The 71598-nt window shown below is 34.0% G+C and overlaps 7 protein-coding genes across 12 annotated transcripts; 2 read left to right on the top strand and 5 right to left on the bottom strand.

Moving 5' to 3' along the window:
• Positions 1-628: 628 nt before the first annotated feature.
• Positions 629-3205, bottom strand: LOC109020627 (probable RNA-binding protein ARP1). Its single transcript, XM_019003132.2, has 6 exons — positions 2763-3205; positions 2523-2664; positions 2286-2400; positions 2100-2145; positions 1479-1713; positions 629-1057 (listed from the first exon to the last, which is right to left on the bottom strand). Exons 1-6 carry the CDS (start codon positions 2946-2948, stop codon positions 1038-1040), a joined length of 744 nt encoding a protein of 247 aa, XP_018858677.1. The 5' UTR covers positions 2949-3205; the 3' UTR covers positions 629-1037.
• Positions 3206-13426: 10221 nt separating this feature from the next.
• Positions 13427-15186, top strand: LOC108997052. Its single transcript, XM_018973137.2, has 2 exons — positions 13427-14650; positions 14757-15186. The coding sequence occupies exons 1-2, from the start codon at positions 13761-13763 to the stop codon at positions 15010-15012; spliced, it is 1146 nt and encodes a 381-aa protein (XP_018828682.1). The 5' UTR covers positions 13427-13760; the 3' UTR covers positions 15013-15186.
• LOC108997009 (protein NRT1/ PTR FAMILY 2.7-like) lies at positions 14878-19259 on the bottom strand. 2 transcript variants are annotated; one of them, XM_018973079.2, is made up of 5 exons: positions 19090-19259; positions 18466-18683; positions 17048-17601; positions 15522-16369; positions 14878-14986 (listed from the first exon to the last, which is right to left on the bottom strand). In XM_018973079.2, the coding sequence occupies exons 1-4, from the start codon at positions 19184-19186 to the stop codon at positions 15526-15528; spliced, it is 1713 nt and encodes a 570-aa protein (XP_018828624.2). In that variant the 5' UTR covers positions 19187-19259; the 3' UTR covers positions 14878-14986; positions 15522-15525. The 2 variants fall into 2 exon arrangements, with proteins under 2 accessions (XP_018828624.2, XP_018828625.2); XM_018973080.2 differs by having other exon boundaries at positions 14906-14989.
• A 4367-nt stretch (positions 19260-23626) lies between these two features.
• LOC108997146 lies at positions 23627-27501 on the bottom strand. Its single transcript, XM_018973298.2, has 7 exons — positions 27067-27501; positions 26491-26599; positions 26202-26361; positions 25258-25406; positions 25021-25172; positions 24088-24202; positions 23627-23977 (listed from the first exon to the last, which is right to left on the bottom strand). The coding sequence occupies exons 1-7, from the start codon at positions 27444-27446 to the stop codon at positions 23840-23842; spliced, it is 1203 nt and encodes a 400-aa protein (XP_018828843.1). The 5' UTR covers positions 27447-27501; the 3' UTR covers positions 23627-23839.
• A 2220-nt stretch (positions 27502-29721) lies between these two features.
• On the bottom strand, positions 29722-33585 carry LOC108997119 (AP2-like ethylene-responsive transcription factor TOE3). The gene is made up of 8 exons (XM_018973255.2): positions 32612-33585; positions 32396-32421; positions 32261-32291; positions 32087-32174; positions 31846-31991; positions 31324-31427; positions 31087-31190; positions 29722-30274 (listed from the first exon to the last, which is right to left on the bottom strand). The coding sequence occupies exons 1-8, from the start codon at positions 33148-33150 to the stop codon at positions 30005-30007; spliced, it is 1308 nt and encodes a 435-aa protein (XP_018828800.1). The 5' UTR covers positions 33151-33585; the 3' UTR covers positions 29722-30004.
• Positions 33586-37050: 3465 nt separating this feature from the next.
• LOC108997120 lies at positions 37051-38035 on the top strand. Of its 4 annotated transcripts, none has more exons than XR_004802026.1 (3): positions 37051-37276; positions 37432-37532; positions 37668-38035. XR_004802026.1 is itself a non-coding variant. In XM_018973256.2 (3 exons), the coding sequence occupies exons 1-3, from the start codon at positions 37247-37249 to the stop codon at positions 37913-37915; spliced, it is 348 nt and encodes a 115-aa protein (XP_018828801.1). In that variant the 5' UTR covers positions 37051-37246; the 3' UTR covers positions 37916-38035. The 4 variants fall into 4 exon arrangements, 3 of the variants coding, with proteins under 3 accessions (XP_018828801.1, XP_018828802.1, XP_018828803.1); XM_018973256.2 differs by having other exon boundaries at positions 37699-38035; XM_018973257.2 differs by having other exon boundaries at positions 37702-38035.
• Positions 38036-46141: 8106 nt separating this feature from the next.
• Positions 46142-59998, bottom strand: LOC108997084 (regulator of nonsense transcripts UPF2). Of its 2 annotated transcripts, none has more exons than XM_035692708.1 (18): positions 59762-59998; positions 59017-59107; positions 58632-58719; positions 58071-58273; positions 57507-57851; positions 57089-57193; positions 56719-56846; positions 55509-55685; positions 55225-55306; positions 54473-54766; positions 54170-54367; positions 53846-53947; positions 53114-53365; positions 52800-53018; positions 51552-51722; positions 49382-49567; positions 47624-48091; positions 46142-47139 (listed from the first exon to the last, which is right to left on the bottom strand). In XM_035692708.1, the coding sequence occupies exons 1-18, from the start codon at positions 59770-59772 to the stop codon at positions 46633-46635; spliced, it is 3627 nt and encodes a 1208-aa protein (XP_035548601.1). In that variant the 5' UTR covers positions 59773-59998; the 3' UTR covers positions 46142-46632. The 2 variants fall into 2 exon arrangements, with proteins under 2 accessions (XP_035548601.1, XP_018828741.2); XM_018973196.2 differs by having other exon boundaries at positions 59754-59998.
• Positions 59999-71598: the final 11600 nt, after the last annotated feature.

The following is a 71598-nucleotide window of genomic DNA, read 5'->3' on the forward strand; positions in this document are numbered from 1 at the left end:
GATATAATCACGACAGCTAGATTCCTAATGATATAATAAATAGTGAACCATAGCGACATTTTGCCGTATCCTCTGAAGTAAAATAGGTGTCTGTCAGGGAAAAAGATCACTGGCTAGCTGTTTTCTTATTTATTGTGTATGTATATGTACAAAACTGATATATAGAGTGTACTCTCCTAAATCAATGCAATATTTTATCATCCTAACTACATCACCGACACTTCCTAACTAAATGATCTCTGTCTGTTGAAGGAAGAGGGAGAGATAAGCAGCTTGCTACGTGCAATCGTGCATACACATTGAAATTAATCGGAGAACACCAAATACGAGCTAATGAATCGGTGTTGTAATTTTGTGTGGAAATTAACAATCTTCACGCTCATTTCATCTCATCTCAACTCTGTCTATAAACAAGTCAAAATATATATTGCAATTGTCGAGACGAGATTATAGGTTAAACTCTTTTAGTTATCACGACGACGAAGGATATATCGATGGCTCACCACAGCGATGCAGCCCTGACGCATGGCATTGCTAATTCCCACCAAACAAATGTCATACATATATACATCCTTTCGTATTGGCAATAGGAAAAGCTGAAGTATGATAACTGCCGGGTTCTGCGAAAGCAGAAAGTCGCAGAGAGAGAGAGAGAGAGAGACAGCAATCTATAAATATTTGAAATGCAGGCTTTTTAAGTAGCAAAGTAAACTGAAGCTCTGAAAAGCAACCCGCAAGATCATATGGGGTGTACGTTACATGTACGCATGGACTTCAGTTGCATTTGTTTAGTGGTTTACAGCTCAAGATAATGAGATGTTAGATAGAGAATCATGAGAATGAAAGAATCTTATCAAGCACCTAAGAATTAAGAATTAAATTTTAAAAAAAAAAAAAAAAGTTGGAAAGAAAGAAGAGCCACAACAGATCAGATAATAATTTTGTTCTGAGCAGCATCCACCACCTCCTCCTTTGTTATTCCCAACTAAGTGCCAACCTTTTTAAAGCAGCTCTCACCTGCGCCAAGCCAACTGTACCTATTCCACAGCCAAGCAAACTGTCTTTCTAATATCAGTTTACATCCATCTTCCATTAAAAATAAACAAATAAGAAAGAAAGACAAAAGATATATAAAAATTATATTTGTAGTTATTAGTGTGCAAGAGTCGTGCAGTCGTTTTAAAAAAATAAATAAATATGAGATCTATATGAAAAGAAATTAATTTTTTAATAATAGATCTCACTTTTTTTTAAAGCGACTGCACGACATTTAGACATTTCACGATTATACGTAAAATTACTCAAAAGAAGGAAGGATAGTTTGGTCCTTTAGGCCACGTGGGTTTGATGAAGGGCCAGTTGGCAGTCGCTAAACTCAATCACAGATTCACGTGACACAATGATACATCTATCTTTAGGGGGGGAACATGTTACCATGTGAGGCAAATACAATACATATATAAAATGAGTGTGTCTACCTGTGCTGGGAGCAATTGGTGGTGGTTTTGACATGATTGCCGGGACTGCGTTCATGGGTCTCGCTGCTGAAGGCGAGAAGAAATGAGCTGGCAGTCCCACTGTTTGTGATTGGTGGTAATTATGGTAATAGGGGTACATTGACATCAACGTGTTTCCACCCACAATAGGTTGCCCCGCCGGATACACTTGGGAGTAATGCCCATTCATGTACGCCCCGCCGGTGTAGTTTAGCTTCTGCATTTATAAGCACGTAAATACATATAAACAAAAAACGACCCCTGCAGCCTTTAATATTTATAAATTAAGTTTATTATCCCTTCATGTCTTCGATCAAGTATATGCCAAAACCAACGACTAAAACATTTGTGTAGATCTCCTGATCTGTTAAGACTGTTAATTATCAATCCCCGAACACCAGATCTTGAACTAATTTCTTGCCTATAAAAACTAACCCAAAAGATCAGTTTGCTAAAGATTCAGATCTCTTTATCATGCATGCATAGAGGAACTTGCTGGTCAGGGTTTTCACGTTCGTTAATGTGAGATTAAAACACACACACATATATGTATATAGTGATTTAACAACTAATTAAGTCATATATATGATGAGATCAACTTACGTGATTGTAACTGATATGATCTGTAGCAATGTAGGTGGGAGAGTACCTGATCAAAATAAGATAATTAACTAGGCAAAATTAGTTATGTACAGCATATATAAGAGCCGGTCTATATATATATATATATATATATATATATATATATATATATATATATTCCTAAAACGTGCATGTAGATTTACGTACCCATAGAAAGGTAGGGGCTGGTGATGAAAGGGCGATGGGGGTGTCCCCGCCGGATAGTACCATTGCACTTGATTTGCAGGTGCACCTGTGGCGGGCCTTGCTCCACCGTTGGATCCTTCATTATTTACATCACACAACGTTAATACCCGGCCCCATGCATTTATAAAATTACCCCAAAAATCGATTTTTGGACCATCAGTTTCTAGTACTCTTGTACTTAATACAACGCACAGATACCTTGTTGAGGAGGGGTGGTGGAAGCCGACCTTGGGCGCCGAGCTCCAAGCGAAGCCAGGTTGCAGTTGGCTCGGCGTCCGTTGATGATGGGCGAGGCATCCTCGCAAGCCTTCTTAGCTGCTTCAGCCTCCTTGAACGTCACCTACAAACCACCACAACAATCACATTTTAGCTAAACATAAAAGTTAACAAGATCCACCATATTGGATGAATGGCTACTTTCCAAGTTCCAACACTTACGAATCCGTAGCCCTTGGATCTGCCAGTGACCTTATCAGAGATGATCACGGCCTCCAATATCTCACCGTACTTCTCAAAGTGCTCTCTCATGGCCTCCTTCGGCGTCTCCCATGCCAGCCCTCCGACAAACACCTTGGTTAGTGTCGTGTCCCCAAACAGCCCCATATTATTGTTGCTCATGGTCATCGTCTAGACTTAGGTCCCTCTGAATACTACTCCAATATGTGTATAATCTATAAAACGTATACAACTCGACTCAACCTTAATCTTATATATCTGTGCCCGCTATCTTTGGCAGTGTTGGGTCTAAATATCCGGGTGTGTATGTGAGGGAGAGAGAGAGAGAGAGAGAGAGAGTGGCGAGGGGGATTGTGAGAAGAGGAGGGGTGGCATATAAGGGGAAGGGGAGGGCAGATAACATCATAACACAGGGTGTATGGCTTTAAGAAAAATAAATGAAAATGAGAGAAAACATAGGGACAGAGGGGCAGACAGATGGACATGGCTTAAGGACATGAGTATCACCAACGTGATATCACACGCAAACGCACACCCCTCTCGTCTCCTCTGTTTCAGCGTTTTGTCTAAGTACTCGATCTGAACTATTCCACGCGCTTCCATTAATTTAAAGTGAAAACAGGCTATGCCTTCGATCGGCACTATGAGACAAACCTTTTTTTTTTTGTTCAGTTTCATGAAAATGACCTTATTTTTTGTTGCCATGTTCTCTGAATCAACTATATAATACTAGTTTTCCCTCCTTTACATATATAATAGCTAGGTGGAAAACGAGATTTTATTCTCTCACAGATTTTCTGTGAACTTATATTTTTCTTGGAGAAAATCATTGTGTTTAGTTCTGTTTGATTGGACAGTGTTATAGGTAAAAGTTTAAATATCATCGTCCTTGCGCATGGTGAGATGCACCCAATGAATATTCATATTGTAAAAAATTATATTTACAAGTTAGATTTTTTTCTATAAATTAACAACTGTTCACATCACATACTCTACACCTATAACTTTTTATAAAGTGTGAATATATTTTTGATAAGGTGTATGAGTATTTTTTTATAGGATATAAAATGTAAAATGATAAATAGTGACTGATAAAAATAATTATTCTTACAAGTTAATATAAAACGTTCGTCGATGCTGATCATATGGCATTATTTGATTAATAATAGAAATTTCAAATTACTTTTTTATTTTATAAATCAAATCATAATATATCAACAATACAAAAAATCTAATCTTCCGAGTTAGTTTATAAGTAGAATTTATTTTCCAATTCCATGCCGAAAGCAATAAACAAATTGCCATTTTTTTTCGGTGCGTGTTGTACACGTGATGTTCTATCTTAACCAAGGACTTAAAAGTTAAAACCGTTTAAACATTGGTTAATTCAAAATGTAACGTTCCCAGCTATAATATATCTGAAATTTATGGATCTTTAAGTTCAGAACCATCTACATACGCACGGATATACTATTTAAAACAAAATAATTAAGATATTGTTCGAACAGCAGAGTCATAATTTTCAGCATGTCCTTCTTCTTCTTCTTCTTCTTCCACTTCAAAAATAAATAAAATCTCTAACGCAACCTTTAATCGCCAGAGGAAAATAGAACGCATCTAAGATAAAGAGACCCCGGCCTTAATTCCATCCTTTCTTTCGTGGTCCATTCATCTGCCGATCAATCGAGCAAACTATTACTTTTCTAGCCTCTCTTTTTTTTCATTCCATCTTTTCTTTTTGGTCACGCTGAAGTATTTTATTTGTTGTAATATATCATATTATAAAATTATTTTTATTATAAAATAAACCAAATATTTATATTCTGAACAGTATTACTCTGTCGTCTGAGAGTACAATGAGAGTAAACCAAATGTTTATATTAATACACTAATAATTATTTTTTTAAATATTAAATAAATTAAAAAATTAAAACACATAAAGTATTAAAATGAGAGTACAAATTAAATGGACAAAATAACATTTTTCTTTAGTGCTGAACGTTTTACAGACTTATAAATAGGAAAAAAAAACACTGTTTCCTTTCTATTTTTGGCTAAAGCTTAAAGAGTAATATTAGTTAATATAAGTAGGAACAAATCTCTCTTAAAAAATAAATTTATTTAGGGACACAATAGATAATGATATTCAAAGTGAAGTCCAGATATATGGCGTGGCGAATGATGATTGGCAAAGATGGAGGTCAAATGCAAACCGTTGGCGAGTTGTGTGCCAGTTACTTTCCATGTTCTGCAATATCATTGCAAACAGCGGCGAAACGGTCAAAGTCAGAAACGTCTGACATGCCACCTACCTCTCTACTCGATCATCTGGACCCCCCTCAGGGGCTCTACTCTGGCCCATTTTGAGTTATAAATTATAATTTCCTTTAAATATTAATTTTTTTAGTAATTTAATGTTCATTAAAAATATGCAATGGCGGAATTTCTACACCGTGACAAGGATTTTCCACATATCATACAGATCAGTTTTATTTTATTTTATTTTATTTAATCCTATGGTGAGGAAAAGTGAGTTTTGAGTGAAGATTACGGTGGAAGTACAGTGAAAGATAATTGACTTAGGTGGATAATCTATTCGGCATTATTGGACGCACGTCATTCTATATAGAATATTATAGGTGGCCTGGGCTGTGTCTTTGTTCACTCACTGGCCACTCTTTTCTTCCACACTTGCGTGATTATTGGGTGGTTTCAATTTTCATATACAAATTCAGGCGCAGTTCAAGGAGATCGGACAAAACTTTTTAGCAACATTTAGATTTTTCAAGAAGTAAAATTGAATATTCTCTTGGATAAAAGGCTACTGCTAAGATGCTGTCTAGCGGTGACTGTTGTGCGTCTCCCTTGACTAAATTTTATTCTTTTTTTAAATTTTTTAATGTACACATTTTTTAATATTTTAAAAAATACAAATATATTAATAATCATTTTCTTAATTTTTAAGAAAAAAAATTAAATATATGAACAATTAAAGTGAGAGAGTATACTACTATTTTGACATCGTCCACTTTTACAAAATTTTTCATCTCATCTAATTATTATAATTTTTTTAAATTCTCATACAAAATAAAATAAATAATTCAATTTTTTTAAATATCAAAATAAAAAAATATTATAATAATATTTTATTCAACTTTTAATTTTTATTTTAACTCATCTTATCTCATATGCGAAATCAAATCAGGCCGATAAAATGATATATATGTTTTTGGTCTTTTCATATACATTCAATTTTTGTTTAAATGTATTGCGCTCTTTCTACCGCAAAAGACTGGTTACATTCTTAGGCAACCCAAAGTCATTCAATTTTAAAAACCATTGAGAATCGAGTCTCCATACGAAGCATATCAAAATGTTAAATAAGTAATTACGTTTCTAATATCCGTTTTGACAACGATTTTATAGCAAGCGCGCGTTGGCACAGCCAAAAGGGTGGGGATAGCGTGATTGGGGTCCCTTTTAGAAGCAATAAGAATAAAAAGAGCATCGAGCCGGTGGTGCCTGATGCCTGATGCCTCTCTCTCTCTCTCATCGCAATGCACTTCCATTTCGGATTCAACGAATGGATAACAAAAAATCTACTCAACCTCTTACTATTCACACAACTTCCATACTCCACATTATTTTTAATTTTTATTATTTTTTTCTTTTATTAAATATTTATTATATGAATAATAAATAAAAAATTTAAAATAATTTAAAAAGAATAAACTCAAAAAAAATTTTAAAAAAATATTAAAAATTTAAAAAATTTAAAAAAATATGAAACGTGACGTGTGGTGAAAGTTGTGTAGCAAAGCTAGATGGATAACCCCACGTGAGCACTTGCCAGATGGTACTGAATCTCTCTCTCCCAACCCAACCCAAACATCTTCTGTTTTATCTGGGTTTCTAACGTGGCCAGCTGTATACCAACAGGGCCACTTTTGGGTACTACTGAAAAAAAAAATCCTATGTATCAGAAGCCGTTGGTTTTCATAGAAACTGCAGTTTTGACCGAGATCAGAAGAGTGAGTGTGGGATTCTTGGGGGTTTTAAATGCGCTGAGAGGTCTGGTCTGATCTGGTCTGGTCTGCTCCGAATTAGAATATTTAATTAAAGTGTATATATATAATTATATATATAAGTTGAGGGAGGCATCAGGAAGGGGTGCTAGAGGTGTGAGCTGGACCCCCTCATGGTGTGAGTTGGCCAAAGCAAAATACATGTTGCCAATTGCCCCTCCTAACGTGATCGATAATGCCCAAATGATTTGACATACGTGAATATGCAGAATAAAATCACGTTCTTTATAGTTTTATCTGCTGGATATGCGGTATTTGTCTTAAAAAGGTGGAGATTTTACTACGCAACCAAAATGTGTTTGTGGATGGCAACTTTGTAGGGCCTGCGCACATTGGGTATGGCAGCTTTGAGTTGCACCTGCTTCCAATAACACAATTGGACAATGACCTAAGAAAATTACTATCCTCAAATTCGACACCTAATAATAATAATAATAATCATAAAACCTTACCAAAATGCCTCAGGAGATTGGACCACCAACGCTGTGGACCTGTGCTAGTTTTTAAGCGATCTTTCGTCTATTCACAGAAGCCTCCCGACTCATGCGCTCGTTGAAATCAGTTGACCGAAATTCGTACACCTGCATTAATTTCTGCAAAATTTACGTCCGCTTAAAACATTTCCATATGTCAGTAACATCGGTGTGTTTGATTTTCAAATTCAGTTTAACAAAATTGAGTATATTATAATTTTAAATTGAGTTAAATATTTAATTCTCAAATTATTAAATTTATTCAAATTCAAAACCTTCTTATACGTAGACTCACAATTTTTTTCAACTTAAAATATTTTTATTCGTGGAATCCACAACTTTTTTCAATTTCTTATAAAAAGTATTAAACTCATCTTAACATCTAAACATACTTTAAACTCAATTTAGATGAGGTCTACATAACTTTTTTCATTATTCAATTTACTACTATTTATAAAAAATTTAACTCAACTGAGCTGAGCTCAACATCCAAACGTAGCCTAACAAGCAATGATAAAGTTGTGTAAATCGCAACATATGTCTGTTATAGAGGGAAAGTTGTGCAGAATGAAAATGCTAGAACTATAGGTAAAGGGTACAAGCTTTGAATTAGCCCCGTTAAACTATTTGTTTGGGCATGGTGGTGTTTTGGGCTGCACTGGCCGGCTAGAGCTAGGAGGCAAGAAATGATGGTCACGGCGTGGGTGGGTGGGAGGGAGACATAGATAATCACCAAAATTCTTTCCAAATCTGAGGGGTAGAAAAGAGACCCCGTAAAATGGGGATGCGACCACTCGCAGGGCTGTTCTTCCGACCCGATCATACAAACAATATTTTCGAACCGACCCGAGAAGCCTTGTTTTCTGATTAGCCAATTGCATTGTTATCAATGAATTATAATTAGAGATTATAACTTTATTAATGTTCAAATACAACATTATTAAAAATTTTATTATCGTCTTCTTGTGCTGCTAATGGTTCTATGTTGTGTTTGGAACAGAGACATTATGTCTACGATTGATGATGTAGGCAAACATTCTTTAGCTATGGTAAGGATGCTTTTTACTTCTTAGAATCAGATTGTAGGACATAACTAGCATGATCTATATCATTCAGTGAGGTTTGACCTCATTGTAAAACAAAACTTGGAAAAAAATTATCAATATACTGGAAAATATTCAGTATAGTCGATTCCTACATAAAAAAATACTCAAACACCCATAAACCCACTACTAACAAGCTCACAAACTAATCTAATGCAAGGAAGCAATATTATGTTTTCCAACCATCCAAACACCCATAAACCCACAAATAGCAATCCCACGAAAATGTAGCCTATTCAACCACCAGAACACCCATGAATAACCAACCGATAAAACAACGTCCTAAATCATGCAAAGAAGAAAAACTCTGATTTCAAGTCCTAGATCCAAACCAAACGACAATATTTTGTTATAATAACCAAACAACAAGAGTCAGCTGCGATGGAGAGAGTGAGAGCTGCAAGAGTCAGTTGCGATGGAGAGAGTGAGGCTACAAGGAGGAGAGCGGTTGCTGTGAACCTACGACTCTGCGAGGGAGAGAGTGAGTGTTGAGCGAGAGAAAGAAGAGGAGGGCGGAGAGTCTCAAACGTGATTCGATGAAATGAAAAGCGACTACGTTTTAAACTAAATTTGGTAAACGGGCATTACTTCTTTAAAAAAGAATCGGATAACAAGTATTCCATTTCCGTTTAAGAACACAAATGGGTTGCGTAATTTGGGTCGGGCCTGCAACCTACCCCTAACCACTCCCTCGCTTTGCATTATCACAGGTCACGTGCCTGTAACATGATGGTTTGTTTAATTGGTGACGTCAGTCACGAAACAAATTGAATTTTACCAGCTACTACGCATGCCCGTGAACGATAAAGAAGGATTACTGTTGACCCAAATGTTATACTTGAGCCCACCCGTTTGAAGATTGCTTGCAATTCACAAGTGCCTAATTGGCTCCAACCGTATAAATATTTAAAAAAAAAAAAAATTGTGATGATCTTCTAATTCACCATACTTTTATAAAACTTATTTATTTGAAGCTTTTACTCTTCTCTCAAACAAGCATTTATAAAAAGTAATTGAATATTTTCATGGTATGTTAGAGCAGATTAACAGGAAAATGACCTATACTAAGAGGTAATATGAAAAATGATTTATACTAATTACTCCATTTTTTCCCGTAAGCTATTAATATTCATACATAGAAACAACACAGAACAAGATTTTAGACTACAGGTTTTCAATAATCTAGACACAGAACAGATACTGCCACCAGCACATTGAGCGCAATGAAAATCAGTTGGCCTAATTTTTTTTTTTTTTTTTATTATAATTAAGAAGAATTTATTAATCCAGATAATTAGGCAAGGCTAAAGAACACAGGAAGTATACAGGAGATGAACAGTTGGCATAAATAATTCGTGCGCCCGATTGGTTGTAAAATAAATGAACGTTAAACCTAAATTTGAAAGTGGTATCCTATTCACATTTCCTTACCAAACGAGTATGTCGATAGTAACTAAAGAAAACTAATAATCAAATACGGAAAGCTAATTACCTCTCTGTACATAGCTAGGTACATCTTAGAGCATTGGTAATGGTCTAGCCATTATCAAGTCTAAAATTTGGCTAGAATTTTAATTTTTGATTATAATATCAATTTTTGATTAGGTGAGTCCATATTGGACTAGTCATTATAAAGTTAAAATAATAATATAATATAATATATATTTTTTTTTTAATATTTTTTTTTTACAAATACAATTTATATATTTTTTAGATCTTCATGCTTTGTAGAAATAATGTGTCTACTCTATCAATCAATAGAAATAATGTGCATGCCATGCATGTTTTACCATTCAAAGAGAGAGGGAATTGATTAAATAATTAAATATTACTTTCCATTGTGAATAGTAGCTAGCCATATTTGGAGAGGACTTAAGATTTATTATTCATCAAGTCTTAAGCTTTGGACAATTGGCTAGTCCAATGTGGAGGCTTTTTCTCACATCTAGCTAAAGTTTGGACTTACATTGACATTTGACTAGTCCATTGCCAATGCTCTAATTAAGTGGCTCGATATAGTCCTCAAACCCTAACGTTGCCATTGCCCACAACAAATCATCGCCGTTAATGGTCTTCCTCTTCTCCTTCTGGCACTTATCGCTTGCCCTACACAAAACCCCCCTCAAACATTAATTGCATCTCACAAGTCCAAAACCCGAACAAATACCAATCGCAATCAGTATCAGAAATTCATTTTCAACAAAACCGTTAAAGCGAATTGGGCACGATACGGACTCGCTGGTGATGAAGCTGATGAATTCGGGGACGCATTCCTGCATGGTGTCTTTGGCGTCCTTGGCGATCGGTAAATAGTGGTCCTGCTAGCGCACCCCCATCGAGCATGGGCTCTGATCGCCGCCGCTCTCGTGACTCCCACCAGCTGGACTTGTCGGAGCCTCCGCCATCCCCACCCCCAAGAAAAAACCCTAGATCACTGCATTCACACGGTTACACAGACTTATATTTACTGATCTATAAAAACCATATCACACACATGCACACAAATGCATTAATACATATATAGTCGATGAGGAAAGAATGAATGGCCGAAATTGGAGCCCTAGGTCCGCCATGGAAGAAAATTCACAGAATGAGAAAGTAACTGTGGAGAGAGAGTGGAGGTTAAGAGGCTATGGTTTTGTTAGTTTTGTATTTGCCGCGCGTTGGGGAGCGAGAGGGAGAAGGAGAAGGAGAAAGGGGATTGGTGGGATTGTTTTTGTATAAGAGAGTGATCGGACGCTGGAGAAGAATGAGAGAGAGATGAGAGGAAAGAGGAGAGAGTTGGATCTGAGAGAGAGAGCTTTTTGGCCTAAAGCTTATCACCACCGTTGGTTGCGGTTTGCATTTTTATTTTGGTTTCCTCATTTATAGTGCTAGTCCCCATTGTCTCTCTCTCACGCTCCTTCCCAATTTTCCATTTTTTTTTTTCCCAACCCCTCAGATCCGACTTATTTTACTTGACCTTAGGAACTGCTTTGCAATTTTCTCTTCACTTTTTTTTTTCTTTTTCTTTTCATTTAGGATTTGCTTGATAGCACACAAACTATCTCTATCTCAAGTTTTTTTATAATTTTATTTATAAATATTATTTAAATATAAATATTTTTGAAATTTAAGATTTTAATAAAACATCTCATATTATCTCATCTAATTATTACAATTTTCTTAAACTCTTAAACAAAATACAAAAAACAATTTAATATTTTCAAATTCTAAAATAAAAATAATATTTTAATAATATTTTATTTAATTTTCAACTCTTATCTCATCTATGTAACTAAAGAAACCTAAATTTTCAACTTTTTTATCTAATCATTACAATTTTTCAAAACTTCCAAACAATATACAAAAGACAATACTATTTTTTTTAATTCAAAACAAAAAAATATATTATAATAATATTTTAACTTTATCATACTTTTTATTCCACATTTCTCAAAATCTAATAAAATGTTTTAACTTAAATAATTTTACTATTATTAATAAAATTCTCATCTTATATCACTTTTCAAACAAGTCTTAGCATATTTTAATATTCATATAACAGTAAATTAGACTCGTATGGATTAATGTGATATGTTTTAAGTAATTATTTAATTATTAATTTATAAATTAACTTCAAATATAAGCATGATATATATGCACTCTTTCTTACTGACTTGTAACCTATCACAAAATGGACATTGCTCCCTGCATTTTGACCTAATTTTCATGATTATCTGTAGCATATATTCTTGCGTGCAGGTACATGCCTCTACTTTCCATGGTCACGGCTGTTGGTGGGCTTTAACTCAACCTCTTTTATTTTTATAATTATTCTCAATTTATTTCATCTTATTTAATTATTATAATTTTTTTAAATTATATATAAAATAAAATAAATAATTCAATTTTTTAAAATCTTAAAATAAAAATTATATTCTGATAATATTTTATTCAACTTTTAATTTTAATTATCTTATCTATAAAAATAAACAAGAACTTACAGTCTACAAAAGTTTTATTGATAAAGAAGATGTTAGCATGCATGAACGACAAATAATATATGGCTAAGGAATGTAATGCATGGTGAGGTTCCTATATTGGGTAAGGAGACATCAGACATGCCTAATGCCTAATGCCTACCAAACCTGCCAAGAAAATAAATTCGACAGATTATAGTTTTCAAAAGAAAATGTTTGGTTGTCCTCTAAATATGCCTTTTAAAAGTGCTACATGGTGCATTTTATTTTATTTTTTTAAAATGTTTAAAAAAGCTAACACCAGTGAATTAGTGTGTGTGTGTGTGTGTTTTTAATATTAAAAAACAAAAAAATGCGCTAAAATCAGTTTTAAAAACACATTTAGAAAACAATCTAGCCATCGTCACCATTCTCAAAAAGGCATCAGAGCAGGGATGAGTATTAAGCTACTTAATATCAACTTATTTTTTATTTGAAAATATAACATTAATTTCCACATTAATTTACTTTATTTTTCCTCAAATTTTCGAGAAACTAACGTCCTCACCAAATCCAATTACTTAGCATTCGCGGCATCACTTCCATGACCCGCCACGACCACACCACCAGTTTTTTCGAAGAGCGAATGCACGAGACATGGTACTGTCAACCTTAATATACACGAATACTTGTATTTATGCAAATATGTTATATAATCCATTTTATAACTAACCAATAAGATCAACTTCATCTAATACATTACATTTCTTATTTAATCTCAAGTTTTATGTAATTATTGACCTTCATTTAAAATAAATTATATAAAAAAAATAAAAATAAAAATTTTATGTACAGTTACTTTTATTTATTTTTTGTGCTTTCAATTAATACGATTGACTGTATTATTTTTTTAATATAAAATAATTATTTTAATTAATCATATTAATAAATCATATAAAAAATATATAAAAATAACCGTATATAACAAAAATGAGTATTTGTGGTTCCTTACTCAACGTAAACATCAAGAGGATCGCACGCCCTTTCTTCATCCACATCCTCATGTCCGCTCGGATCTCTCCGAACTGCATATCTGACAAACCGTAAAAACCGAACAGGACCCTAGATCGAAAGACATTTGACCGTTGCCTTTGAATCTCAACACACGTGAAGTCCAGCGCACATACATATGTATATATATTCCTTCCATTTCGGCAACAATGGCACCCATTCGAAGTGGCGCTTCGTCTCCAACATTCACTTCCCAAAGGCCACCAATGGAACCTATTCATCCTTATAAAAGCAAATCCAATTCCGCCAGGACCGCCACAAGGGACAAAGCTATATTATCAACCAGTCCAGTCGACGTTCAACAACAATGGCAGGTTCATCTTTACCCCCTTCCAGATCCTCTTCTTTGGCAAATACTTCAGTCTCGCAAGAGGAATTCAACGTGTTCCACGCCATCGACCGCAAACTCTTCAGCCGCTTGGTCTTTAACCTAGGCCGTGACCCCGCGGAGGCCACCCAAATCATGGCGCTCTGGCTCTGGCTCGAGATGGTAGACAAGGAAATCGACATGGTGTATTCCAAACTGTTGTCCTTGCCCGACACCTTACTCAACGAACTTGTCGAAGAGTCGGTCGTGGCCTTAGCTTGCATAGAGAGCAACATATTCCCTTTCGCTTCCGAGAGTGTTGACAGTATCCCTCTGATAAAGAACTTAACAAAAACAGGGGTCTCTCTCCGCTTCTTCCATGACAATCGCATTGGAATTATTCAAGAAGTCACCAAGATTACCAACGAGGTCTGCCTGAGAGCGTTCGAGGACATAGTCAAACTCGCACAGGGAATAAGCGAAAACAATACCGGGATTGGAGGCGAGTTGGGTCATTTTGGAAAGGGAGCACAGAACTTTAAGCCCTTTAACTTTTACGGTTCAACCATGAACCCTTTTTTGCCTGTTTGGAATTACAATTCTAGTTCTGGGATTCGTCATCCTCACATGGGGGCTCTGCCATACTTGCCTCTTCATGTCAGTGGAGGAGTACCTTCGGAGACTTCACAGGATTTTGATCCTTATGATCTTTCGGTGCAGAGGAAGTTTTTAAACAGCGAGATGATCAGTGAAGTTTTGAGCCAAATAAAGTTGAGCACTGATGAAGAAGAGAAAGAGAAAGACGTCCCACCAGATGAGAGGACTATTTTCTTGACATTCTCCAAAGGTTACCCCATTTCAGAATACGAAATCAGAGAGTTCTTCACCAGGTACGTACTTTTTCTTTTATTATTTTTTTATTAGGCAGGATTGAGAGCATGCAGTACTAATATTGTAAATTGATTTTTTATTTTATAATAATAATAATAATAAAAGGAAATTTGGAGATTTTATTGAAGCAATCCATATGCAAGAAGTCCTTCTTCCAGTGAAGCAACCGCTCTATGCCCGCCTTGTAGTTCGTTTAGCTTCCTCCATTACAGAGGTCCTTGACGGCAAGAACAAAGCCAACTTCTCCATCAACGGAAAGCATGTGCGTGCACGTAAGTATTTGCGTAAAAACCCCAGGTCGCCACAAAAATCATCTCCACCGTCGACGTCACGACCTACTTCACCAGAAAACAAAGCTTAGCTTTTGAGTTGAAATGTTGTCATTTGATTGAGTGAATGGTTTATGTACGATTTTTCCTAATTTCATGTTAATGCTCTGTTATCGGGATAAGTACTACATAATCGACTTTGTAATATCTGGGACTTATCTATTTGTTTACATGTAACACTTTGATTTGACATTTTTTATAAGGGAATTGCGCGATTAATAGACTTCTGAATATATATTTTTTTTTTCTAAAAATTTCGTACATATGAGAGGAAAAATGACAACCTTTGATTTGTAAATGCATATATTATTATCAGAGAAAGTGTCGGACATCATTTATTAAATAATAACCATATATAAAATAATAACCAACTTAAAAAATCATAATCGATTAATGCTAAATACAGTCATAAATTATGTAAGTATCGTACATTTATTTAAAAAATAAGTAAAATTTATTATTAAAGAATTAAATTTTTTTTAATATACTTTTATTAAAATGAGTGCGTACAATAGTCTATCACTACAGATATAATTCTAACCTTATTATTGAGGCAGCCCCGAAGTTCCATCGTCAAGGTCTTCACGATCTTCAACATTTTGGTACTTGAAAAACCTGGCACAAATTAAGAAGTAACCAAAATTGACAGTTGCTATAACCACCAACGTCCAGAACACACAATCCAATCGCCCGTTGTTAATATTATCCGGTAACCATCTTGTGGTTCTATCTATCAAGTCTGTAACTATCGTGCTTAGAAAGAGCCCAATTCCGATCAGTAACGATACCATAGCTGTGGACGTACTTTTTAGTGCCTCTGGAAATTCTTGATAATACAATGCAACTGTTCCTGGGAAATGGAAACCCTCGCTAATGCCCAAGACGGCCAATGGCAGCACGAGCCATGAGGCTGACATGGGGACAATCGAGCCCTCGAGCACTTCATGGGTCTGGGCCACGTGGAGTCTTCTAGTTTCGATTAGGGCTGACCCCACCAATGCAATGATGTTGATGAAGTGGCCAATTCCAATACGTCGGAGAGGTGTTATAGGTCTGTGAGTTAGATTTTGCCACGTGGGGAGGATTAAACAATCTATGACGAAGATTGATATTGCTGTAGCTAAGAGGTTGAACACTAGGAATGATGCGGCTGGGATTTTGAAATTAGGCCCAAGGTGTCGGTCCATGGTTAGGGCCTGCAGGATTGTAAGGCTATTAAAAACACCTATCGAGGTACTTAGGAAAATGCCAGTAGACCAGACTGGGATGATGGTCAGTAGGTTTTTGAGGTCTTCCACTTCTTCCATGGTGCATAGCCTCCATGATCTTGCATACGAGCCGTCTGATTTCCTGTCACTTTCAGTCTTTAGAGCTGCACGATTCAAGAATCTGCATGCATAATTTTATGGTACGTAGCTTTTAAAATCCACAAACCATATATATTATATATAGTTAACCAAGAAATTAAAAAAACTGTATATATATATACACACACATGTATGGTTGATTTGGATTATTTAATACCAGCCACGCACCTATTTATATTGAAGCAATGGTTGGTGAGCATGCAACTGCTACTATATTTATCTATACTTTTTGTTCTATTTTCTCCATCATCTTGAAAAGTTGAATCTCTTCCGGATCATAATATCTAATCATGGAAGGACAAGTTTGTTTGCACCAATAATATATATATATATATATATATATGCTATATAATATTTCGTCTGACGTCCCAAATAATTCCAATATTATAATTTTCACATACATCGCAGTCATCCTTTGTTATTTGCACTTGATTTAGTATAGTAAGCATGAATATATAAGCACAAATGCAAAACATTAACTTATAAATATTTGAGTAATATTGTTACGTATAAATTCTAAATAAATAAGCTGTAAATCCTTTGTAAAAAAGTGGATCTCATTTAAAAAAAATAGAGTTGTTTTTTTATATTTTTTTAAGTTGGAATCCACTTTTTTATAAAAATACTCTGCACGATGCTTGACTTGTCTATTTGGAATTTCATTAAATAGTTATATAGTTAAAGTAAGTACTGATCATACCTGAATGATCTTTTAGTTGGTACCCTGTCTTCCAAATATTTTAACATGTAATTCCCAGTGGTTCCAAAATAATAATCTTCATGGCTTCCAAAAGTTGCAGATGTTTTCCTTTTCCTAATTGCTGCAACCACCACACGAGCTATGCTCTTGAAAGGGCTTCCTTTTGGCTTAACGCGGCGATAGAACCTCTTTCCCAATACAAGAGCAGCCAAACCAATGGCATTTGCAATGGCACATATACCAAACCCTAATCCCCAGCCAATGTTATCCTGAACATAGATAATGGCAGTGAAGCTGATTACATTTGCAACGTACAAGGTGAGATAATACCAGCTAAAGAAAGCGGATTGATCTTTGGGCTTGTCAAACTGTTCGGCTCCCATGGTCGCAATTGTGAAGCGTGTGCCTCCAGACCCCATTGATGCCAGCGTTAAGGTCATATACAGCACTGCATATTGAAGATTTGATGGGCTTTCACACGTAGATGAGCCGATTGCACATCGTGATGGGGTGAAGGACTGTATTGTTGCGATTAGGGTGAACATGATCGTACCCTGCATTAATATTCTCAAGAATGGAAACAAATTAATTAATGAATTAAGAGGGATTAATTACATTTAATTTATTTTTATGTACAATATATAGGCCAATAAATTTATCAGCTCTTTATTATTATCTATATCTAAGAAGTAATCATTGATAATATCATTACGTTTCATTTGTTATTACAGATAATATGAGATAAGAAAAAACGAGTTGAAATTAAAGTTAAAAATTAAATTATTAGAATATATTTTTTTAATATTATTTTTATTTTAAGATATCACAAACAATAATTTTTTTCAATATCTATAATTTTCTATTAATGATAAACTCACTTTTAAATAATGGTAAAAATGTAACAATAATGATAAAAACATAAATAACAGTAGAAATGTTAAATAATAAGAAAAGACAAAACGACTACGATCACATTTGTAGGAAAAAAAAACATTTAAAAGAAACAAAGAAGAAAATAAATAATAATAAATTCTAACACGTTTTCTTATCCAAATTTTGGCTAAAAAGTCTTTATAGCTAGTGGGGGCGGATGGTCTTAGGGGTAAAAAAGAAATTGTCGAAGATTAAAATCAAGAAATGAAGAACTGTACTCGCCAGAAAGAACAAACTCACATAATCACATTACGTACGAAATGTCGAGCCTTCTCATCAAAAGTCAAAACCATCGAGCAACGATAATATTAATATCCTATTTGAATTTAAGAATAATTTATAAAAAATTTATTTTTTCAGTTATTGATATAATAAAAATTATAAAATTAAAAATTAAAAATAAAATTTATAAAATGAATCTTATTATAAATAAAAATATAAATAAAAATTATAAATATACGTATCACTGCTCTGTTAATAAATACCAGTAAGGAAACGAAGGCGAAGATGCTAACGACAGGGAAAGAGCCGAAGAAAGAATCGGCAATGATGGCACCGGCAATGGGGAAGAGACTGCTGCAAGCGAGGACAACGTTGCTTATTTTTGTAGCGGATATGCTTTTCACATGAAACTCTGTTATTAGAAACACTATCAGATTCGACGCCCACCCACCGACTGCTATCGAGAGAGCCATCATACTTCCTGCAGCTCAAAATCAGTGCAATTTGCTAATTAATTAGATCCCCAGCCATGCAACTAAAGGGATCATTCATGAGATCTATCAGGTTAACGAGCTTTAAATAACCCTAGCTAAGCAACACCTTAATTGGTTACAACTGTTAATATATGATGATTAAACAAAAGAGTCCGGTTATACATCAGTCGGCACTCTTCACACACTGTAATTATTTTTATTTTTGTTTTTTTTTCTACTCAACATACTCAGTGTGTTGAGGATTACATCAACAATAGGCTGATGTAAATAATTTTTCTCAACAAAATGAAAATAAAGCAAAGAAAACAAGAACCAAATAAAACAGATTGGAACGATCGAGCTGCTTAAGTTAACGCAACACGACAGATTCAGATCAGAGATAAAAAGTGAGACCTATGATGAAGGGAAAGGTAGTCCACCCTCCCCGTTTGGATTCCTTATAAGATGCTCGTCCACCTTCAAAGTGCTGCTGCATTTCCGAGGCTTCCATTGTAATTTCTTGCTCTCTATCTCTGAACTGGACTAGGTTTGAGCTCAGAGTCTGACCATCAGCAGATGCTTTGAGATAGAATTCTAAAGGTCATGTCCAAATAATTAGCTAGGTAGGATATATAGGCCCGGTGTCTAGCTAGCTACCTGCTAAACGAAGCAGGTAAAATAATTTTTAATTAAGAAAATGAAAACATAAATGAGTGAGACTATTTTGTCGTTAGGAAAAATGATAAATTACCAATTACTCTTAAACTATTATTAAATAAAATAATAATTTTTTAAAATTTGAATTTGCTTTTCAATTTTGATTTGATGTATCTAAATTTTAAAAAAATTATATTTTATAAGAAAGTAGTAAACGTAAGTTGTTAGTGTATCACTACTCATCGTCCATTGCTTGGTTTAACTTTTAGTTATTTTATAATTTTTATTTTTATTTTTATATTTATATTTTTTAAAAATAAAAAGTATATTAATATATTTAAAATTATTTTCTTAATTATTAAATAAATAATAATAATTTTTTTGACTGAATAGTCAAGTAGAGCAATAAGATTTGATAGGTAAAGTAATTTTTTCCAACATAAATTTACACGTACGACAGAAACGCGCATAAACAAGTCTAGCAAATAGTGCACAGTGTAAATTGAAAAAGCAAGAAAAGGTGGGATGACAATTGACAGTGGTCGCAGTTGACAGACACTTTAGAAAATGTCAGTGCGTAGCTAAAGTTTGACTTATTGGCTTAAAAATAGTGTCCTGCAACGGCTCCGAATTTAGGATTAAAAAAATGTCTTGAATAGAATAATTTTTTTAATATATTTTTTTAATTATTATAAATATTTAATAAATAAATAAATAAATTTATAAAATTATTAAAAAATATTTTTTTAATCATTTAATAATAATAAAAAAAATCTGAAATATTTTTTGGAAGCATTTTTCTAAAAATAATATGTATTAGAATAGTTAAAATTTTAAATATTCACTTTAAAATTACAAAAAATTTATTTATTTCTCTAAATTTAATCAGAGATTATTAATCTTTAAAATAATATTTTATTTTAAAAGTATTCTCAATAATTATTATTGAATAATTAGGTTGATAAAAAAAATAGTTGAATAAAAATAATTTTAAATAAAATAAAATTATTAATTAGTATATAGAATGTATTTACAAAATATATAAAAAAAACTTATTATTAAAATATTTAATATGATATTATTATTTGACTTTTTAATTGATAATCGATTAACCCCTCTAATAACTTTAACTTTAACTAAAATTTTAACTTTTAATCAAATTTTGGGCAACACTCTTATCCCTTCTATTGTAATTTGTACCATAGTTTTGGTTATTTTATGTTGCCCATCGAAAAATAAAAGGAATATGTGAATGATTACGTAAAGAAAAGTGACAGCGACATCTATTAATTCCAGATTTGATGGTTTAATTAATATATATATTTATTATCGCTGTTGGAAGAAGAGTGAAATTAACTCTAATGAAACTTTTAGATATTTGAAATTAGATAAAATGAGATTAGATAAATTAAATAAAATATTATTAAAATATTATTTTTTAATATTAATATTATTTATATTTAAAAAATTAAATTATTTATTATATTTTGTATAAAAATTTAAAAAAATTATAATAATATGATAAAATGAAGTGAGATAATTTATATATCCAAATAACTTCTAAGTGAACATTTAGGTTGTGTTTGGATGTTGAAGTGAGTTGAGTTGAGTTGAGTTGAGATGATAAAATATTATTAGAATATTATTTTTTAATATTATTATTATTTTGAAATTTGAAAAATTTGAATTGTTTATTATATTTTGTGTTGAAATTTGAAAAAGTTGTAATGATGAGTTGAGATGAGTTAAGAAGAATTTGGTAACCAAACGAAGCCTTAATATTATAACTATATTATTTTGTTTCTTGATATTATTTTTTAATATATATATATAGTGTGTATATATATATATCAGGAAATATATAGCCGTCTCTATATATATAGAGTAGTGATAAACATATAACACTTTACACAATACTTTTCACATTACATGTTATAAAATAAAAGTATTTTTATAAAATGATGTTAGTTTTATAAAATATTTTATAAAAATATCACTCATTTTAATACATTGTTATATAAAGTGTTGTATAAAATATTGTGAGTTTATATTTTTCCTATATATATATGGTATTTGTCATCTTTGTACAGTAATCGGGTGGATTTGAAGGCGACCATACATGGAGTCTTATAATTAAGAAGTAGTTTGGATTCAAAAATGAGTTGAGATGGTTTATGAATAGTATAATAAAAGTTGAATTATTTATTATATTTGATGTAGAAATTTAGGAAAGTTATTTTGAAATTTAAAAAATTTAAATTGTTTATTATATTTTATGTAAAAATTTGAAAAAATTATAATGATGAGATAAAATGAGATAAGTTGAAATGGATTGAAATAAATTACAAATACAAACGAGGCCTAAGGCACCTAGCTAAGAAAATGGCGCCAAGTACTAGACCATTTGGGAAGTCTGATTAGGTTTTTGAGGTCCTCCACGACTTCAATTGATCCACGGTACAATTGAAGAACCCGCATGAAAATTGTAGGACTAAGCATGCACCACGAACATTAACTTGGGACCATGCATGTCCAGTTTCACGTACGTTCATGAAGCAACCCCTTCAAATAAAATAATAATAATAATAATGAAGCAACCTAACTAACTAATTTAAGCATGGATATATATATATAATAATATAAAGATAGGGTGGCTCTATAGCCACTGGCCCACTACTCCTAGCTCCCGTGAGCTACTCTTAGTTATATTATTATTTTTTTCTTTCTTTTATATATATTTTTAATATTTTTAAATATTTAGAAAAAATAAATTACAATATTATTAAAAAATAAATTGCTTTCTCTGATCGATCAATGTAAGTACTTACCACCTTGTCAAGCCGTTGAAGGCTGAAGCAAATCAAGAACTTCGTTCCAGGGTGATTTTACAATTTGTACTAAAAGTTTAAATTATTTAAAATGTAGATTCAATTATTTATATTATATTCTTAATAGAATAGTCAGACTTTTTTTTAATGAGTGAGTCTAATACGTAAAATATTTAATTTAATAAAATAAAGTATAGAGCTATAATTCAAACTTAAGATCTCTATTTTGATATCACATAAAATTAATATAATTTATCTCCAAAATTTTAAATTAAATAAGTAGATTTAATAATTTGTATTAAAATCAAGTAATAAATGTGTTTTTAAACCATTGTACTGCCAGCGAGGAGTCAATTTCAACAATCCCATTATACAAGTCAAAGTTGATGAAAAAGGAGTAAACCACGTTTCACTGCTGAAAAATATTACACGAAAGTTAGGACACAAGCAGAGAGACAGAGGCAGAGCCGTAAAAATTTGATAGCCAATGGCCGAACTCTTTTTTTTAAAAAATAAAAATAAAAAAAGAGAACGATCAAAGTAAATGAATATATATTATAAAATTCAAATCAAATGTAGAGGATGCTATTCACCGACAAACATCCATGATTTTTCAAATCAAAAGAAGAAAATGCGTCGGCGTAGATGTCATCGTCTGTACAGAATTATGATGCACTAGAAATTAACAAATAAAGTGGAGTTTTCTGTCGAAGTTGAACCACAGTAGGACATCAAAAGTGGAGGTCTCTGTTACGCGTGTTAAATAATAACGTTGGCATGTGGCATAGTTGTTGCCCAGATTCGTAGCCGCTTTCGCACTACGTCTCTCTCTGCAACATATACATACGGATTCATGATTTGGTACTTGATTTTATTGCTTTCAAACAGAGATTTTTGTTTGGGTTTTTTTCTATTATTCTTGGGTTGGGAAAAACAATCCCACAGTGCTACCGAAACGATCCTAAAGTAACATTGTGGTAGTTTGAAGGTGAGCATGAGAAATTGAGACATGAATTATTAGTTCTGGGAAGGTCAGATATCCAAAAACCACTCAGCAAGTCCGACAAGTGGGAAATGTTAAGGTGAACCAGAAAAATTTAGGTACAGCCGAATCTTGTTGGCTAGGTGATTATTAGAAGTGACCATGTTCAGACTTAAGTTGCGTTTAGATTGAGAAACCATTTCAACTCATTTTATCATTATAATTTTTTTAAATTTTCACACAAAATACAATAATCAAATCAATTTTTTCAAATTCAAAAATAATAATATTATTAAAAAATAATATTCTAATAATATTTTATTCAATTTTAAACTTTTATCTAAAACCGTCTCATCTCACTATCAGGCTTAGAGGACACCGAAACACAGAATAACCAGGAAAAACTAGGACAAGATGTAAAGTACATGGAAAGCAGGACGCATTAGAGTGGAGAGTTTATATAACTCATTGGTAAAAAACTAAGTGAAGAGGGCACAACTCGAAACTACTTACATATGATTCAATAGAATATTTTGAAACTATTTGAAATAGTTAATTACAAAAAATGGGCTGGTATGAAACGTTACAAAGTGACAACAAAACTTGACGAGCGAGTATACGAAAACACAGAACATCAAGAGTCAATAAGACAGTACAATGTATGAGCTCTGAACTTATGCATAACTGGAAATTAGTGCTAAAGATTAATTGCTGACCGGTGGACTATGTCATAAACAGATAGAAGTATTTCGGCACCTATCAGTGCAATGATGAGCCATTCTAGAAAATCTGATTTTCTATTTTGGAGAATTTCTTGAAGGAAGCGGATATTGTGCTGCAAAGAGAAAACAAACAATCAGTACAACGTGCACATAGCTTAAAACACCAGATTCATTACCGTGTTGTTAGCTCAATAAGAAGCTAGGATGTGAGGAAAACTCCCACCTCCACAAACTTCAGCTTAAAATCAAGACTTGCAAATCTCTGAGTCAATTCGAATTCATCTCTAAGATATTCCCATATTTGAGCATATTTTGCATCCTTCCAGGCAATGTCAGATCTGTAAAAAAACAGTCAAGTTTTCATTAGATGTATCAAACATACACAGTGAATAAGCTAAATTGTGAGAGATATATATGATATGAGGTCAGCAAGCGAAGATGGATCGTTCATTATAGAAACTATCTATCCTGACGTAGGAACCCCCCACAGTGCACTTAAAATTATCATCATCCTCACACTATTCAATACGGCCAAGCATTACTAACAGCAACATCCAGGGGAAAGAACAAATAGCAATAAAAGTGCTTGCCCACTCAATAGTCCAAGCAGCGACACAGGATGATGTTAGTCAAAGAAAGATTATGAAAATTCAAAAAACTTCTAAAGAAAAATAGAATGACTTGATTCGTACTTACAAACAACTGTGGACATTTTTAAATCTATATTGCTTTACTCAAAAACTAAATCTATAATGCTTTTTGTTACTTCCTTTTGGTTTAGTGATTAGTCTAATTCAAATTCATTTTGTTAACTTAATTTGCTCACTTACAAATCACATTTGTTTAAATCTTTATTATTTGTCGTACATCATTAATTGAAAATACATAAAAAAACTTGACAAAACCTAACATTTCTGCTAGGGCAAAAGCTTCCACACTACATGCAAACAGCAAAGAACAGGAGAAAACTGTATCCATCTTCAATTTCGTTAACTTTTCTTGTCACTCATTTAAAAGTCTCCCATTTTCTTCAGACTCCATAAAGTCAAATCCAGCAGCTTTGAGAAAAAGCTTTGAGAGAATCATGTATTTATTAGGCTTTACATGTTTTCACCATCGTCAACCATTCAATTAATGCATGCCATTAAACTTTTACCTTTCAAAAAGCCCAAGTTTAAGAATGACATCAGCAAGATTAGAATTTGCCTTTCCCACTAACTGAAACAGTTTTTTCCTCTTCATTTTGAACTTTCCAGTAGTTTCCATCTCACGATTTATATCAGTAAATTCTGCAACCATTCCATCAACCTGAGAGCAGAAAAAAGATTTGTGAGCACAAATTATAAAGAAATGCCCTCAGCATAAAAACTTTCCATAATGATACAAAACTGACCTGGCGTCCGTAGTAATCAAGGGCAATGCTTTGACCAAGAACACTTCCGATCGTCCGGATCCCATCAATATTCAGGTACTGCAACATAATGTAATCTAATCCACCTTGCATCCATGTGTTCAAAGTTGGCTTCTCTCTCACCTCATACTCTACACTTACAAAACACATTCAAATCGAGACGAAGTTAGAAAATCAAACATACAAGATCTTAAGAATTTATCATCCATTGGAGTATAACAGTTCTTAAGTAAAGAATAGATAATAGCAAAAGAGTTAAAAAACTTTTTACTTGAAAGTTCAACAATTTTAAGTTCCCTTAAAGAACAAATGAAAAGGTTTCACCAAGCTGTAAAATGATGCTTCAAGACATTTACTCACTGATAAAATTCATGCTATTTCTAAGGGAAACCCCATTGACATATCAATGACAAGACACAAGAACCTTAGTTATTCCGTAATTTATTTCCAATCAAACGAACACATCATGCCAATTTATTTTTTATTTTTTATTTTTTCTAATGACACAGTACCACACGAAGGAGGGGCACTTCAAACCCACCCTTGGGACATAAATCTAGAATGCACAATCAGCTCTCCAAAATCACGTGCCAAATCTCCTGGGTTAAATCAACCTAGGATGTCTGAGTCTACAGCACATCTTAAACCTGCTCTTTGACCACAATGCTACACCCTAAGGGGCTTGTGCAAAAAATTAATAGAGACAAATACAAAGGTAACTGTCTAAAGCAACAAATAGGATAAACTATACTTTCTATGGTATCAAGACGCTCAGTCATAATTTTAGCCCTGACCATTGCTACTACCCATGCGTGCTGGATAAACATTTTTCCAAAAAAGTTGCATTACACAACGATTTAAAGATATTTACAAACATGAACGCAATAACCTTATGTGCAATAAAAATACTCAGATTAAAAGCTTACCATCCTTTCTCATTTCAGGTAGCAATCCTGATGCATGTTTTTGTACAAGTTTCAAAAATCCATCTACATCCTCCTCACGGACATTAAACAAGACAATGGAGCCATACTGAAAAACTACCATGTAACAGCAGTTACTTCCACTCAAGGAAGCACCCAAACCCTGAAACAAAGAACTGTCCTAATTAACTGGTTCAACTTAATCACAAAACAAGAGCATATACAAAACTTCACGGTTAAGATGCAGAAAACAAGCGCATTCACGTCACATAGACCAAGAAGAAAAACTTACATTGATCTCAGAAAGATTGCCAAACTTAAGAACGATATAATTGGTCATTCGTGATGTTGGTGGGATAAAGTTGGGTTTGTTCTGCTCCACTACGCTTCGCAAATCCACACTACACCGGAACAAAAGAATCACCAGAAATTCAGTTACGCAAATGTGTGTGCCTATTGTGGGGGGAGGGTCTCGCTTCAGACTTAGGCAGAATCTCAACAAACTGACTTGAATGTTCCAAAAAGCTATGGGTACGCAATAAGTTTACAATCACAAGAGAATGTCAGGCATTTTGGTCCTTATTGAATAGCAAACATAAAGGTAAAAGAAAATATGGGAAAAAAATCGGTTCTTCCATATGTTACTGGAAAATAGTGTAAGTCATTTTGAATACACTTTTAATATGTAACCAATAAATTTAAACGAATCTCAAAATATTTTTCCACTGTAGTCAATTTACCCAAACACGCCCATCTTTTCTATTGCACTTTCAAATTACCAAATGAATAAACTAATAGAAAACCCAAACAGCCATAAATTTATAAAAACTTTCTGAAAGTTGAAAACAGAAGTAAAAAAGAAGCAAACCTAGTAGAGAAGAAAAAGGCTCTGACGGGAATAGAGGGCTTAGTACCCTCCTCCACGCTGCCATTATTTCCGTCACCGACCTCGGAGCACGACACCGGTTCGTTCCACTCCAACGTGGGCGCTGAAGAGACCGAGGAAACGCACCGCACGACAATGAAGCCGAAATTGGAACCGAAACCGCGGGCGCCTAGGCCGGGGGTGATCGAGGAGATAGCGGGGCTGAAGATGGTACGAGAAATTAGGTTTTGGGGGACGGAGAGAGCATGAGGCCTTGGGTTGACAGTGAGGATTGTACGGATGGGTTTGAGCAAGAAGGAGGGTTGTGTGCAGGAGGGGAAGAGACGCAAAGCTCTTAGGTGGACGTCTATGCTCCGCCACATTTTCCTGCGGCTCGAGACTTGAGAGAGTGTACGCGCGTCTCTCTGTTCGGAGGGTTTATGTGTTGGTCTTTTTCTTCTTCGTTTTTTTTAAGCTTTCAAAGCCGGATTGAAGCGGGCCTGCCTTTAATTGGGCCGAACTGTATCATAACGGCACATAAAGTTATCGGGCCCCATTCCAGCTTCTCTGGGCCCATGATCTATCAATAAAGAACTTGCACTCATTTGATATCATCAGCCACTCTCCTTTAGGAAGCCCATTTTTTTTTTTCCAGATCAAAGAACAACTTTCCTTGACCAAATAGGGCATGCATACGATTCTGCATAACAATCGACTTCAGTACAAAGTGAAAGATATTCGATGGAGTTTTGATATTTAAAACACTTAACGTGTAAAGCCCCTTTTGGATAAGATTCTACAGTCCCGTTTGGATTGAGAGATGAGATGAATTGGGATAATTTGTAAATAGTAGTAAGATTTGTGAGTTAAAATTTGTGAATAGTCATCTCTCAATCCAAACCGGCCCTCATGGAATTCAATATCATTATAAAAAGTTTAAAAAATTACATACATTTTATGCCAACTAATATGACAAATTATAGCTCATTAATGTACTGATGGAGGTAAATAAGTGAACGTACTTTCAAATAAATTTGTTCATTTCATTATCCACAATGGCATGCTCCAAGAGCCAATGCTTCCTTGGCTAAAACAAGTGCAGTTCTTGTACTATTTTTAGCGAGTTGATCTAAAACTGGTCCGAATAAGGCATTAAGAAATCTTGTACCATATTTAGCAGTCCATTTCAGGATGAAGACTAGGTCGTCTGCCCAGCAATGCTTGTACTCTTTTAGCAGAACAGTAAGTACTATTCTGAAGGTGGTGATTGCAATATTGATGATGGGAGGAGGTCACTGATAGGTAAAAGATTATAAATGCAGTCACTATAAAACCAGTCTTTTCCTAAGTCATTGTGGGAGCTGCAAAACTAGGTGACTAAAGACAGGCCATATTAACCGCCATGATTGGAACAGAGCAGAAAATCCAACCACCATGATTAGATTCAAGAGGTCTATAATGAAAACTCTAGTGAGTCAGCATCTAACTCTATGTTGTTTTGTAGGGACAAAGTTTTACGCATTAATGTCGTAGAGAGTCGAGAACTCGCCAGAAAGAGCTGTCGTGTGTACGCTTGCAAATTGCCGTATGCTGAAGTTGACTCGAGAAAAATCAAGTGTAAGCCGGGACACAAGTTTTCAGACCTGGGGCCCCCATTTTTGTCTGAAAATCATGACCGATGGGTTGATTCCTGCATATGCAACGAACGTTGAGGAGGCACAAAAACGTTATCTCGGTATTCCCAGTAATCTTGCAACTTGGCGTAGGTTGACGTTGATGCATACGGCCACCTAGCATTTTTAGCCACAGGATTGGATCTGGGTAATGATTTTCTCTCTCTCTCTCTCTCTCTCTTTCGGTCTTGTAAGTGCACATGTTTTATTATAGTTGCCCCCATCAACTTCATCTATTGAAACGACAAAGAAACAACAACGATGGCTAGCTATTAGGTGAAATTTACATTCTCTGGACTTCAACAAACATATGTAAGACAATTTTACGCTTAGAGCTTGCAATTGAAATCGAAAATTGTAATACATGTTAGGAACATGTTAGTAACGATAAGAGAAGAAATAAAGCAAAAGTGAAATCAGTCACGCACAATACAAAGGTTTACGTGATTTGAGTCAGGTCATCAAACTGGACCGCTACAAACACAACCAAGCTCTCCACACTCTAAAATCCGATTGTTCATCTTAACAAAAAAAATTGGGCGAGAGCTTTTGGAAATGAAATGGCAGATTAATGTGTTATTTTTTTGTAATTTAGGATCTAAAACGACTACAATTAGAGATGTGAAGTGTTTTTTTTTCCTTAAAATTTTCAAATAGAACCTCCTATAATGAAGTTACGGTTGTTGTAAGTCGTCATCAATTTTGATACCAGAAAAGAATTCTTTGACTGTAGAAGTCGTGTGAAGAACAAAAGGAAAAAAGACAAGTTGAGGGAAAAATAGAACAATTACGGGTACATTTTTTGCTTGCGAATGAAATATATGCTCGAATGACGTGCGGCTTTCAGGCTTTGTACTACTGATTGTATACGGCGAGAATGTTTCCACTTTATATAATACTGAACGTGATAGACGATCGAGAGAGCACACATGATCTATCTAACCACACATTATTCACAGGCTTATATCTTCTGCAACTAATTACATAAACATTCACAAACTCAAGGGGCTGGTTTATTGATAAGGATCATAATAATAAAAGGATAAGCAACACAAGAGGCCTTTGTAAAGACAGATAGGGCATGCAAAAGGATAAAAAGTGTTTGGAGCAGAGTACCATAGCAACATATGCTTCATGTTATAATAATATTTATTAGTATATGATCATACACATCTCTGCACAGTGCAAGACTGATATATATGATTGGCCAAGTTGTCTTGCTTACCTAACCTACTAAAGGCAACTCATTGCATCTTGGGTTTCAGCTCCTAGAGCCGATATATAGAGTTAGAAATGTTGGTAGTGGATGTAGTGGGTAGATGGAGTAGGCCGAGATTGTGGACATAATTGTTCTGAGGGTTGAGTGGGAAGATTGCTGATGATGCAGCAATAGTACTAGTGGCAGAAGAGAATCCTGATGATGCTGCACTCGAGAATACTGGCGTTGGGCTAACAATTCCATTGCCCTGCATTTGCCATGCCCATTTCGCAAATCTTGCCGAAGAAACAGTTTCTACTATCTTCCCTCCTACCCTTTCCTGCGAGTTAACAGATTAATATAAGTTTAGTTTTACTTGTATAAATATCAAGTGTAAATTTCCTTAATTATAAATATAAAGATATGGAAAATCAGACTATATATTGATGCTGTTCAATTAAAAACATTTGAGCGCATATGTGTGTGTGTGATTAGTGAAAGTATAAACCAGAATATTAATTCTTTTTATCAACATGGTACGAGTTACATGATCCTGTCAAATCTTTTTTCAACCTGGTTTTGAATTTTCTGCAACAACGCAAGGAAATGCAAACATGAAGATCCATCAACTTAAGATTTTGAGACAAGTGGTGATTTTACATGATATCAAAGCCAGGTTAAGTAAGGGGGAGTGTTTAAACTAATGGGAAGAGATAAATTTTATTATTTATTTTATATCTTAACATAATCAAGAGGAAGATGGTAACAGAAGAAGGTTTTTGATGGCCAATAATTTGGGGCTTTTGTAACTACTGCTAACCAGAATGGTCTTTGTCACTACTAAATTATTTGTGCCACCTACAAGTCAAGAAAGAAAGACTGCAACATATACTCCATACATGGATATAGACACACACACACATACATAGACAATGAGACGTAGAACAATCATGAAATGGCTGACAACACGTGCTATTGCAGATATCACTTGTCGTATTGATGCTACTTAATTTCTATATGCTTCCACGTGAGAGTAAATGGTCTGTGCTACCAGACAATATGGGAAGGTAATAGCTATGTGAAAGATAAGTTGGAGAAAATGTGTCTAAGCTAGCATTGTAAAAAAGACTGAATATGAGTAAAGTACACTACCATTAATCTCTCTCTGTTGCAATGGAAATGAGATTCAATCCCACTGTCCTTCCCCTTAGAACCGTTCGAAATCCCGAGGCTTAGATCAAGATTATGGCCTCCTCCTGAATTCATGGCAATAGAATTCATCTACATATTCATTAACCGGGAACTCATCCTTCACTTTTTAGAATGCAATGAAGAAATTACCTTGGAAACAACATTAAATAAAAAGATTGAAATCTATTATGATATTACCTCGACCAATGTCATCCACAATTATCTCCCCTTCATGGGTGCTTGGCCCAGAGTTGGGTTCAGCTTCCCTCCCATTACATTTGATGGCTGCCATATCATAGGGCCTGAATTTGAAAATGAAGATTTGTGTTAAGACTAAGGTCTCGCTCACTTTTACAAAACTTTTCATCTCATCTCATCTTATCTAATTATTATAACTTTCTCAAATTACCAGACAAAATAAAATAAACAATTCAACTTTTTTAAATCTCAAAACAAAAATAATATGAAAAAAAATATATTATAATAATATATTATTCAACTTTCAACTTTTATCTCAACTCATCTGCAAAAACAAACAAGACCTAAATCCCAACTAATTCCTGATCATAATTATACCTGCAAGCAAGCATCATAATTTCATAGATAAAAAAAAGTTGATTGACCAAGGACGACTTCTTTAATTTATACCAAGTTTTGACAACAGCATCCAGTAACAAAATCATCACAAGTACAATTTCAGCTAAGGAAAATGTTTCCTACTTCTTTCCAAGAAATTGTCCCATACGAGCTTCCCATCGACCACATTTGTGCAGGGTCACACCTCTGTATTTCGAGTTCCCTCGTGTAAATCCAGTGCTTTGGCGTCGAAGAACTTGAACAAATTCTTCTTTGGTCAGATTCATCATCTGCACATCAATGAAATTATAATTAGGACGCAAGATTCATCAACGGCATCAGTCAGATATCAAATAATGATTGAAAGAACACGTCCCACTCCCACCTGCTTCATCTCTTCCTCATAATCGTTTAAATCAAAATTGATATCTGCATCAATTCCCCGGAACTTGATCGCAGCCCGATCATATGCTCTGAAATCATGGATTCAAGAGGCCCATGATTAGGATAGTTTAACAAAGCATAAAGTAAATTTCCTTATTCAAGAAAATAAACTCACCTAGCAGCGGCATGGGCAGTGTCAAATCCACCTGATAAATCCCAACATCCGAATTCATCAAGATATCCAAAAACCCTCTGAATTTTTCATTTCCCCAATAATGAAGTTAAATTGCATAAAAGATCGTCCACTTACCTAAATATACTTGCTTCCCACAATCCCTGTAAATCAAAAAGAAAATGAGTTAAGACCATCAAAGAAAATATACTCTTAGGTGTATGTAAGGTAAAATCATTTACGTGAAGCTCATACAATTAGAGTCAAGATCAGTAAAGAAAACAAAATCATTGAGACATAAAACGTCTTATTATGATCAAACAAACATATATTCATTATACGTATAATCAATACCATATATGTGATTCCCATCGGCCGGTTCTCCGGTAGAATGTAACTCCCCGGTACTGCGAACTCCGAGACCTCGGCCCCCGCCTACTTTTCCTCACCTGCTGTTGCTTCTGCTGCAAAATTCTCAGCTCTGCCTGACCACCCGAGTCATGAGCAAACGACAAGTTCAACCATTGAGGCCTCGATGAAAATCCCGACCCGAACTCTGACTCCCCGCCTCCCGTTTCTCCTGTTACGGGGAAAAGCGACCTCGTAACGAGTTCCGGTGCCGGGGTTTCGTCTTTGAACTCCTTGCCGGAACGGATACCATGATTTTCTTTTCTCAAGATGTCGAAGATGAACTCGGGGGAGTTGTTGGAAGAGTCTTCGTCTCGGACGTTATTGGGAGCTTCTTCAGCGTTGACGACGGAGGAGGTGGAGGTCCCCGAGTCTTCCATGTGGTTTCCTGAGCCCTTTAGGAGCTTCTCCACCTCCATTAACGCGTCCTCCTTCTCATCACAAAGCGAATAACCGGAGAGAATATCAACATTGAGATCCAACATATCTTCTCTTTCTCTGATCTTCCAATTAAAATTGATTTTACACAACACAGCACGCTTGACATGAAAAACCCATGTTCACAGCAAAACTTTCTTCAGGAACTACCGAACAAAAGCAGCTAGATATAGAAGGTATAGCTTCGTCTCTGCAACGTTATTGGGTAGAGAGAGACAGGCTTTCGTAAGTTATTGGGGGAAGAAAACAGGCCGTCTCGAGGCTCTATGGCCACAAATGGATCGAAGAGAAAAGGCTGCAAACTGCAAAGCAACAGCCCACAGGCAGAGAGAGAGAGGACTAGCGGAGAGGAAGGGATGAGAAGAAGGTATTGAGAGAGAGAGAGAGAGAGACAAAGAGAGGCAATAATAGAAGATGATCAGAGGCTTGTGAAACACAAGAAACTGGCAGAGGAACTCGGGGGGCTTAAAAGAAAGAGATGGGGACGTGTTAACTGTGAAGGTAGAAACAGAGGGTAGAGCTAGCGTGGTTACGGTGCTTAAAAAGTTATACCCATTGCTACTCTTCGTGCAATATTTTCACCTACATTATTTGACTTTATATATATAATTTGACACGATTACATAAACTTAAGAGTGAACTCCATCAATAAATAAATAAACTGAGTGAACTAACCAGTTAAATAAAAAAGATTAATTCGAAGATGCAAGAAAAAGACTGCCAAATAGACATTGGCATGGATTGAAGACGTGGCATAAATATGGATAGAATATCTCTTTATATGTTGAGTTGAGTTGAACTTTTTATAAATAGTAATGAATTGAAATGATCGAGTGAGTTTTGTAGAGCTCACCTAAGATGAGTTTAGATGTATTTAGATATTAAGATGAATTTATATATATTTATAAAAAGTTAAAAAAAATTATAGGTCTCACGTGTAAATAGGTGTTGAATTGAAAAATATTATAGATCTTACATGTAAATAAATTTTAAATTGAGATGAATTTAATAATTTAATAATTAAATATATAATTCAGTTTAAAATTAAACTGAATAGTTCCGTCTAAATTCTAAACAAGGCCTAAACTGCTAAACTAATTCCAATACGACCAAATGGTAGAGAGTCAGAGTCAATAACTGCCAAACTAACTTCAATATATATATATATACACACACATATGGACTAATAAAAGAGCTATATATAGTCTAAATGATACTGAGATATTTTTAAAAAAAAATCTAATAAATTGAGGTAACTAGATTGGTCACAAAAATAGTAGACTTTTAACAAAAAATATGATTTTTTTAACAGGATTAATAAATGGATGAGTTTATCTACACCAAGTGGAAAAAAGCAATGAGTAACGCTAATACAAGTAATATAAATATACGGTAATTAAAAGGGGATTTCTGACCTAAAATCCAACACGTACTTGGGACTTAAATGGTATACATTTTCGATCATTTTTATGCTAATAAACTGATTACAATTTACAACTAAACAGTTATAAGCTGGTAATCTTTTTAACTGCGTATATGTAGGTCGGTGTCTCTCCATGCAACATAGTAATTATAAGAATCCAACACTGCAATTAAAATAATCTAATAAGTACTTGTCAATATTTTTTATGCTAATAAATCTATGGTTAATTAATTAAAATTGATTCCAAAATCTGTTTTTGTTTTTGAGCGGTGCTATTATTCCGTCTGGGCATGCCCGCTTTGTATGCCGTCCAGTGCAATTTGTAATTTGTATTTTTTTTTTCAAATATTTAAAAAAAAATATATATATATATCAATATACTAATACTCACTTTCTTAACTATTAAAAAAAAATTAAATATATGAACCGTTAAAATGATATAGCAAAATGAAGAGACATACTAGTATTTTTTTTTTTGGTACAAGTCTTGCCTAACTGTATAATTTTTCTTTTTTTTAAGGATAATACAACCTCCATTACAAATATTAATTCTGTCCTTGGAATTTTAAGCATATTATATATTATATTCTCAAATAATTATATGGATGTTAGTTTGGACCCCAACTCAAGCTTCCATGATACAAAATTCCCTTTAAATTTTTAATAGCCGATATCTTAAAAAATAATACCATTACTTATGATATAATACTGTATATTAATATATATATATATAGACGACGATCCATAAAAATCTATTCAACATGATCTTGCGAAACACATACTGCTCATGAAAGTTATTTATGGAAGTCTCAATTGCATTATAATTAGTATCAATTTTGTGCCAATTTTGGTACGTATGCCCAAGTGGAAAAGTCGTACCTAGGTTTAACTACAAATAGGAATAGCGGCCGCATTTAACGACTTGGACGGTCGGTCACCAATATACGCGTGACTCACTGACTTTCCCGCACTCCGAAAATTAAATAATAATAAATAAATAAATAAAAAGAAAAGACGGAGAAAGAATAATTGTTGCGCATATTTCAATTTAATTAATATTTAATTTATCATTATATTCATCATTTTTATACTAGACATCATATATGATTTTTTTTTATTAAATATATAATGTATAGATGATAAGTATAATAATTATTTTAATTTAACAAGAATAAAACAAAAAAATTAAAATTAAAATCAAATATAGTATGTGGTGTAGAATAATTTTTATTATTTTTAATTTGTTAATAAATTAATTTTTTATTTAAATATATATTTAAATAAAATAATAAAAATAAAAATTATATATTAATTAGATAAATGCGTGTCATCTAAGAGCATTCTCATTGGATTAGTTAAAAGCTAAATCCAATGAGAATTTAGCTATTAGGTGGATAAATTGCTCACATTGAATTAGCTATATTCCAAATATTTGAAATATAGCTACAGTAATATCCAAACTAATTTCCAAATTTGGAAGACACTATTCATTCATCAAATCATTTTTATATTATTTCTTTCTCTTTCCTTTTAATATTAATTATTTCTCTCTCCATTTTAAATGACAATTGAAAAAATATAATTAGAATACAATTACAAATTAATATATAATATTATAAATAGTAAAATATGAAAAATAAAATAAATTCATAATTAAAAAAATTAAAAAATTTTCAAAATTATTAATTACTCATTACTATATAATGAATAAATAGATAATTCAATTTAGAGATTTGATGTGAATAGTCAAAATTAAATTCATCTTATATTATTTTATTGTCATATAATGAAAAAATGGCTATTCTAATGTAGAGATTTATATAAATGGAATAGTTAAAAGTTAAATTCATCTTATATTCATAAAAAATGTACTTTAATTTAGCTATTCCAATGAGAGTGCTCTAACGCTTATTGTAGCATTTCTCAGAAATCCCACACGTAAAATGAAGGAAAATTATCGACAAAATTCATGCATTTTGTGGTGGATCTGCGTGGCGACTACTGATAGGCCAAAAACCTTCCATGGGTGAACGGAGATATATCACAGCTAGGCCTGGTGATCTAAACTAAAAGACCTTTCTGGACAACGTTGACTGTACCAAACATGTGGACCTCTTATAAAGGACCACCACCTTGGATTTATTCATTAGATTTTTATGTGCGATGGTCCCCGACTCCCTCTCCACAACGATTCAATAAATGCAACAGTTGGGCTGGACCATCTCCCATCCAAAACTACCAGTCGTACTTGCCACACTTTATATATTTTCAATAATGTTTTTAAAAAAATAATATTCATAAGTTTTTTTAATTGTTATCTTTTTTTTTTTTTTTATGTAAGATCAAATGATTTATACTTTTTTTTACCTATTTAAATTCACATTAAAAACAATAAAAAATAATAAAATAGTATTATTGATATATCACTATATCAGTTGTAGGACTTTAAGCTCAGATCTTGATAAATGATATTTATAGTTAAAATCTTATAACCGGCAGTTCAACATCTTCCAAATAACAGCTCTCCAATGTCTGAGTGACATGTAGGCTTCACAACTTAACTATCATGTAGACGCACATCAGGATTTACGTCTACCCCTTCGCCTCCCTCTCCAATGGCTTTGCCCGGCCAGTTCTCTTTTCAGTTTTGACCATGGCGCCAGATCCAAATGCTAGTGGTAGCAGCACAGTTCTGTCGAAGGAGCTAAAGAGGAAGAAGGATGACAAAAAGGGGGAAGACCTGGTGCCTGGTGGGTTTGATTTTGTGAATTCATGTATTGTGCTTGCCACGATTTTACAATTTTTTTCATTTTACCCAATGCTCAGAGTTGTCTTAGGATTTCTTATTGGGGTTTTCGTATTTTTTTTAGTCTTGAAAACTTAAAATGCGTGGTGGGTTTTGCAGTCGAATGAAGATTTGGCGTTGAAACAACAATTAGAGTCGTATGTGGAAAGGGCTCAGGATCCTGATCCTGGATTGCAGAAGGTTGCGCTTGAGAGCATGAGGTAATCCTTCTTCTCTTGTCATATTTCCTTATTCTTTAGGCTTAGAATTTGTGAAGTTTTTACTTGGTCAGGGTTTAGCATTTTCTCCATTTGTATGACTTGCTATTTTTTGTCGGATGTTTTTGTTCTTCAAAGGGTTCATGTTTGGGCTTATATATTGATGTAGAAGTTGTGGGCAACAGAGATGGTGCGAAATTAAAGGTGGGCGAAGGACTGGTAGCGGCGAAACTGATGGACAACAGAACTGGTGTCGTGCGGCGATGCAAAGCGATGGAGATGGTGCGAATCGGCAATCTGAAATTTTGAAGGGGGCTTTTGGCCAATGGATCGAATGCTTCCCTTCAATTTCTATTCTGCTTCCGAGAGTTTACTATATAGTATGATGATGCCATTGTAATTTCTGTGGAATTGTTGACGTGCTGGAATATTAGTGGAGGCTGTTAAACTCATACCTTCAGGCGGATTGCTTCAAAGCGGAACTCTTGTAGTTATATAATTTATAAGCGTCGCATATTTCTTTTAAATGAATAAATATGATATTTATATAAAAAATTTAATTTTTTAATAATAAACTTAATTTTTTTTTTAAAAAAAAAAAAATAGCAATATTTGCACAATATGTAATTATATTTAGCATTATTGTTTTTCATTTATGATGCCTGACTTTAAAATGGTGGGGAAATAAATTATAATTTTGGATTTTTTTTTTCATTTGGTTCGTAATAAATATTAAATTGAATTGAGTTGAAATAATAAAATATTATTAAAATATTATTTTTTAATATTATTATTATTTTAAAATTTAAAAAATTTAAATATTTTATATTAAAAATTAAAATAATTAAAATAATAAATTAAAATAAATTTATGAACCAAACGAATCCTTACGTTAAAGGGAGGAAAAAAATCTTCTGTAAGAAGCTGTTACACAGGGAATGGTTTTCACTTATATTTCTACAGGCTGGCGTGCTGCTTGAAAAAGACGAAGAAACGGACGAGGAAAGATAATCCATACGGATTTGTCCTTTCCTTAAAAACGTGACTGACTTGTTCTTGTCGTTTACAAAAAGGGGGATCTCGTGTGTGCATTGCTCACACTAGAGTTTGCATTTGTCGGGGATTTCAAATTCTAAAATTAACACTCAAAATATCCATCCGTGAGATATTAGATATATGAAAAATTCTAAAATTGACCAAGACCTGCATTTTATGTTATGCAGTTAGATTATAAAAAATTCTATATATATCCAGCCACTTTTATATATATATATATTTTTTTTTATGTATTCTGTTAATATGATTAGTTATATCATTTTTTTAATATAAAATAATTATTTTAATTAATCACATCATTAAAATATATAAATAATATATAAAAATGACTGTATGTTAGGGAGATTATGCATAGTTTAAACATTTAAAAATTGTATAAATTATTTTTTAAAACTACGATATTCCTAGTAATTAATTTGTTATTTTTGAATAACTGTACATTCAATATTAGATATATGAAATTATTTAAAATATATTACTTAGTAATAAAATCTAAAAAAAAAATTATTTAATCAAAGGGCTCTTATATCATTGTCATGCACTATGCAGTGAGAAAAAAGTCTATATCGTTATCTTTCATAAATAATCATATACACAACTAAAACACTGCGAACCAATGAGAGCCCAACTTTAAATTTTCTTGTTTATCATGATTGGGAGTTACATGCATCTGTCCCATTCACAAGAGAAAATACAATGAGATATCGGAAGATGGAAGTTGGAGGATCGAAGAAGAGAATCACGTGTTTAACGGGGGCAGAAAAGGTATGGAGGGCCAAAAGTTTGTGTCGTCCGTGGGCCCACAATTCTACAACTGTCGAATGACGTGTTTGCTGCCTTCCACGTCGAAATTACATTTTAACCCGTTAGATCGAATATATATTGTCAATTAAATTTTTGTATGCTTGATTACTAATTAATTACACTACTTGGTTATTGGCATTTTTGCAAAAGTCAAGAGAGTGCAACGTGACGTCCGAGGAAATATCAAAGAGCTGAACAATGTAGTCTTTTAGACATCGTGTGATTACGACTTGTCTTAGCCTGATTCACTTTAAATTAGATTCATTACTTTACAGTTCATATTTTAAATATCGTTTAAATAACATATTCTAATAATAATAAATAGAAAATACTATTTGAACCGATAATTTTGATTGATAAAAGTAATAGATTGATTTTTTTATTTTTTTTATTTAATAATTAAGGAAGTGATTATTAGTAAATTGATATTTTTATTATTTTTTAAAAATATTTAAAAATATATAACAAATTATTGAAATAAAAGAGAAAAAAAAAAGTGCATTTGTACTTATTGGTCAAGTTTTGTCGGTCCTTCAACAGTTTCTCTAACAGCGTTCGTAATAAATATTGCAAGATTCACTTTATGTATCTAATTATCTTCCACTTTAAGGGCTTATTTGGATAAAGAAACGATTTCATCTTGTCTCGTTATTATATTTTTTTAAAATTTTTACATAAAATATAATAAACAAATCAAAATTTTTAAATCTTAAAACAACAATAATATTAAAAAAATATTATTCTAACAATATTTTATTAAACTCATCTAAAATAATTTCATCTCATTCCACTATCCAAATGAACCATGAGACTTAAATTTCATATAAGAATTTAAGATATCAAAATCACACGTTCAACCTATCAAAAAATAAATAAATAAATCACACGTTCAAGTGTCTCACATTCGACGAGTCTAATTTGAATATAAATTGAACCCAAGTTCTATATATCTATATCAAAAGATATATTAGATGTGCAAATACCGTGTAATATGTCTAGCAAGCATCTCATTTTTCATGCATTATACACAGTGTGAATATTGTATATATTATTAACATTGTATCAGTATTATATACCATACCCTTACAAATTAAGTACTTTGTGGACCAAGTAGTAAAAGAAATCATGTGATTTTATGTTGGACAATAAATTATATGGGAGCTGCATGTATCAAACCGTCCCGTGGCACGATGGTAAATAAATCATTGATCTTTTAAGGGAATAGAATAATGTTTGCGTTATTCTTGTCTTGGTTGGATGCTGAACTTTGACATTTAAATTTTCTTAATTATATAGTTATATTTTTGTTTTCTTTTTTTTGGTTTTTTTGTAAAGGACGTGTATGGTTTTGAGTTTTATCTTGAGGCGCTATGTGGTACAGAATAAATCAAAATAGGGATATATAAATATTAAATATTTTTTTTTTCTTTTAACAAAATTAACGAAGCATCCGTGATATATTTATATATAAATTATTTTTCTCGACTCTAACTTGTTATATATATATATATATTTGTCTAATTATATAATCTAGTCAAAAGTTCGACTCATTATTTAATAACCCAACAGCCAAAGCAATTATTTTAATTATAAAGTTTAAGATCAATGTTATAGAAGTTCAAAGATAGAGAACATCAAAAATTTAAAGGTTCATTTGGAATTTAGATTGAACTGAAATCAATTCAGTTCAGATTAATTTTAAGTTGAGTCTAATATTTAAATATTTAATTTTTAATCATTAAATTTATCTTAACTTAAAATTTCTTTATACGTAAAATTCATAATATTTTTTAACTCAATAACTCTTTATAAACGAGATTTATAATATTTTTTAATTTTTTATAAATATATATAAACTCATCTTAATATTTAAATATATTTAAATTTTTTAATAAATTTTACAAAATTTATTTTATTATCTCAATTCATTATTATTTATAAATAGTTAAACACAACTCACGTAAAAGTTTTTTTTAAAGTAAATTGAGACTTATTTAAGAAAAAAAAAAAAGAAAAAAAAAGTTTTCATAAATAAATGCTGAACAAGGACATTTCAGATGTGAAAGGACAAAGAACGAACCACCCAACCCAACGCCATTAAGTGGAGATAAGACTCAAGAGAAGAGAGAGAAACCTTAATGGAGACAAGAGGTCCTATCACTTGTCACTGACACAATCCAACCACACCAATCAATTCCACCCAAAAACAGTGCTAACAATGCACGCCAAATCTGAACCGTCAAATTGTCTCAATTTGGAAAGAGAATAGGAAAGTATAAGCTAGCGTTTGATTGGTGGGATATAAGATAACGAGGATAGGAGCATCTTTCATACGCTAGCTCCCACGCAGGAACCTTTCCTCTTATGGTAACCCTTCAACCTTAAAAATCTTTCTTCTTTTTTTCGAGGGCATTATATTCCTTCCTCCTCTACTTGAAGTAAACAGCCGATCCGGTCCCCACTTGATTTGCCCGATCATGCCGGCATTATTTAAAAAGTTTAGGGTGTGTGTAGATGTTAAAGTGAGTTGAATTGAGATGATAAAATACTATTAGAATATTATTTTTTAATATTATTATTATTTTAAAATTTAAAAAAATTAAATTATTTATTATATTTTATACTAAAATTTAAAAAAATTATAATAATAAATTAAGATGAATTGAGATGAGTTTGAATCCAAACTCATCCTAAATTCTCCCTCCTCTTAACATAATTTAAATTCATTTGGGGGACCCTGGAAACCAAGTGTAACAACGAGGGAAGCCTGTCAATTACTTGATCAGCTTATAATATATGTAAATCTATCCATTTAATATTTAAATTAATATTAATATATATCTTATTTATTAAATAAAATAAATTTTAATTTAATATATATAATAAGCTAATCTTCAATTGCTCATGATGATCGACTCCGATCACACGAACCACTGAACCAGGATATCTTTGATCGAAACGTCTACGTTGGAGGTTGGGGGATGTGACCGTACGTTTCAGGCGTGTAGCACACACGAGCGGCATTAAGTTATAGATGCGTCATTGCTTAAATCATAGCAATCTCATGAATATATTATTTTAAATTATATAGAATTTAAAAATAATTATTCGAAGGTGTTATTATTTCAAGTTCTGACATTGGAAGGAACGAAATAATACATTTTTGTCCGCACGAAAGAATACTTTACTTTTTTTTTTTAAATGATGCTATCAATTATTTATAGGATATGATACTCTTACACCCTTTTTATTAATTATTTATTATTTAGTTATTTTTTTTCTTTTGCTTTTTAAATATAGATTAAAAATCTCATAACATGATCTTCTTTCATAATTTAGAAGAAAATAAATTTAATCAACTAACATAATTATGTAATTTAATTAAATATAAATTCATTTTTATAAAAATTGACATTCTTTCACTATTTAAGTTAATTTGTATAAAATTAAATTTATTTTAAATTAATTTACGTGATTACATTAGTTGATGAATTTATTTTCTTAGAAATTTTGCAAGAAAGTCATATTTTAATATTTTTAATTTAGACTCAAATAGTAAAAGAGAGGTAAGGGTATCATTAGACCCTTATTTATCGTTGTTGATTTAAACTTAATTAGCCAAAACAACAAAAATGGGCTTCAAACCAATGGGTTAGGTGCCAATTAATTGAATCACTTAAGACATAAAGGCGGTAAGACAAAACGACTAGGTGCTAATGATAATCTTAATTAAGAGGGTATTAAAACTTGATAAATTTCATTGTGTGACTTGTTACTCCCTCGTCGGCGATTCGTCACAAATCTTCGTTGTTACATTATGTTTTCATTTTTCTTAATCAAAGATCGAGTGAAAGTAGATATGATAGTTTCTTCTAGTCAATCCAAACCAACATATTGCAGCACACCCTTTTGTATTACGACTTCTAGTTACAATTTTATAATTTATTTATCAGATTATTTAAAAATCGCTACAAAATGATCTTCTTTTGTGAGAATTGAGTTTGAGTCAACTTTTTAATTACGATCACATTTTTTGTGTTTTTATTTTTCTGTTATAATGTGTATTAATTTTGAGAAGACTGTAAGAAATTTATATTCTATCAAATTTATATCTTGTATTCATTAGTTAATTTATAAATTATTTACTTGCCGAGAAAAAAAAAAAAAAAATCTACACGTAATCTTATGGGGTCGGTTGAGCATAGGATTCATGAGAGACAGTTGGTACTAGTAAGTTTTATAATATTTTAGTGTAATTTAATACAAAGGGACAATAATTGGATTAGATGTCACAAAAGGTCGGCGTCTGCAAGTGGGAACATAAAAATATTGCAAATTGGGAAAGCAGATAAGATTTGTTAATGTTTCTTATGTACTTGTCGGCAGAATAGTGAATACGAGGTTTTAAACTTCCTCGACTGACGTGGCCTCTTCCTCTCCTTTCAAATTTCAGTATTGCCTTATCTCTCTTATGTTCCCCCCCCCATCAGAATTACTAAACTATCCTCTACTTTTCTTCTTGATCTGCACGTGCTATTGGAATCCCAGAAGCCCCCCTGGCCCCATCCATACTGTTTATTTGGTGGCTCACTTGGAGGGTCAAATTATTAGAGATATATTATATTTTCCTTATATTTTAATCATATTAAATAATATATAATATATTTATTATTATTAAATAATAAAAATATATATAATAAATATGTCACATCTTATTTAATAAAATAAAAATAAAATAATAACATGATATATAAAATTTTCTAAAAAACAAAAAACGTTTCCCTTCTTTTTTATTCTTTTTGACCAGCATAGCATTTTCAAGCTCTCTTTTCGATCTGAATTTTAAAGCAGAGAGGTACGTGTTACATGCAGGCTGCAGGACGCGTGTTAGGTAAATAATTAATCTAAAAACTCGAAAGTTCAAAGTGAAATCTTTGACTTTATTATTATTTTAATTATTCCTTAATAAGAACTTGTGCATGCATAAGCGACAAGTAAGCACTGCAGGTCGTCCGGATGTTCAGGCTTTTATTAAATATATATATATATATATGTAAGATATAATATCGATGGGATATTGGATGAAAAAGGATTATATTGTCTTCGTTTATATGAACACATGAATTAATTACCTTCTGATTATTGGAAAATAACACGTGACAAATTACTTCAAAACAGCTAGCATGAGTGACACACAAGATGCAAAAGATCACAATGGTCAGTTTAAAAAGATTACTGGTTTGTAATTTACTGGCATAAATGGAAATGCCGGACCCATGTGTTCCGTCTGTAGCACACAATCCTTAGCTGTAATTAGAATAATTTGCTGCAAATATAGGAATATTTAAATTTTTTATGGCCAACAAGAAGACTTTGGAGAACCGAATTCCCTGCAATAAATTACATCATGTTTATTTGCCTTATCTTTTTGAAGGAAAAGTTTTTCCTCGGTAGTAAGTAGTAACACCTCCAACTTACAGGCCGGTTCTCCTCATCATCATCAACGACCAAAGATCAAAAGCCATCTGTCTGCCAGAAAAAAAGGAAAAAACAAAGCCATATAATTAAGGTGGATATGGTCAAATATTTCAATCTTCTATAATCTATCGTTGTCAAAGATTCAATCAAACAACATGATGAAAAAAAGGCTTATACTACATATATATATATATATATATATATATATATAGCATTTCCAAGCTTTTATTTTGGGTCGGTTGTGAAGTTTGTATCATAGACCTACCTCCAAAATTAGATTTTAAACTTCTTTTTAGGATAAGGGCAATTCCATTGCTGGGTTAATTACTATTCTATCACTGGGTTAGCATTATATTATCATCATATTTCAAATATAAAATATGAGGATAAAAGAGTAAAATTACATATTTTTAAGTGGTGTACAGAAATATTTCTGTATAGCATGATTCTATTATAAAAATATAAAAATTGAAAGCTAAGAGTTTTTTTTTTTTGCATACGAATGAACGTACAAGAATTGATTTTACATTTAATATTATTTTGTAACAGAGAAAAAAGCAAGGCATGGAAGTTTTACAACAAAGTAAAGAATAAAGGTGGAATCTGTAAATGATGGTCGAGGAGTGAATCCATCAACGATGAAAGAAAAGAATAAATAAAAGTGGGGTCTATCCATTATTTCCTACTCTTTAATTGTAGGCTTTTCGGGTTGATATTCGAGCTAAAAGAAAAGTGATATATTATATGTTATCTTTACGTTTAACTTGAATTAATACCAGACAGGATCAGAAGATTCAGAATTGCACGATGAACCAAATCATTCAGCAAATTTGGCAAAGTCGCAGCCATATTTATGATTGAGTGGATGCGGATTAGACCCATCTCAAACTTCAGAAAAGCAAGGAAACAATATTAAAACAAAAACAAACGAGCAAGCATTTCAGCAAGAATTTTGCTCAAAACACGACTGATATGATTCTTAAATTGGCCTTAACCGCTTATTTTCTTCAAATCGTTAAAGCCTTCGGTTTTGTTTTGAGTTACTGATTCGTAAGGTAATTATGCAGGCCTGGCTAACAGGCAGTATGCGCTCCCTGAAGTTCTACATTCTCAGTTTCAAATATTTACGTTGTGCTCAGATTCAAAACTAAGCCATCAGGGATAACACAGTTTGGCTTACCATATTTTATTCGACCGGTGACTCATGCTGACCTGATCGTTGTTCACACTTCGGATCACCAATAGTCTCAAACCCAACAAAGGCAACTAGCGTGTGCATACATACATACATACATACATATATAATATTAGTATTACTACTCTTCAGAACAATAGCACGGCAAATTAGTCACATCGAGTCCCTTACATATTCACAAATATACAAACGCAGGAGTTTTTGGTCAAAGATGCTTCAGATGTAATTACAGAACAGTTCCAAAGGTATTTTCAAATCGCTACACTTCACAAATCATACCCGCAACTTCATATCCCAGCTTTTTTTAAGTCAGGCATTTCTTTCTTTCTTTCTTTTTTTCTTGTGTGTGTATATCTTCACTCCCCACAAGCACTACCTTCTGATAAGAAGTCTGATTTAATCCTTGCCATATATATCGAGAAAAAAGGCTGAGGATAGCACAAATATGCATGGGATCTTCACCATTGCATAGGAGCATCGAATGATGTTTGTGATCGATGAACCACATTTGCAGAATTCTTGAAGCTCATGAAAAGAGTGCCAACTTTGTAGCACTGTGACACAAAATTCTCACTTTTTTCTGCTGTAATAGAGTCCACTGCCTGAGTAATTATGATGCCGATGACGTGATCCACTAGCCCTAGTACCAGTTCCATCCCAAGTGTTGCCGCGGCTGGAACCTCTGTTGCCCGCACCATGTGACCAGTTCATTGTTTGGGTACCCAATCCATTAAGCTCTTCTTCTTCTCTGTCATTATACTCCAGTACCAGCCTTTTGATGTCTTGTTTCTCTTCAAGCTCAGCTGCTTCTTTCTGTTTTGTGCTCTGCACGAGTGAACTATCCCGAGGGATGTACATCTGCTTCGTTTGTTGCTTGTTACCACGCTTCACAAGAACTTTCACCTGAACCTCCTTGCTTCCTCCGGCCTCCTCATCTAATGCCTCATCACCACTCTCCCCGACAACACCCCCCCTTCCATGATGATCCTTCGTGGACCCCTCAAACACATTCATTGGTATCATCATATTCAATGCAGGTCGACCTCGCAACTCTTGACGTCGCTGTTCCATGCTCTCCTGCATCCAGGTTTAAGATAAGAGAGATACAAATTAACCAATTAGAACCCTTCGGCCTTATGCCAATTTATAAATAAAACTACTACCAATTTGACAGATTTTGAAATGCCAGCATCAGCATAAGAAGCAGAATTTAGTGATTACAGTGGTCATAATTCCATTCCATGTGAATCAAGTGCTGAGGTCATTACTCACCCTCTGCCTTGTTTCAAACTATAGGTATGCCACACAGGTATGTGTGATTGGCGATAGAGCATCATCCAACTATTGTTTCAAAATATCATATTGAATTCTTCACAGAAAATTGGGCCTCCACCACAAAACAAATTTAAGAATATTGCCCAAAAATCGTAGCATTCCAATTAAGTTCCAAACAATATCTTCCAAGAAATACTAAAGAATCTAATTCAAGTTGAGAAGTATAACTAAATATTGCATGGACGAGGCACCAGCAAGTATGAATAAGAAAGGTTCTAAATCATACCTGCACTACAGCCTTAAGCTCCTGCATAAAATTGGCTTCTTCCTGTGGGTCCACCTCTGTGACTTTCTGCCTAACGTGAACTTCATCTTCATCAGAAGCAGGTCCAACCCCGTCATCATCATCCTCATCTTCACTATCAGAGCCATCATCAGGATGCTCCTCATCCAACTCTTCCTCTTCATGTCCTTCAGGATCTATACTGCCACTCCCCGAATCACTATCACTGTCCCCAATGTCTTCATGCACTCTACCATTTTCCTCGGTGCCATTCCCAATGCTCTTTCCATTCACTGAGTTGGCATTGGAAGTAGTCCTGCTTGAAGGATTTTCTGAGTCAGAGTACTTCTCGCTATTGGCCTTGTCAGCAGAAACACTATGTTCATGCTCCTCAAGTTCTATTACAGCTGCATTCGCTTCCTCAACGGAAGAGTATCTAGTCATGTTAGGCCTTAGTTCAGCAAATAAGTCCTGCAAATGCTACAATTTTAGGACCTTACCGTGATATAAATGGAGCTTGAAATAATCTGATAAGCGTGTGCAAAGAACATATAACAGATATTTTTTTTCTTTTTTCTTTTTAATAGATAATTGAATATTTTATTTTTTGATAAGTAAGCGAATAAGCGAATAATTGAAGATTTTATCAATACGCAAAGAGTGCAGCCTGAGTACAGACAAAGTATGCAAGAGGAACATCTAACTAGAAATATAAAAAGAGACAAGAAAATTATGAAGCTCCGTCCATTAAAATCTATACAAGAAGCCCAAAAGAAGGGAGTATTGAAAAAGAAAGTTTTGAATTCTTCCATCGTCCGCTTGCAATCCTCAAAAACTCCCATCATTCTTTTTCCTGCAAATACATCACAATGGAGAAAAAGAAACCATCTTGCATTCTACTACAATTTATGGGTTGCCATATAACCCTCTAAAACTGGCTAAGGGTCTATTAACCTTCTAATTAAACCCAAACCAACCCAACTTGACTGAAAAAGTTGTTCTACAGGACACTGAGAATCTCACAATGGAGTGAAGGAGATCTAGAGATTTCAAGATGCAACATTCAAAGTTTCCCATTCTGTAATTTGATAGTTGCTCAACATAAACACTGTGATCTCAACTCGACAACATTGGGGCAAGTCAACTCCCTCACACATACACAAAAGGCATAAACTTCCTCATCCCAGCCAAAACAGAGTGAAATTTCGTTAACCTAAGGGGAAGTGGGCTTTCAACCAATCAACACAAGAATTGCTTATACCTATGGAGACAAAGTTGGCAGATCCAGTCTTATCCCCACCACCATTCTTACTCAATAAAAAGAAAAGGTTGGCAGATCCAATCTTGTTGAAGCAGCTCTTGGTAGGTTTCAATGATTCCTCAGCCTCAAGCAAGGCACAACTTTGTCCTACTCTATTCGTTGAGCCTCTAGAATCATATCCCAGAGGAACATTCCTTACCACCAACCCCCAAACAAACTTGACAGCAAATGTGCAGATTTTGGCTGTGGTTTTCCTACTACATAAAAAAGTGTGGAACTTCAGACTTTTCATCCCTGTTCTGCGCTAACCATTGGCCATTTCCAATTTACATAAAATTTAAACCATTACCACCCCTTCCTCAGCCTTCTGCACACTCTTTCAAACTGACTGCTAGAAAGCTTACTGAATTAACAATAAATATAGATTATGATTGGCTAATACCCCATAATACTAAAGAACTATAGAAGTAGGGGAATAAATAAAAAGCTGCATGACTGACCTGTAAGTCAAATTCAATGTCCAGAGGCAGTGCACCTTTGCTGAGAATATACCTCTGGAAATGTACTAAGAATCTATCAAGTTTCCTCTTGGAAGAGCCTCTGTCAAAGTAGTGCCCACAGGTTTCGAGAAGAGTAGTAATCATCCTGATGCGGAAACAATCTTCTGGTGGATCTAGTGAATCTTGCTAATAGCATTAAAAAAATGAATTAATACGTTATCCATGTCTGACAAAGGTAATCAGAAACATTAATATGCTATGTAAAATATACTGGCCTTTTATCCATGAGTTACATAGTCAAGGGCGTGCAAAGACATGATCAGGTTCAAGTTTAGTGAGCAGCTTCTCTGATGCAACTAATCCATAAGCAACTTTTTGGATGCATAAATGTTGATATATATATATATATATTTTTTTTTTTTGATGAGTAAACATAAATGATATAATTATGATTAGGTCACTCACCCACTGGAAAGGAATGTCAGACTCATGAGAGGATGGCACGTCTATTCAGACATACAAGGAACTGGCACCTCTAGTCACCTATGTCTGACTTGTGTTTGGAGAAATATAGAAGCATTTAACTTCATTCCATAACTTTGCAGCAAGCAAAGAAAAATAATTTGAGTGATATTAATTCAAAGAAGCATTCCCTTACCATGGGTGTGTTACAGGGGGCTGGGGTTTAACCAGGTATACAAAATGTTGCGTTTACTTGATATCTGGAGTTCCTAGTAAAAAAAAATAAAAATCAAAAGTACATATAAACCATGTTCTCGGGTTTAGGTTCTTGGGAGTTGCATGATCCAAGCTCATTTTCATGTCTACAGACAATGGCATTATGTACAATTGCTCATTCTTAAAGCATCCATTCACCAAAGATTTCTCAAATCCAGATAAGAAAGATGCCCATTAGGCGTGGGTGGGGGGATTTTATTAGCCATTCTAAATTGGTGTTGGGGAGAGGGCCCCAAATTAAGTTTTGAAGGGACATATGGTGTGGGAATGAGGCTCGAAAGGATGCATTTCCAGCTGTTTTCCAAGTGGCCTGCAATCAGGAAGCGTCCATTGAGGACCTCAAGCTTCTATTAGGGGACCAAGTGCAGTGGAACGTCACATTTGGTAGGCGGCACAAGATTGGGAAGTGGACATCTTTGAGACTTTTTTCAGCCTAATAATTCTGTGAAGCCAAATAGACAGCAAGCTGATAAGGATGTGGTGGACTCCCGTAGGTAAGGGCATCTTCTTAGTTTGATCCTTCTATAAATTCATTTCCCAAGCCGCAAATATTCAGTTCCCATGGAGGAGAATTTGGAGAAATAAGGCGCTTCCGAAAACGGTCTCCTTTACATGGACAGCAGCGTTGGGGAAGATTCTAACTACCGGCAAACCTGAGAAAGCGCCGGATAGTCATACTAGACTGGTGTTGCATGTGCAAGAGATCTGGCGAGACAGTGGAACACCTATTGTTACATTGCGAGACAACTAGAGTCTTGTAGGTGAAAGTCTTTAGCCAAGTAGAGTTATTCTTTGTTATGCCTGCAATTGTGTTTGATCTATTGGCCAGCTGGACACTTCTGAGAGGAGTTCAACAAATCAAGGCGGGGTGGAAAATGATCTCGATCTGTATTATGGGGTGTATATGGCAAGAGCGCAATGATCGGACTTTCGAAAACAAGGAGCGGTCACCGGAGGAACTTAGAACTCTATTTTTCTGTACTTTATTTCTATGGGTCATTGCTTTAGATTTTAATGGCCTGAATTTTCATGACTTTCTAGCTTCCCTTTACTTTGACCTAGATAGGTCTTATCTCTTGTATATCATCTTGTGTACTTGGGCTTTGCCTATCTCTATTAATAATATTATCGATTACTTATAAAAAAGAAAAAGAAAAAAAAAAGAGAGAAAGATACCCATTTACAAAAACTAGTGCACCTAGTAACGGAACTGGAAGATGAGTCTTGTGCATGTGTAGAAGTTAGATAAAAATGCGTGTACAACCAAAAGTCTTGTGAATGCATGTTTGCATAAATATTGATGAAAGTACTTTAAAGAAAGCCACACCTATTTTCAAAACCATTGTCACTAAAAAACTCACATATCTTACGGAAAAAAAAAGGAAGCTTTGGATAGATGTTCACATAAATAAATAAAAAAATAATTCCATACCTCTGGAGTGCCATGGCCGAAGACAAGAATCAAATAAAGTGTGTCAAAAATAACAGATGAATCTACATGCTCATAATTGTATAGCTCCCCTAAGAATCGCATGTGGGCAATGCGTCTTTGTTGCATCCCATAGTCATTTAATTCTAGCCCCACCCTAATCTCCTCCAAAACCTGAATTAAAGTAATCATCATTGAATTATCAATAGAAAGTGAACTAAATACAGAGGAACGCCTGCAAAACACATACACGACATGCATGTAAGAGACTTTGTTTTTTTTTTATAAGTACATGAAAGAGAATTTGTGCGAATCGTTCTTTTGATTTTCCTTTTTTTCCGTCCTTTCTGGGGGCCATGTGGGGAGGGGGCTGTTAAGGAAGGCCGCTTTGATTTCGCAGTAATAGGCCTCGACTCAAATAGTTAGCAAGGGAAACCTTCATTTGCCCAACAGAGAGCTCAATAGTAGACCACAAATCAGTCATTTTGAGATTTTTTTTTTAGTTCGAGTTTTGGGAAAGATGAGACAAAATTTTGAATAAAACTTTATTTTGAAAATAAATTTTGTATTGGAGGCTGGAGCTTGTGAAAGTAGACAGGTACAGTTGAAAAGTTGTCTTAATATAATTTTTTAAGAGTACTTTTATTTTGGAGTTTGTAAAAGTTGTATTTATTTTTTTGTTTGGGAAATGATTGGATGAAAAGTTTAAAACTTGAAATAGAAAAGTTTTTCAAGATTTACAGATGTTTGGATTGATTTGGATTTTTTTGAGATTTTGAAAAAAAATCTCTGTAACCAAACATGGCCTTACATTTTAGTTTATCATCACAAGAATCAAATAGATCTTGAACGGGGGAATAAAAAACCTTTCTAAAATTGCCACGCCGAGTTTCCCAAATAACCAACAGCACTTTCCAGGTTTTATGCACAGGTCTCAGTACAGCAAGGATAAAAAGCAAAAGCTCTTCAGTTTTCTTTTTTAAATGCTAGTCAACTAAAACTTCTAATTATTCTAACAGTTTTTGACCCTTGTATTTATGCTGACTTAAAATTGTACAGACCAGTTGAGATTTATTGTTTCTTTTTTACTTCCAGAATATAAAGAGTGCATCCCAATGGGCCTAATCTTCCCTAGACAAGCATTTTCTACAACTAAAGCATTCTACATGATGTACGTTGAAAGAACAACCTTGTAAGCAAAACAGACATAAAATAAGAAATGCTTGTCAAGAGCAATCTGAGTTGACGAACCTCATCAACAACAGCCACAGCAAATTCATCATGATAGCGACTCAAACCAGCAGTGAGAGAAGCAATTAAGTGAATCTGACCATACTTCCCCTTGTAAACCTTCATAAAGCATTTTAAAAGGTATGGCTCACAATCACTCCATGGCAATTTGCGAAGTTGCCTCAGGACATGCTCAATGGTGGTCTTATCAAGATCTGAAAATAGTAATTTCCTAATATACTGGCAAAAATATCAACCAAAATATTGATTCAGCTTTTGAATATAAAAAAAGATAGATAGAAGACACAGAGAGAGAGAGAGAGGTTGGGGGGCACCTGATGTAATGGAGGACGAACTTTTGCGACTCGTGCAGATCTTTCAGGTGGTTTGCAAAGGTAGTAAGCATTTTCTACAAGAGTGCTATGGCGAGGATCCAGATTTTTGACATTTTTCAAGCGCATCAATATTTCCAACATGTTAGCCATCCGTATTGTAGTTTCAGGTGACCGATAGAGAAAACGGCCACATGTCTCAAGAAGATTGCAAGCAACATCAATGTTGTGGTGAGTGAAATCATCTAGACAAGCCTGGTGAGAACAGAGGGCACAATGCAAGCAAATGTAATCTTTTGATGAGCAATCATATTATGGGTCAGGTAAGAAGAGAAAGCATCACTTGATAACCAGTCACATGAACCAAGGTCTCAACCTCAATAGAAGATATTTATCTCAAATCTTAACATATAACATAAACTCCTAAATTCCTCTTTCTACTGGCCAGAAAGAGAAAATCCCCTTTCAATTAAATTTCGATCAACCAGTAGAAGTTAAATGAAACGTGCAAAATATATCCCCATAGTTGACTCCATGGTAAAATATCTCCATAGTTTCTTGTACCTTTTTGCACCAAAATATATATAGGACCCACAAAATACATCAATCATTACAGGTAACGCAATTTTTGAGTATAACAGACTTTCCCACACTAGTCTTAAATACCTTTTTTCCTCAATAACAATCAAAGTTGCTAACAAATACATAAATATTAACTAGCTACCACTCACATACCTTCAAACAGCTAAAAACAAGGCCAGCAGGTGCAATTTTAAACTTGCAGAGTTCTCCAATAAACCTAATATTCCTTATTTTTGTTTCGATGTTCATTTGATCCTGCAGGAAATTTAAAAATTATGAATAATTAATGAAATGAAAACGAATACATAAGCAACAAAACATAAGAGATAACTAGCCTCTTCTCTTTATTTATTTTTATAAGTAAGAATCTTTATTGAATCAAATGAAACTAGGCAATGCCCATGTACACAGGAAGTAATTACATTCTAGAGAGATGGAAAGTTAAAAGGAAACACATATTGGTATGTGAGATTTTACCTTTTTATTAATTAAAAAGTTAAATTCCTCCTCCAACATCTGTAAAAGCATGGAAGAGACATCCTTCATACAAGTTGACAGTGTGGCAACCATGCGTGAGTAGTACGGTAGAAGTTCCAGAGATGTCCGTGGGACATTAAACAACCCCCTTACAAGTTTTTTCCGATTTGACTTTGAATTTAAATAACAAAATTCCACCTGAAAGTAAATAAACAATGATATGTTCATTGCAAAGGCTCCAATACCAAAATATGAAACTTGGAACTAGTGCAAGAAAGCTTTAAGAAACAGAGATATGATTACAGTCAGTTGATCGATAAGATCACGGCTCACGCAACCTGGGAGCCTCTGTAATAAAGCCTCCAAATTTGTGCCTTCAAGACCTTTTAGTTTCTCCTTTTCATTTTCTCCCTTTTTATCTGCATCCTTTTCTTTTCCTTTCTCTTTGTCCGAATCTTTAATCTTTTCTTTATCTTTTTCCTCCTTGTCCTTTCCTTTGTCTATGCTTTTTCCCTCCTGCAAAGCACCAGAGTCTGAAGAAACTTCTGCTGCATCTTGGGTGGCTTGTTGATCTTGGTCTGATTCAGGTGTCGGTTCCTTATAAAAGAATCAAACTTTCATGTAAGATAGCATTTCCACAAAAAGATTCAACTGACCCCCTAAAGCTTAATTTTAAGAAATTATATATGATAATCAATAGCTTAAACAAATGTGGGTGGGGTGCGGCCTAGTGCTCAAAGGTCTGGCTTAAGATGAGTTGTAGATTCAAACATCCTAGGTTCGATTCTGCACAAGTAGTTCCTTTGGATTACCTGACACATGGTTCTAGCAGGCAGGGACATGTGTTTTCTGTTTACTGCCCCGGAGAAAGGGGAATTTTATCATTTAAAAAAAAAAAAGGGATAACAAAACAGCAGCTTTGAAAAAATCTGCTAAGAATTTCCCCAAATGTTCTCTGATCATTGGATAGAAGAAAGATTAATTTTGAGAATACTATAGCTAACTCAGAAAATAACTAGAGCCTTTAATAATAATTCAAAGCAATGGTTTCTTACAGTATGTTGCTCCTGCATCTTCATGGATGGCTCATTCGCTTTGGGATCTGCTTCTCCCAATAATACTGCTGGTACAAATGCTCTGAAAGAGATTTCATGTCTTATAAACTTTTCGAATAAGAAAATTTTGCTTTCAAGTAACTACCATCAAATTGATAAATAATACACACACACAGCACATACACATATATAATAATGATTAACACATTGAACCAAGTGGCAAACTTAATATAATAATTTAAAAGTGACTATTAATCCACATATATTATCAGACCAAGACAAACCTAAGATCAGGTAAGCATTCATAGAAAGCCCTGGTATCTTCATCATCCCATATAGCTTCTAGAACAGAAGAATCTTTCCCAGAAGCAGGAGGTGAAGCACCCTCCCCAGTAGTAACCCTAGTTGTGTGACCATCCTCTGGCATTGCTGGAGGCTGCATATCAAGTGCTTCTGCTAAACTGCAAAAGGAATAATTCAGACACTAACTGGAGAAAAAAGAAATAAGTTGTTAGGTTGACATGATGCAAGTGGAGAGACCAGGCAACCAAGAACATTCAAGCAAGTATTTATGAAGGGATATAGCTAAATAGCGGATGTCCATAGGCATGCTGCACAAGGCTTCGCTCTAGTGCTGCAGCATTGTTTTATCCATACTACCAAATTATTCAATAGCCACCTATTTTGAGCTCTATTCACCAGCTGCAGAAATTTTAGCTATCACACCATTGTCAGAAGCAGTAAGAATATAACATGATCCCAGGTAGAAAATATTCTAATCTCAACAACCACCTGAAACCTTCTTGGCCAACATACTAGAGCTCAAATGAGTCTGTGACTTGTGATTTAAGTGAAGAATAAGGCGAAGAATTAAAGCAATAATGCAAACTAGAAATTGCATCAGCAAGAGAATTACCATCAACTTGAATTGTTGCATCTTGCCCCATGTTTAAACAAGACATTCAGTCAATATCTACAGAATATACCTCCTCAACAGCCATTCATATTTTGTGCTCTACCTACAGCTCATTGGTTGTGTCCACAGAGCAAATGATCCTACTCTACAAGCAGGTATGAACAGTACAGTTTTACACCTCAACAGCCATTCATATTATTAGGCATCGATCGATCAAGGGATTTCAAAACTTCCAGTCAAGGTACTGTTGATGCAAAATTACAAACAATGCCAAAAAAATGAAATTCGGTCCATAAGTGCACTTTTTCAACTAATAATTCTAAAACCATCCCACCACCACTGCACTAGCATCCATGTTATAAATGTCTTAAAATGTTGAGTGGCTGTTGATGGCATACACAAAACTAGAAACAAAAAACAACAAAAAATTAAAGAAGAAAATGAATAACAACAAACATCTTTGATGGGTAAAGAACAACAGAAAATTAAAAAACAAGAAAAATATGAAATCTTGAACCCAAATCCTTGTCACCAACAGAATGGATGCCACAGAGACTACATGATCATAATTAACTTACGATGAGACATTGCGGTACAAAATATCATAAGATTTTCGTAGCTTTTCATATGAAGCGGCATTTTCATCATTGAGCTCTCCTCTAGCACTGAGGATCTTAGCATTTTCATGCTCCATTTGATTGAGGGACTGTAAAAAATAAAGCAGGAAAATTTGTAAAAAATAAAATAAATTCTTTGCCCAAATAAGTGCCAACAGGATCTTTTTTTTTTTAAATACGTAAGAAGTAAATTATATTGATATGAATGAAATAGGCATAGCCCATGTACACAAAGTGCCACCAGGATCTAAAACAAGAAAAACAAGAAGTTCAAAACTCAGCACCCAACCCACAAAAGAATAGAAGTGACTTGAATAATATCGAGTCTTACAGCATGCTCAGACTGAAGTAGTTCAGCTGCAGCTTCATAATATGTATGGAATGCCTTCCTGAAGAACTTCTTTTGATCTGCTGTGACGTTAAGGCCCTTGAAAAACTGCAGCGCAGTGTTAGTAGAGTAACTACAGAACAAAACAACACTAGAAAAGTATCCCTTAACACCAAAAGAAAATGCCAAAAAATGAACACAAATAAGACAGGCAAGTTAACAATTATCACTAATAGAACCTCTGAGATAAGAACCAATTTAAATAATAATTATGAATAGAAAATATACTGTCACTTCTAATTTGACAGCAATAAAACAATTACTAATATGAATGAAAAACCATAAACAACACTGGAATGGTGATACTGATAAGAGTGATAAGAAGCACCAAGTTATGTAAAGGGCCGGCGATAAGCATTACCTCTTCATGAATCTCTTGTCCAGAGAGTGGAAGTCCCAGGAAAATTCTTCCTTGTCGAGCAAAACTAGCAAGAAGGGTCAAATTTGTCTGAGTAGTATCCCTGTCCTTTAAATGTTCTAAGCTAGTGAGATCCTTAATGATATTCATGAAAATGCCACTGTCTTCTATAACTCCAACAAAGTAAAGTTCCGAAAGGAGTTTCAGTGTGCTGCGCTTTTTCATGGCCTTCAAGTTCCTGTCTGCATCCAAATCATCCCCAGACTTTCCAGGAAAAAATACCTTCAATAGTCCTTGAATCAGGCTTGGTGAGAAATCTTTGTACCTTTGATGAAGCAAAGAGCAGATCTTTGAAAAATAGACAAGGGTCAGATCGAGTGCAGAAGAACAGGTAAAACACATAATTTATTGCTAAGCATCCGTGCAATGAGATCATATATACAGCAAATAATTTTAATAAAGTTTTCACACATGGATATACACTGTCCATGCCAGCTCAAAGAAACCCACTATAATATGTAGGAATATAAAATTAAAAAAGCCTCGAGATAATTAGTACAATAGTACCTGCACCGCTGCTTGTATATCTGATGTTCTAAGCTTGGCATCGCAAATAGCTGTAACAGCTTCGCTGACAAATTTGCTTAGGTTGACACTCCGCAACTCTTCCATCAGACCTTCACGCTGCTCTTCATTTATCTGTTTTAGCTTTTTAATAACTGCCGTATTACGTTTAATGCTGGAGTCCAATGTCCTAAGAAATCCTGAATCTAAAAGCATAATAATTTAAAAGCATTAGCGATGTCATGCACATCAGTTATTTAAAAGCATAATAATTTAGAAGCGCTATAGATTCTCTCCAGCAGTTCTTGACCAAAATCCAAAAACTCACTCCATCAAACAAAATCATCCAAGTTCTTGACTGTTTCAAAATGTCACTTATGAGCATAATATTATCAGAAGTATTTATAGGCCATGTTTCTTCCATTCTTGCTGTGTTGTTATGCATAAATTACGTAAGATATTATCAAATGCTTTGCTTTTCCTCAAAGATTTAAATACTTCTATACGAAAAGTCAATAAATAATTTGCATAGTGAACTTCGGAATTCTTGCAAAATCTACTAACCAGGCCTTTCAGGATTCAAATTGCTTTGACGAAGAGCCATTTTTGCCTCCATTGATTTCTTAATTTCCTCAAGATGGGCAACAGCTTCCTGCAACCAAAAGGAAAATATTAGCCTTGAGAATTCATTTTCAGAAATGCTTATCCAATGTGTACAAAGGAAATGAAAATAAGCATGCACCAGCTTTTCGTGACTGACAGTAATCTGACATTGAGAGGGTAGAAACTGACTCAGACAAGCTAGAATCAATTTCATCATGCGGACTAGGTTGTTGTGACTCTGACGGGTGAATGCATGGTCTATGGAGACTTCGCTATTTCAAATTAATTTTGTGCCTAGATAGCCAAGCCAATGAATCGCTTTCAGTAACAGATACATCAATCTCACCTCATCATCTTGCTTGCTATGATTTTCAGCTCGAGCACGGCATTCATCCTCATGGTGATCCATCTTCTTATTTGTGTCAATGACTATATTCCTAAATAACAAGGAATCAAAGAATTAAGCAGCGTGGCTTCAGGACAACCATGAGAAAAAACCAAGTGCAACATATACTGTGCCACAAATTACATAATAAAAAAAGTACCAACTGCGCATAGCAATCTCACATCAAAATCTCCTCTTTAAACAGTTCCGTCTACCAAACTATGACCACATAATAAACCAATAATCCATAAATAAAAAGAGTTTAACAACCGCATATTTGAACTTAATAATGCATACAAGACATTAACACCAAGGAACAAAGAATAAAATCTAGAAACCATCGGAATACGTAGAATAACCGTACGAGAAATTGAAGTCCTAAAAAAACACAAAAGACACAGTTTTCTCCCTTTAAGCTAAGGCTGGTTGAGGTCATTTTTCATTATTAAATCCCTTAAGGAAACAAGTTCTATAATTCAGAACATATTGCGTAGTATTGTTATTTCAACATGAATCGCATGATGCACGGTTAAATTAGAACCAATTCGACCAAACCACAAGATTATTCATCAAATTTGACTCATGGTTACGAAATTCCCGATACGGTAACCGAGCATGAACACGATTCTAATGGCATTAACTTAGTTAGAAACTACAAAATTACATCAATTTGACATGAAGGAAGAAGAAGAAGAAACCTATGTACGTGTATGACATTCGCAACCGGATCTGGCCTGAATATAATGAGAATAGGCGTATATGTGAGCGCCCGTGTCGTTCTGCGTGCCTATGCTCGCAGGTGGTGAAGTTAGGGTTTTAACTGATGCGGGATTTCAACGAAGTAGCGCCCGAAGGGTAACGAAGGCACTACACAGTGAATAACACAGCAGAGAGAGAGAGAGAGAGAGAGAGATGACCGAGCCCAAGAGTTGAGATTGAGTTGGGGAGAAATAGAATTGTGGAACCCAAATCAAAGCTCGAGTCGCACAAGGGTTGGGCACCGGTTAATACGTTTTGGGGTTTCACTATGAGGCCTGAATTTTTAGCCCAGAAGAGGTACTAAGATTGGGCTAGGTACATAGTTCAGTATATAAAAGGTTCATTCTTAATTTTCTTAGCGAGAAATTAAGGTGTTAGCAATTAATTCAAATGATGGATCCACCACAGATAGTGAAATGTCATGTAGAGTATTAAAAGTTTGATCGAATTACAAAAGAAAAAAGCTTCAAACCGGTGAGTAATAGAAATGGAACACGTAAGAAGTTCACTTTGTTTACCGTGGGTGTAACTTTAGACTAGTACTCCTGTTTTGCTCGCATTCTTAAGGGCTTCCTCCATTCGATTTTCTTCATTTGGGTTGTCCTTTTCCTTTTGGTTTCTCTCTCATCTCGTGAAGCTTCTCTCTCTCTCTCTCTCTCTCTGTGCGATCTACATTGACAACCACGCATAGAGCGAGAGATAAGGGGGAAAAAGAGGTTGAAACTTTTTTATTCACTTTTACACAAGAAATAAAACTCTGTTGCAATCCAAAAGTTTAGCACCAGCCAAAGCTCAGAGGATTGATCTCTTAGTAAAAATGTAGTCTACTAGATATAGATTCATTAGACTGAAAAACTTGTTGTTCTTAGAAAAAATAAAATCCAAGAAACCTGTGATTTTTATCTAAATGTGCTAAAAAATCAATGCGAAAGTAAACAAATTCTAGGTCCTAATAGACAATATCAAAAAGTTCTGACGATGGGTTTGACGTCAGCAACAGAGTACGGTGATGGATCTAGGTAGCTTGTGGTCCAACTTTGGTCTGAAGATGGGTGTGGCGATAACAAGATAGGTGGAAATGACAGCGAGAGAGGTGGCTATGATGACGAGAGAAACCTTTGGCTGAATACGATTGTGGGACAATGAAGAAGTTATCTAAAGATAGAGATTTCCAAAAATCACACCAGGGTATAAGACTTAACAAATGAGAAACTTTACAGTGTAATGTAGTGTGAAATTGTATTCATATTAAGGGGAGAGACAAAGGGAGAGAAAGTGGGCGAGATGGGAGAAAGTAAAGTTTTGAATACCGTTTCGGTGACAATATCGGTTAAGGAATTGGAATAAAATATTTTTGTACCGGTATCATTTCGGGGTAGTCTATATATAGATAAATTAATTATATATGTATAAATTATATTTTAAAATAACATCAATACGGGTCTTAAAAAATTAAAACTCATATTTATAAAACTCGATAATACTTTTAAGCTTCTCAATCTAACTATTAAAAAAAAAAATCACTCATCTTCATTATGAAAATGAGAGTAGGGATTTGATTTTTAGTTCTCGAGAAAATGATATTACAAAAAGTTAAGAAAATAGTTATTAGATATGAAAATTTGAGTGAAAATTATGACAATACATTAAAAATATAAAAATATAAAATTTCGACAGGTATACTAAAAACTGGCTGATACACCAAAAATTGGCCGGTATTGACCAAAACGCACCTAAAAGACCAGTATTTGACCATGTACGAAACACATATCTCTTCCGTGCTGGTTACTAGTCTAACACAGTAAATATAGACCGTACCAGCTGGTACAACACAGTATTTAAAACTTTCGAAGAAAGTCCCTATCAAATCAATTATTTCCCTCCAACCAATTATATTTCACACTGGGAGAAACGCGTCATCTCATGATTATGGGTGTAAAATGTTTAGACACCTAATCTTGCTACTAGACGCTCCCATTTCAAAAAGGGTAATGATACCCTAATACTTTCTTTATTATTGCTCTACTATCCAATTGTTTTTTTTTTTCTTTTGCTTTTTGAGTTTAGATTAAAAATCTCAGAACATGACATTATTACATAATTAAGAAAAAAATAAATTCAATCAGCTAACGTAATCATGTAAATTAATTTAAAATAAATTTAATTTTATAAAACTTGATTTTCTTTTGTTCTTTGAGTCCATTTTTATAAAATTAAGTTTATTTTAAATTAATTTACATGATTACATTAATTGATTAAATTTATTTTTTTTAGATTATATAAAAATGTCATATTCTGAAATTTTTAATCCAATTTCAAATAACAAAAGGAAAAAAAAAAACTGTGAAGTAAAGCAGTAGTAAAGTTACAAAAATATCTAATAAATTGAAATATTTTTATGTGGTATTTAGATTATAAAACTATTTATATTGTAAATTAAATATCTATAATATAGTAAGCCACATTAGCTTTATAACGTAGTTTTTTCAGTGCCGGCTCAAGGGTATGGCTGCTTAAGCTATTGGTCCCCCCCCAAAAAAAAGTGCAATTCTAAAAATAAAATTCATTGCATTCATTAAAAATTTAAATAAAATATCATCTTAAATATTTTCTCATATGTGCAAGACCCGTGATACTAAATTTTATATTCTATACAATGAATAATTCATATTTTTAAATAACCTTTTTAAGATTTTGTTAAGTTGAGGCATTGAATTTACAATGAGATCTCATATTAAATAATTGTATTGGATATAACATTGAAATAATTTTATTTAAAACTTTTTAATAAAATCTCGTTTTATTGAAAATTTTAATAGGTATTTAATATAATGATGTGTATTTAATTTTATTATAAATAAAAAGCCTCATTTTAAATTTTCCCTGAGGACTCAATTTGTACTAGATCATCCCTGCATTTTTTTTATAATTTTTTCTATAGAATTGAGATCTCTAAAAAATCTATTCGATATTAAGTTAGTTTATTTTTCTTTCAATGAATTTGTAGTCAGATTATATTTATGTCCCTTTCATATTCTTTGATGTTAAATTTAATTTTGTCTTTCTAGATTTTATAGCTCTTATTGTTCTGCTATACAACCTCCCCCTCTCCCGCAACCTCCACACACCACACATAGATAGATTTGATTAATACATATTAAAGAATAATATGGCCGGCTACTCTCCAAATTCGATGATTTAATTAATTTGAATGCATGCTGCCTAGCATGTGACGAAGTATGTCCCCGAGTACGTGCCACTGTGAATTTGCATACTTGTTAGTGTTATATATTAGTAAATATGAGTTTTTTTTTTGCAGAATGAGACTACAAGTATATACGTGGCTGTTAGTATATGTGGACCTTTGAGACTATATTATATCCCTTAAAGCAACAATTGGAGAATATGCAATATATATATATATATATATATATATATATATATATATATTGTCGCAACTCCTCACATACCTCTCACTTCCTGCTGCTTCCTCTTCAATCTCTCTTTAATTAGAGAATATGCAATACATATATTGTTGCTATTTAATTTTCTTTTTATGAGCAATAATCATAGGTGCTAGATTTTAGTACTTATAAGTTAAAACCACAAGTGCCTTGTGATTATATTTGGTTTAGTAGAGTTGCTAATTCATCTCTGTCTTGGCCGATTTTTGAATAAAAGCATAGTTTAAAAAGAAAAGGAAAAAAAAAAAAAAAACACTGGATACATAAGTTCCACTTTTTGGTCAAATGACAATTTTTGGTTCATCATGAGCTACCTGGCCTGTCACTATAAATAATTTTTGATCCGTGACTAAACCATTTATCATAACCTTCTATCATGTGTAAATAGGTGATGGTATGAATTTAGCATAATAAGTTGCCATAATTATTCGCATAGAGCATATGGCATACATTTTACGATCCGAACAATCTATTTACATTTCAAACGGTAATGAGATGAGTTGAGATAGATTATGAATAATAATGAGATGAGTTGTGAATAGTAGTGAGATTTGTGAGTTAAAGTTGCTGAATAGTAATGAATAGTAGTGAGATGAGTTGAGATGAGCTGAGATGAGCTGCGAATCCAAACGTCTCAGCCTTCATCTTCTGAATTTCATTCTCTATTGTTAGAATTTCTCCCATACCGATTGAAATATATATGCCCATATGAAGAATTGACATCTTCATTCTCCCTGCATACAATTCAAGACTTTCAAGTTTCAAATATAACAAATTTGTACATGCATTCAAAACCAAAAAGACATGACAATTAACTTCGAATAGGTATAAAATTTCCTTCTAAAAATTTTTTCATGCGGGATATCTTTAATGGTGCTTTTAAACCACACCAACAATTTGGTGATTCCATTTCAAGCACATCAATTATACTTTATGATAGTTGACTCGATGTCATAGGTGAGCTAAATTTAAATAGATTTTGTGATTGTATAAACTTTTAAATGGACTACTTGCAGATGATTGACTCAATGCCAGTTTCCTTCCTAAGCCAATAACCAATTAATAACACAAGACAGACAAGCGCATATAGCATACATGTGAATGAGTAAAATGAATGTTTGAGAATATTTCAATAGGTCCAGTACCATTTGCCATATTAGCTAGTCAGAGTAAGAGTGCATTATTAATCATGTTGTCAAGGCCGTATGATCTCATGCGTTTATTGGAAAATATCGTAACAAGTGAAAAATATCCATTCAACAAGAAAACTAATAGTTGTTGTAATAACCAAACAGAATAGGAAAACAACCAAAGGGTCCAAACCCCAAGAAGGATTGGTAATAACACAATTTTATTTTGGGATAACGTGTTTTTTGAGTTTTTGAAGTTAGTTTGGGATAATGCTTACTCTCAACTCATCTCAACTCATTATTATAATTTTTTTAAATTTCAATACAAAATATAATAAACAATTCAAATTTTTCAAATCCTAAAATAATAATAATATTAAAAAATAATATTCTAACAATATTTTATCATCTCAATTCAACTCAACCCAACTCACTTCAACATCCAAACACAACCTAAAAGTAAAAAGAATTTATGAAGCGCATAAATTTGGCAACCAGAATTAAGATCGAGAAAAAGAAAAAGGAAATAATGGTCAAAGTAAGTTGAAGAAGCATTAAGGCCCTATTTAAAAAGTGTTTTATCTCATCTCATCTCATCTCATCTCATCATCACAATTTTTTTAAATTTTCATACAAAAATATAATAAACAATTCAATTTTGTCAAATCTCAAAATAATAATATTCTAACAATATTTTTTTTAACTTTTATCTTTTATTTTTTATCTAAAATTATCTTATCTTATTTTTGAATTCAAACCAACTCGTGGTCTGAAGGGTCAAGCTAGTGAAGAGAAGGGTCTATTTACTAACAGAGTGGAGAAAAGAAAAAGAAAAAAAGGAGAAAAGAATGAGGTCTAATAAAGCTAGGGCTATATTATGAAATGATGTTATCTTTGGAGTTTTGGAAGCCATGTGCCATGAGGTACACCCCATGGAATAATTAGTTCAAAAGTAACGTACCCACTAAGTGATGTTTGTTTAATAGGCAATAATAGTGAGTTTGCTTTGTACATAATTACTAACTCAGGGGAATGATTCTTTGTCCACCCTATAGCTTTCTCATACATTGTTTCTCCTTTTCACTTCATCCCCACATAAAAAGAAAAAATATTAGTATTTTTGTTTGCCAAGAAAAGACAATCTTTGGACTCGAGGTGGTACTTAGGTTGGAGTTAGAATTTTCACAATTTCTTAGAACCAAAGATTCAATGGGAGTTTCAACAGATCCTTCGAATATGATAATTTGTGATGGGCAACTTAACAATTGTTGGCATATGCAACTCTTCACCTTTCTGATCTTCAAGCTGCCCACCTTCAAGTTGGCAAAAAATCGACAATTCCAGGCTTACATCAGTTTGATTGGTTAGAGTTTGATGTAGATGCAGTGTAGTCGGCAATGATATTGATACTCTGCTTAAATTTCAGTACCATTGTAGTACAAATATTGAACCCTTAATTCATAAATTCATGATCTGCAATAATAATTCCTAGAAATTCACAAATCAACAAATCACTTCAATAACATAATCACAAAATCTACATAAGTAGTCTATTTCAACAACACAATCAGTTGTGTTAATGTCGTATTTCATACGCCTTTAAGCCAGGTTCCAGCAATTCAAGTCTTCAAAACTGAGCCTACAAAAATGAAGAAGAAAGAAGCTGGGAGAGGGTGGTCTTGGAGCCGGGAAGTCTCCGATACCAAAGTCAATAGAGTATTTTAGAAGTTAATAAATAATGAGAGAGTTTAGAGACCAGAGTTTTTTCGTACCTGAAAATTGCTATTTATACTGGGAGTCTGGGGGGGACAGATTATGCCTGCTCCTGTGGAGCCCGTATCATTTTTACTATTCCTTTTGTCATGACTCCTTTAAATGTGGCATGACTATATGATAGTGTCATTATTGTGGCGTGTTATTCAGGTAGTGGTGTCATTAATGCGGCGTGGTTCCCCGATTTGCTTTACTCTGCTAATATCTTCGGTGGTCCGTTGATGTTCCCATGTCAGAATATCAAAGGTTTTTCGTCTTTCACGTTTTGCCATATACGAGTCCTCATGAGTTGGGTGCGGCCAAGCAGCATCAGGACTGCCTGTCCCATCAACCATCATTGTTTAATTTTCCTTGCAAGCAAGTTATTTCGTGGACAAGTTTGAGCCTTGGAGGCCGAGTATTGGGGCAAAACCCATTACTCTCAGCCGAACATCCAGTAGGTTTAAGAGTGAGAGGGAAATCCCTTTACAAGTTGTATACTAGAAATCACACCCAAAAAAAAAAAAAAAAACCAATAGCAATAAATCAGCGTACGTGCAAAAAAATTACACGAAATCTACCAAAAATCAACCTTTTGGGAAAATGCCTAATGTGTGTTACCATGCAATTTGGACTGTGTCCGTGTGGGAGATCTAGGTTGACCCGTGACGTTTTGGAGGCAAATCTAGGTTTAGGGGGAGAGATCTGTGGCTGGGGTGAGGGGCGTCATCGTGCGGGGTGCTAGCTGAGTTGAGGGGGAGAGATTTGTTGGTGGGGTGAGGGCGTCGCTGGTTGAGGAGCATCGGCGTGCTAAGGGGCATTGTTGGTTGAGGAGCGTCGGCTGGGGTGAAGGAAAGACTCTTTTTGGGGGGATGTAGAATGGGAGAAGAATAGGGAGAAGTGTGAGAAGCCTAAAGAATTCAAAAGAAATCAACGAACCGTGACATGAACCGAGGAACCAAGTTCACCACATCAGGTGTGTGGTGTGCGACCTGAGAACCTGAGGATAAGTTGAGTGTTTGTATTAGCATAGTTCAATGGAAAAATATTTGCATCAGCCCCACACCAGCACACACTCAACCTATTGAGTGTAAAAAAAAAAAAAAAAGTGATGTGAAGTGTGTGCCGGTGTGGGGCTGATGCATAGCATTTCCCTAATTCAATACTTAAGCAGAGAGTCAAAAATAATAGTCAACATGGTACAGTTTCTATCCAGATGATTCCGCCATTCAAAGACCAACCTGACAAAAGTCTAGATATTAACAGACTCCAACAGTATTGAACCTTCAATAAGATGAGGAATTATTAGTGAAAAAAAAAACAGTATTGAGCCAAATGACCAAAAATATCGCATTCACAACATACTCTACACCATCCAATTTGAACAAATAAACGGTTATCATTGCCTTTGATTGCATATTGATACAACAAACAGAACATCAAAGTACGGGCTATATTTAGAACATCGCCAAAAAAAAAAACAACTCTATTATTATAAAATCTCTCTCCATCACTTTTGAATTACTTATTCGTCAAAAAAATTTGATTAGAACATTCATCGAAACAAGCTAAAGATGGCAACTTTGATCAAGAAGCTATCGGTTGGGTTCCTTGTTATGTTGCTGGTGACCTTAATTGCACAATCTAGCTTCGCAGATTCAGACGAGGATTTAGATGTTGGAAGTATTTTTGAGGTTGAGCTTCGAGGGACAGAATTTGAAGATTTTAAGGTTGGAATGCCACTTTATAGGGTTAAAGGCAAGCCTGGTATATTAATACCCGCCTCTAAGCTTGAGTTATCCTCGCATAACATTGCAGAGTCGCCATAAAATTGTGCATACAATTATCTAACCATGTAAGCGGTGTTTTTAATATTTGAAATGAGTTTGAGACTGGTATATATACAAAAAGATTATACAAAAGTAAACTCACAAATCGACGCGGTTTCATAGGATCCGTTAGATCTATTTTATAATAAAAATAATTTTATAATCTAACGTATTACATCAATCTACGTTAATTTGTAAGTTTATTTTTGTGTCTAGAGTATTTCTCTTTAAAGAATTAAAATGATAATAATTGGTATCCATTTTGCTTATGATTGATGCTTTTTGTTGTTTAAAGGTTGTGAAAAACACGAATCATATTCCTTTTAAGGCTGGACCCAATAATCACGTCAAAGGTTCAGCCAGTGGTGATTTCTAATTCTCAAATCACTTTGCAAGTATTTCTATCGGTATCAATCCCTGTATCGCAATGAAATTACATCACGCACAGAAAATATTCTGCTTTTTTTCCTTGATAGTTCATATTCAAGCTCGATTTAACAGAAAATCACTATGTGCGAAACTCATTTCCTGGATAAAAACAAGGGATGCAGTTCCTAGAAGTTACCATTACTATTGATCTCATAAGATCCAATTCGTTTCATTAGTTCCATTGATAGCATTGAAGTTGAAGGAGCTTTTTTAGCATATTCCAATGTTATCCTTTGGCAAAAGCTGTTAATCTGACGTGTTTGGAAAGCAAAATGTCGGCTTTCGAATAGGAGGGAAAGGTTAGATCGAATTTGCAGCAAAATTGTGATTGATCTTCCATGCAAATATAGAGTTGTCGGCAAGTAAATTGAGAACTGTGATGCTCCTAAGAAAACTCCAAAAAACACGCGAGGAAGTTCACTCAGGACCATCATCTCAAATCTTGCGCATGAAAGTTCTGTTCTTACGATTATTCTCTTGGTCTCTGTACGTGCACCAAAGGGCACAAAATTCCTCAAAAGTCTTATGTTCAAGTCTATGGTTGTACATAAAGCGATCTTGCGCAAGATAACATGAGTCTTATGTTCAAAAGTCTACGTTCAAGATAACATAAAGCGATCTTGGTTGTACGTAAAGTCGGAGAAATACTCTCTCTGACCTCCAACAAATCTATGAAATTGACATGTTTTATCACTTACTTAATCACTACGCAAAAAGAAAAAATAAAAAAAAGGTCTCGGTAAAAATACTCGGACCCAATCATTTCTCTTTTATATTACTATGCCTGCCTGCTCCAGTTCTGTACACAATTGCACAATTGCTTCTACATGAATAGCAATAAAACGTGCCCGAGCTTGTCAACTTTTCCTTACTCTGTAAACATCCTCTTATCTTTTATCTAGTCATGGAAACCCTTTTAAGATAAAGCACTGGGGCGAGATTATCTTGTGTAAAGGTGATTAGACGTTTGTTGCAGCATTAACCAACTGGGTTCTTTTCTTGTTGGAATGGGTTGTCAATGTACAGGCGTCGCGACAAGAGTCCTCTAGAACTAGAAACAGGGGAAAAACAGCAGGGAGTTGTTTAAATTTAGAGATGAGTTGAGATGGATTGAGATGGTTTATGAATAATATAAGAAAAATTAAATTATTTATTATATTTTATGTAAAAATTTAAAAAATTTGTAATAATAAAATTAGATAAATTGAAGTGGATTACGAATACAAACAAAATCTTAATTAGCATATCGCATCTCAAATTAGATGGGTCCGTGAGAGTGTTTCATAATCCAAACGTGGCCGGCTGCATAGACAATCACATCTACGGGTCCATATAATGAATGGTAACCATTTCTGGGCCTTGGAGGGTAACACTTTTTAAGTGCTGTTAGTATTGTAAGCCCAAAATTTACTTCATTCATTCGTATACCATAAAAGATAGTTTTTTCAATAAATTAGGCGGGTCCGCATGCTCTGCATTTTCTCCATTAATGAGGAAAACGGAATCGCAGTGAGAGTCAGGGGGTGGTCGGTCCAATTTGTTTCTATTTGAAGTTGGAATTTTCTTCGATCTCCCACGTCAATAATAGATGGCTAAGAACCTCAAGCTCGGTGCCTAGTGGGGTTCTTTCATCACCTTTGTTTACAGCTCATGCAAGCCTTTTTTTCCCCTACTCCATTACGATCGGGGATATTAAGTAGACTGCTAAATCGTTATCCCATATTCGTGAAGGGACTAAATAGCTTTCACATTCTTTTCAGTGGGTCTGCAGATGGAGAGTTTATGCACGAATACGGTAATTCCAACGAAAGGGATGTCTTTTTTACTCTCTTGTGGCTATTTGGCTGTCTTAAACACGAAAGCAGCAGACCTTGTCTTTTAGGTACATCTTTATGAACATTCCTCTTTTATGTGCTTTGTAGGTTACTGATTGAGGGAATCCCCTGCTTTTGATGGAAGGGGTGACGCTCAGGCCTTGACTCAAACAGCTGTTTACCAAAATGAAATGACCCTTTGTTGCATGTCAGTGCCCTATAAGGGGGTGCCTTCTTTCGTAAACAGAAATTGCCTTTTTGAGTTTTGGGTGGGGTAGTAATTGGAACCCCCTTTAATTATACGATGTTTCCTGAATAGTATGCATTAATGTGTACGGTATATACATGCTGAATGCAGATGGGCAATAATACAAATAAGGAACCGGAATACAAATTCAAGGGATCAAAAAAGAGAAACCCAAAGTAAAGATATTGGCCGGGATGGACATAATGGAATTGTGTCTAATAGTGTCGTTGGATGCAACCCATTCTGGATCAGTTGTGCTCAATAAAAAGAGCACAGATTTATTAGTGCTGTTGCTGAAAGAAAAAAATGGATTTGTTGGTGATTTTTTACGCTATACATGTTGGCATCAATGACGTCCTTGTTTTTGTTTTGTTTTTATTTTAATCAAAAGTATTGACATCCATAAGAATTCCAATTGTCTGAAGTAATAAAAAAACAATACGAAACCTGGAAAATGAATGAAAGAACAGCTGTATGATGGATTAGTCACTTTAATCCATATTAGATTTTCTTTTGTAACTTTAGTTGAAATTCAAACTTCAGTTGTCATTGTTTGTTCACACTGTGAGCCCCTCATCAACTCGTTGTCACTGTCCGAAAACTTTTGAGCTGCGAACTCCCACAGGCCCTCGGATTATGCATATAAAATACTCCACCACAGACTCTTCCCCCACCAATTTCTTTCTAACTGATCTTGAAAATTTCCTTTCCTTTCTCTACATTTTGTCAGAATCAAAGTCTGCACTCCTCTGTTTCGTTTCTTACTCTGCTTTAGATACCTCCTACACAAATCGAGCCAATGGAAACTGGAGAGAAGAATACCCCAGAGAAATCACAAGTAAGAATCCCTCCAAAGAGAGGTCAGGTTAAGGTTCGGATGGGCAAAACCTTGGTGAAGGGAGTAAAGATTGCGGCATCAATGGCTGCAAAGAAAGTAGGCTGCGGTGAAAGCTCGGCACCAACTGCCCCACTGCCGAGCTCCCACACTTCAAAACAGCATTCAGATACCTGACCCAGATGACAGCTTCATCTATTGGCATGTCCTTTGCATAATTTCCTTTCTTATGTTTCGATACGTTCACCCTCTTCCTCTCCCCTGGTATAAGGTATTAGTCTAGA

Source organism: Juglans regia, chromosome 7, assembly GCF_001411555.2.
Source record: "Juglans regia cultivar Chandler chromosome 7, Walnut 2.0, whole genome shotgun sequence".
Lineage (NCBI taxonomy): Eukaryota > Viridiplantae > Streptophyta > Magnoliopsida > Fagales > Juglandaceae > Juglans > Juglans regia.

Coding starts and splice junctions, on each gene's coding strand:
- LOC108997119 (XM_018973255.2), bottom strand. CDS start 33,150: ATGTTGGATCTCAATGTTGATATTCTCTCCGGTTATTCGCTTTGTGAT. Junction 32,422..32,611: donor CGATGGGAATCACATATATG/GTATTGATTATA, acceptor TTTGATTTACAG/GGATTGTGGGAAGCAAGTAT. Junction 31,992..32,086: donor ATGAGGAAGAGATGAAGCAG/GTGGGAGTGGGA, acceptor ATTGATGTGCAG/ATGATGAATCTGACCAAAGA.
- LOC108997052 (XM_018973137.2), top strand. CDS start 13,761: ATGGCAGGTTCATCTTTACCCCCTTCCAGATCCTCTTCTTTGGCAAAT. Junction 14,651..14,756: donor ATCAGAGAGTTCTTCACCAG/GTACGTACTTTT, acceptor TAATAATAAAAG/GAAATTTGGAGATTTTATTG.
- LOC108997120 (XM_018973256.2), top strand. CDS start 37,247: ATGACAAAAAGGGGGAAGACCTGGTGCCTG. Junction 37,277..37,431: donor GGGGGAAGACCTGGTGCCTG/GTGGGTTTGATT, acceptor TGGGTTTTGCAG/TCGAATGAAGATTTGGCGTT. Junction 37,533..37,698: donor GTTGCGCTTGAGAGCATGAG/GTAATCCTTCTT, acceptor ATATTGATGTAG/AAGTTGTGGGCAACAGAGAT.
- LOC108997084 (XM_035692708.1), bottom strand. Junction 58,274..58,631: donor TTTGAATCCTGAAAGGCCTG/GTTAGTAGATTT, acceptor TTATGCTTTTAG/ATTCAGGATTTCTTAGGACA. Junction 53,366..53,845: donor TTGTTTTTAGCTGTTTGAAG/GTATGTGAGTGG, acceptor TGTTCTCACCAG/GCTTGTCTAGATGATTTCAC.
- LOC108997009 (XM_018973079.2), bottom strand. CDS start 19,186: ATGGAAGCCTCGGAAATGCAGCAGCACTTTGAAGGTGGACGAGCATCT. Junction 18,684..19,089: donor TACCTTTCCCTTCATCATAG/GTCTCACTTTTT, acceptor TTTGAGCTGCAG/GAAGTATGATGGCTCTCTCG. Junction 17,602..18,465: donor TCGCCTTCGTTTCCTTACTG/GTATTTATTAAC, acceptor ATATTAATGCAG/GGTACGATCATGTTCACCCT.
- LOC109020627 (XM_019003132.2), bottom strand. CDS start 2,948: ATGACCATGAGCAACAATAATATGGGGCTGTTTGGGGACACGACACTA. Junction 2,665..2,762: donor GATCCAAGGGCTACGGATTC/GTAAGTGTTGGA, acceptor GGTGGTTTGTAG/GTGACGTTCAAGGAGGCTGA. Junction 1,714..2,099: donor ATCATATCAGTTACAATCAC/GTAAGTTGATCT, acceptor TTATAAATGCAG/AAGCTAAACTACACCGGCGG.
- LOC108997146 (XM_018973298.2), bottom strand. CDS start 27,446: ATGTGGCGGAGCATAGACGTCCACCTAAGAGCTTTGCGTCTCTTCCCC. Junction 24,203..25,020: donor AAACTTGGGCTTTTTGAAAG/GTAAAAGTTTAA, acceptor GTTTTTTTACAG/ATCTGACATTGCCTGGAAGG. Junction 23,978..24,087: donor TTAAGCTGAAGTTTGTGGAG/GTGGGAGTTTTC, acceptor TTCTCTTTGCAG/CACAATATCCGCTTCCTTCA.